Source organism: Camelus ferus, chromosome 7 (assembly GCF_009834535.1).
Source record: "Camelus ferus isolate YT-003-E chromosome 7, BCGSAC_Cfer_1.0, whole genome shotgun sequence".
Lineage (NCBI taxonomy): Eukaryota > Metazoa > Chordata > Mammalia > Artiodactyla > Camelidae > Camelus > Camelus ferus.
In genome coordinates this window covers 76978167-77050255 of record NC_045702.1, presented here as the reverse complement: position 1 = coordinate 77050255, position 72089 = coordinate 76978167, and the positions used below count along the sequence as shown (strand labels likewise).

The following is a 72089-nucleotide window of genomic DNA, read 5'->3' as shown; positions in this document are numbered from 1 at the left end:
CTTTCTCCACAGCCTCTCCAGCATTTGTCATTTGTGGATTTTTGAATGAGGGCCATTCTGACTGGTGTGAAGTGATACCTCATTGTAGTTTTGATTTGCATTTCTCTGATAATTAGTGATATTGAGCATTTTTTCATGTGCTTTTTGATCATTTGTATGTCTTCCTTGGAGAATTGCTTGTTTAGGTCTTCTGCCCATTTTTGGATTGGGTTGTTTATTTTTTTCTTATTAAGTCGTATGAGCTGCTTATATATTCTGGAGATCAAGCCTTTGTCAGTTTCACTTGCAAAAATTTTCTCCCATTCCGTAGGTTTTCTTCTTGTTTTATTTCTGGTTTCCTTTGCTGTGCAGAAGCTTGTAAGTTTCATTAGGTCCCATTTGTTTATTCTTGCTTTTATTTCTTCTAGGAGAAAATTTTTGAAATGTATGTCAGATAATGTTTTGCCTATGTTTTCCTCTAGGAGGTTTATTGTATCTTGTCTTATGTTTAAGTCTTTAATCCATTTTGAGTTGATTTTTGTATATGGTGTAAGGGAGTGTTCTAGCTTCATTGTTTTACATGCTGCTGTCCAGTTTTCCCAACACCATTTGCTGAAGAGACTGTCTTTATTCCAATGTATATTCTTGCCTCCTTTGTCGAAGATGAGTTGACCAAAAGTTTGTGGGTTCATTTTTGGGCTCTCTATTCTGTTCCATTGGTCTATATGTCTGTTTTGGTACCAATACCATGTTGTCTTGATGACTGTAGCTCTATAGTATTGTCTGAAGTCTGGGAGAGTTATTCCTCCAGCCTCTTTCTTTCTCTTCAGTAATGCTTTGGCAATTCTAGGTCTTTGATGGTTCCATATGGATTTTATTATGATTTGTTCTAGTTCTGTGAAATATGTCCTGGGTAATTGGATAGGGATTGCATTAAATCTGTAGATTGCCTTGGGCAGTGTGACCATTTTAACAATATTGATTCTTCCAATCCAAGAGCATGGAATATCTTTCCATTTTTTAAAGTCTTCTTTAATTTCCTTCATCAATGGTTTATAGTTTTCTGTGTATAATTCTTTTACCTCCTTGGTTAGATTTATTCCCAGATATTTTATTACTTTGGGTGCTATTTTAAAGGGGATTGTTTCTTTACATTCTTCTTCTGTTGATTTATCGTTAGTGTAAAGAAATGCAACTGATTTTTGAACGTTAATTTTGTAACCTGCTACCTTGCTGAATTCTTCAATCAGCTCTAGTAGCTTTTGTGTGGACCTTTTAGGGTTTTCTATATATAGTAGCATGTCATCAGCATATAATGACACTTTTACCTCTTCTTTTCCAATTTGGATCCCTTTTATTTCTTTCTCTTGCCTGACTGCTGTGGCTAGGACTTCCAGGACTATGTTGAATAGGAGTGGTGATAGTGGGCATCCTTGTCTTGTCCCAGATTTTAGTGGGAAGCTTTTGAGTTTTTCACCGTTGAGTACTATGCTGGCTGTAGGTTTGTCATAAATAGCTTTTATTATGTTGAGATATGTTCCCTCTATACCCACTTTGGCGAGAGTTTTTATCATAAATGGGTGTTGAATTTTATCAAATGCTTTTTCTGCATCGATTGAGATGATCATGTGGTTTTTGTCCTTTCTCTTGTTGATGTGATGTATTACACTGATTGATTTGCGTGTGTTGAACCAGCCTTGTGTCCCTGGGATGAACCCCACTTGGTCATGATGTATAATCTTTTTTACGTGTTGTTGGATTCTATTTGCTAAAATTTTGGTGAGGATTTTGGCGTCTATGTTCATCAGTGATATTGGCCTATAATTCTCTTTTTTTGTAGTGTCTTTGCCTGGTTTTGGTATCAGGGTGATGGTGGCTTCATAGAATGAGTTTGGGAGTATTCCCTCCTTTTCAATCGTCTGGAAGAGTTTGAGAAGGACTGGTATGAGTTCTTCTTTGTATGTTTAGTAGAATTCCCCGGTGAAGCCGTCCAGTCCTGGACTTTTATTTGTAGGGAGGTTTTTAATTGCTATTTCTATTTCCTTTCTAGTGATTGGATTGTTCAAGTGTTCAGATTCTTCTTGATTCAGTTTTGGTGGACAGTATGTTTCCAGAAACTTGTCCATCTCCTCTAGGTTATCCAGTTTGGTTCCATATAGTTTTTCATAATATTCTCGTATGATATTCTGTATTTCTATTTTGTTTGTTGTAATTTCTCCATTTTCCTTTCTTATTTTGCTAATTTGTGCTCTCTCTTTTTTCTTCTTTGTGAGTTTGGCCAGAGGTTTGTCGATTTTATTTACTTTTTCAAAAAACCAGCTTTTGGTTTGGTTGATTTTTTCTATGGTCTTGTTAATCTCTATTGTATTTAATTCCTCTCTGATCTTTATTATTTACTTCCTTCTGCTGCTTTTTGGGGCTTTTTGTTCTTCTTTTTCTAATTCATTCAGGTGGTGGGTTAAATTGTTTATTTGAGATTGTTCTTCTTTTTTGAGGAAGGCCTGTATCGCTATAAACTTCCCTCTTAGCACTGCCTTTGCTGTGTCCCATAGGTTTTGAGTGGTTGTGCTTTCATTATCATTTGTCTCAAGGTATTTTTTAATTTCAGCTTTGATTTCCTCATTGATCCATTGTTTTTTCAATAACATATTGTTTAATCTCCATGCTTTCCTTTTTTTCTCCTTTGTTTCTCTGTTGTTGATTTCCAGTTTCATGGCATTGTGGTCAGTAAAGATGCTTGAGATAATTTCTATCTTCTTAAAATTGTTGAGGTTTCTTTTGTGCCCAAGTACATGATCGATCCTGGAAAATGTTCCATGTGCACTTGAAAAGAATGTATATCCTATTTTTGGGGGGTGTAATGTTCTGAAAATATCCACCAAATCTAGTTTTTCTATTGTAGTATTTAATTTCTCTGTTGCCTTGTTTATTTTCTGTCTGGAAGATCTGTCTAGTGATGTTAATACAGTGTTAAAATCTCCAACTATGATTGTATTCCCATCAATATCCCCCTTTATCTCTGTTAGTAATTCTTGTATGTACTTAGGTGCTCCTATATTGGGTGCATATATATTAACGAGTGTAATATCCTCATCTTGTATCACTCCTTTAATCATTATAAAATGTCCTTCTTTATCTTTCTTTATGGCCTTGTTTTAAAGTCTATTTTGTCTGAAATCAGTACTGCAACACCTGCTTTTTTGGCTTTGCCATTTGCATGGAATATCCTTTTCCATCCTTTCACTCTCAATCTATATGTGTCCTTCTCCCTAAAGTGGGTCTCTTGTATGCAGCATATTGAAGGTTCTTGCTTTATTATCCAGTCTGCCACTCTGTGTCTTTTGACTGGAGCATTTAGTCCATTAACATTTACAGTAATTAATGATAGATGTGTGTTTATTGCCATTTTGAACTTATCTTTGCAGTTGAATTGGTATGTCCTCTTTGTTCCTTTCTTCTTCCTTTTGTGGTTTGGTAATTTTCCTTTGTATTATCATGGATTTTATTTAATTTTTGTGACTCCTTTGTAAATTTTTGGCTTGTGGTTACCCTTTTTTGTAAATCTATCAACCCATTACTATAACTGCTTTTATTAAACTGATAGTAACATAATCTCAAACCCATCCTACTGTTAAAAAAAATTTAAAAAAGAAAGAAAAAAATATTCTATATTTCCCTGCCTCCCTCTCCCACTCTCAGTAATTTGTATGTCTTCTTGTATAATTTCATGTTTACTTTATTTGTAATTCATGAGTTATCACCTTTCCAGTTGTGTGTTTCTCATTTCTGTAGCATCCTGCTGCTTTTCTATTTAGAATAGCCCTTTCAATATTTCTTTTAGCATGGGTTTAGTGTTGCTAAACTCCTGCAGCTTTTTTTTGTCTGTGAAACTCTTTATTTCTCCTTCTATCCTCAAGGATAGCCTTGCTGGATAAAGGATCCTAGGCTGCATCTTTTTTTCATTCAGGGCTTTGAATATATCTTGCCACTCCCTTCTGGCCTGTAGTGTTTGTGTAGAGAAATCAGCTGAGAGCCTTATGGGGGTTCCCTTGTAACTTACTCTTTGCTTTTCTCTTGCTGCCTTTAGAATCATTTCTTTATCCTTGACTCTGGCCATCTTGATTATGATATGTCTTGGTGTGGGTCTATTTGGGTTCTTCCTGTTTGGGACCCTCTGAGCTTCCTGTACTTGGATATCTGATTCCTTCTTTAAGTTTGGGAAGTTTTCAGTCATGATTTCTTCAAAAACCTTTTCAATCCCCTTTGATCTTTCTTCTCCTTCTGGGACCCCTATTACGCAAAGATTGGGATGCTTTATATTATCCCATAGGTCCCTTATGCTATTTTCATTATTTTTTATTTGCTTCTCTTGTAGTTCTTCTGAATGGGTGCTTTCTATTGCCCTGTCTTCTAGATCACTAATTCGTTCCTCTGCATTATCTAGTCGGCTTTGCACAGCTATTAGATCATTCCTCATCTCTGTCAATGAGTTTACTCATTCTACTTGGCTCTTCTTTATAGCTTCAATTTCATTTTTGACATATTTTATATCTCTAAACACTATCTCTTTTAATTCCTTCAGCAATTCGATCACTCCTTTTTTGAAATCTTGATTTAGTAGGCTATCGATGTCTATTTCATTGATCTTTCTTTCAGGGGATTTCTCTTGTTCTTTTAATTGAGAAAGGTTTTTCTGCTTCATCTTGCTCATACCTCTTTGGCACTGTGGTTTATGGAGTATCAGTTGTTTATTTTGGTCCTTAAGGATTTTATCTATCTAATGCCTATTTAGGAATAGAACTTAGGAAAGAAAGAAAAAAAAATAAGAGAGAGAGAGAGAATTTTAAAAGAAGGGAGAAAGAGGGTTTGAAAACAGTGTATAATGAATAATAGAAGAGTGAGTTGAAGCAGAGTATTAATCGGGTTGAGACGTCCTTTTAAAACCTTTACAAAAAAAGGGGGGGAGATGAATAGATGTATTTGAAACCTGTGTCTAATCAATAGCAGGACATCAAAACCCAAGAGAAATAGAAATGAATTAAGAAGTAAAAATTAAGAGAGTAATAGAAAATAGAACAGGTAAAAACAGACTTAAAAAAAAGGGGGGGGGGTTGTCGGTGTTCTGGAGTCTGTGTGCTTTTAATGTGAAGTCTTTCTGTCTTCGTCCTGTTTTGGAAGCTCAGCTTGCTGTTTTCAGAGGCCCTCCGTTGGCGCCCTCTTCTGTGCTGCTCCCAGCACCTGTCGGCAAGCAGATTGCGCCTCCTCCTAACACTGGGTCAGGTGCAACTCTCTGCTGTGGGCGGGAGGGTTGCTGCCCCTCCGGATGCCGCAGTCAGATGTTGCAGACTGGCCAGGTAGGAGGGCGGGTCGTGCCCCCTCCCAGCACCTCGGTCAGGGGCTGTGTTCCTGCCCGAAAGGCGGGGGGGCCGCTCTCCCTCTACCTGCGCCGCCGGTAGCTCTGCTCTCTGTGCGCTGCGTGCTCCGCCCTGGTCGGCGCTCCGCAGGTGGTCTCGGGGAAGACCGAGGGACAGCCCTGTCCGTGCTCCGAGCCAAAACCCAGCTCCTTGTTTGTCTTTGTGGAGCAAGTTCTCTGAGGGGCCAGGATGGAAGGATCCTATCTGCCCCGGGCTGCAGGCCAGTCTCAGTCTGGCCTTTGAGGCTGCTAAGCCCTTCGGTGCGGATGCAGGTTTCACCCCGCCCCCGCCTGGGTGCTCAGCGCGGAGGATATGGCGGCTGTGCCTGAGCCCCGCCTCTCTTCCCCCGAAAACTTTCCGCGGGTTTTCAGAGATGGGGGTGTGCACCCTTCCCCCGAGAGCACATCAACCTTGCTGTTTTATGGAGGGACCAGGTTGTTCTGCCCTGTGCACCCACAGCCACAGCGCGCAGCCCCTTGTGTTCCCCCGGGGCTGCCTCCGTGCAGCCACTTCCGTCCTCTGCCTGGCTTGTGCAGCCTGGCCCTGCCCGCCGCTGCTGGCCCACGTCTCAGGCTGGGTGTCCGGGGGACGCTCTGTGCCCGTTTAACTTAGTTCTGTTAGTCAAGGGCTGCTCTGTACAGATCCGAGCCTCGGAGGCTCCCCCTCCGTCCTGCTGGCCTCTCAGTTGGAGAGGGGAGACCCAGCGAGCGAGCGCCAGTCCTCCTTTGCCGCTCCCTCCCCGCGGGACCTGTCCCGCGCTGCTTTGCCTTTTGTTCTTTCTTTTTTCCTTTTCTCCTACCAGATTTTTGGCGTCTTTATCTTTTGAAGAGGGCGATGTTCTGTCAGAGTTCCACAGGTGCTCTGGTTGGCTGAGTGGGTCTGTAGATGTGGGTCTTGGTGTATTTGTGGGAGAGGGTGACCTGCGAGCGTCCTTCTACTCCGCCATCTTCTCCATCTCTCTCCGAGAGTTTTTTTTTAATCATGAAAAGATGTTGCATTTTTGTCAAATGCTTTTTCTCTGTGTATTGAGATAATCATAAAATCTTTATCTTTCATTCTTTAATGCAATGTATCACATTTACTTATTTGCATATGTTGAACCATCCTTGCATCCCTGGAATACATCCTGCTTGATCATGGCATGTGATTTTTTCAGTGTATTGTTGAATTTGGTTTGCTAATATTTTGCTGACAATTTGTACATCTGTACTTATCAGGGATATTTGTCTTTAGTTTTTTTGTGTGTGTTGTTCTTACCTGTCCTTGGTATAAGGGTAATGCTGGCATCATAAAATGAGTTTTTTTTTTATAGCTGAGTAGTATTGCATTGTGTGTGTGTGTGTGTGTGTGTGTGTGTGTGAGACATCTTTATCCATTCATCTATCAAGGGACATTGATTTTGCTTTCATACCTTGGTTATTGTATATAATGCTACAGTGAACATAAGGGTGCGTATATCTTTTCTAATTAGTGTTTTCATTTTCTTTGGAAACATACCCAGGAGTGGAATTGCTGAGTAGCTCTATTTTTTAATTTTTTGAGGAATCACCATACTGTTTTCCATAGCAGCTGCACCAGTTTACATTCTCACCAGCAGTGCACTAGGATTTCTTTTTCTCATCTTCACCAACATTTGTTGTTATCTTTTAGAAACAGCCTTTCTAACAGGTGTGAGGTGACAGCTCCCTGTGGTTTTGATTTGCGTTTCCCTGATGTCTAGTGATGTTGATCTTTTCATGTGCCTGTTTGGAAAAATGTCTATTCAAATCCTGGGCCCATTTTTAATCAGGTTATTTGTGTTTTTCTGATGTTCAGTTATGTAAGTTCTTTGTATATTTTGGCTATTAACCCCTTACAGAATATGTGATTTGCAGTATCTTCTCCCGTTCAGTAGTTTGCTTCTCATTTTGTTGATAGTTTTCTTTGCTGTGAAAAAGCTGTTTAGTTTAATGTAGTTCCATTTCTTTATTTTTGCTTCTGTTTCCCTTATCTGACAAGACATATCCAAAAATTATGACTGAGACCAATGTCAAAGAATTTACTACTTACATTTTCTTGTAGAAATTCTATCATTTCGGGTCTTACATTTAAGTCTTTAATCCATTTTGAGCTTATTTTTGTGTATGGTGTGAGAGACTAGTCCAGTTTGATTCTTTTGCATATAGCTATCCGGTTTTCCCAACATTACTTACTGAAGAGGCTGTATTTTCCCCATTGTTATTCTTGCCTCCTTTGTCATAGATTAATTGCCCATGTAAGTGTGGGTTCATTTCTGGGCTCTCTTTTCTGATTCACTGACCTATGTGTCTGTTTTGTGCCAGTACTATACTGTTTTGATTGCTGTAGTTTTGTAGTATTGTTTAAAACCAGGGAGTGGGTTACCTCCAACTTTCTTCTTTTTCAAGATTGTTTTGGCTCCTCAGGTTCTTTTGTGTTTCCAAGAAATTTTAGAATTATTTGTTCTAGTTCTGTGAAAAATGTTATGATACTTTGATAGGGATTGCATTGTCTTATAGATTGCCTCGGTAGTATGACCATTTTAACAATATTAATTTTTCCAATCCACGAACATGGTAGATCTTAATTTCCTATTGTGTCATCTTCAGTTTCTTCCATCATTGTCTTATACTTTTCTGCATATAAGTCTTTTATCTCCTTAGTTTTCTTCCTAGGTGTTTTATTATTTTTTATGTGGTTGTAAAACAGACTGTTTCTTAACTTCTCTTTATGATAGTTCATTGTCAGTGTATAGAAGTGTGGCAGTTTTCTGCATGTTAATATTGTATCCTGCAAATTTACTGAATTCATTGAGGAGTTCTAGTAGTTTTTTGAAGTCTTTAGGATTTTCCTATGTATAGTATTATGCCATCTGCAAACAGTGACAGTTTTCCTTCTTCCTTTCAATTTGGTCTCCTTTTATTTCTTTTTCTTATATAGTTGCTGTGGATAGAACTTGCAGTGCTATGTTGAACAAAAATGATGGCAAGAGTGGGCATCCTTGTCTTGTTCCTGATCTTAGAGCAAATGCTTTCAACTTTCCACCATTAAGTATGGTGGGCTGTGGCTTAGTCATGTACTTGTCATATGTGGTCTTTATTATATTGAACTGTGTTCCCTCTGTACCAACTTTGTTAAGATTTTTTATCATAAATGGATGTTGAAATTTGTCAACAGCTTTTTCTGCATCTATTGAGATGATTATATGATTTTTGTTCTTTGGTTTATTATTAATGTGTCACATTGATTGATTTGTGGATATTGACCCATTCTTGCATACCTGGGATAAATCCCATTTGATCATGGTGTATGCTCCTTTTAATGTATTACTGAGTGCAGTTTGCTAATATTTTGTTGAGAATTTTTGCATCTATGTTCATCAGCAATATTGACCTGTAATTTTCTTTTTCATCTGTGTGATATCTTTGTCTGGTTTTGATATCAGGGTGATGCCGACATTGTATAGTGAGTTTGGAAGCATTCCTTTCTCTCCAATTTTTTGGAGTAGTTTGAGAAAGATAGATGTTAATTCTTCTCTAAATGTTTAGTAGAATTAGCCTGTGAAGCCCTCTAGTCCTGGACTTGTTTTTGTTGGGAATTCTTTAATTACTAATTCAGTTTCATTCCTGGTTTTTAATCTGTTCGTATTTTCTATTCTTCCTGTTTCATTCTTGAGAATTGTATTTCTGTGTTTTCTTGTAGCACATTAAGTTTCTTTTAAACAGTTATTTTGAATTCTTTGTCAAGTAAAACATAGATCTTCATGTCTTTGGGTTTGGTTATCAAAAGATTACTGGGATTCTTTGGTTGTATCATGTTACCTTGCCTTTTCATGTTCCTTGAAGTTTCCCATTGCATTTGAAGCAGCAGTCACCTCCTGCAGTCTTTATTAACTGCATTTGGGAGAGAGATACCTTCTATCAGCCCTTCCAGGGATTTTGAGGTTGTCCCGGACCTTCTATGGGTACACCTGCTCCATGCTCCTTGCTCCCTCTTGTGGCAGAATTCTTAAGCTTGTATGCCTTCTCTGGATCCTACAAGGCACCAGGCCCAGTGCTCACAGTTTGTTGTTGTTGTTGTTGTTGTTGTTGTTGTTGTTTTCTCACATGTGAGTGTAAAGCTTAAGTTTGTGGTCTCTTCCTGGCTTGCAGAATCAGCCGACTTTCTGTGTGTGTTCACTGGCAGTCTGCCAAAACCCACTCGGACCATTGTCAGGAGCACGCAAGCGCAGGGATCTAGCCACAGGGTGGGTGTGTGGGTGTGGGTGAGGCATGTGGATCATGTGGATGCCTGGGGGCCGCTTGGGGTTGATCTGCAGGTGAGGTGCTCCTAACAGCTGGGGGGAGTCTTCCCGATGGACTCCACAAGGCAGTTGGATCTACATCACTTCAATGTCCTCTGAGAGTTCTGTCTGCTTACCTCCCCACCTCTTCCCACCCTCCAAATCATAGAGCTCTTAATTTAGTGCTCCAGATGGGGTGAGAGATAAATGAGCCCTTTGGAGGTGTCCTGCACAGCTGGGGAAGCAGGATGCTCACTCACATGCTGTTGCTTTCACCTGCGGGTTAAATCAAGGACAACAGAAGATCTTCCTTGGCCCTAAGCTGTGCCACTTTGGGAGAGGCAGGATGTAGGTAAGGTCATACTATTTTTCTTACTCCTTCCAGTGCATCCAATTTTTTTTTTCTTTGCTTCAATGTAGTGTTGGAATCTCTCTTCTAGAAACCTGGACTTCCACAAAGGCCTTTTCATCCATGACTGATTGTCTTAAGTATGTTCACCAGATCATGATTAAGAGAAGACAGTTCTTGGGCCACCACAGGGTCCAAAGCTGGGACCAAAGTCAGTGTGCCCGCAGATGGGTGGGACGCCTCTGAGGTACTTTGACTTACGGTGCTGGATCTCACAGCTCCCTCAAAGGCATTTTCGTCTGTGGTTGGATACTAAATTTTTGTTGTTGAGGGGCGAGACAAAATTGAGGGCTGTCTTGTTCTGGTGTGGTGCTGCACTCCCCTTTCTCCTTATCCTAGTGTATAATTCTACACTGACAACTTTTTTTCTTTTGATACCTTAAATACATCCTCTGGCTTTTCTTATGTTGCTTGTTCCCTAGAAGCAGGGCCCAAGATAGAGATTTTTAAGTGAAAGTGCCAGGAAGAAGGAATATTTGTTCAAGTGTTGTCCTTGAGCAGGTTAATGGGGATGGAACCTAGTTTATAGATGGGGGTTGGAATCTGCTAGGATTGTTACCTGTCTTGATGAAGTCACCGACTTATTCTTTGAAATAATTCTCTTTATTTCTGGCAACTTTCCATTTTCTGCAGTCTACTTTCTGAGGGATGATTTTGCTGCTCCAATTTTCTTTTGATTAATGTTGGCATGGCATATCGTTTTCTATACATTTAGTCTGTAAATGCCATTATATTTAAAATGTGTTTATCTTATAAACAGCATGAAGTTGGATCTTGCCCTCTTATCCAATCTGTCAGTCTCTTCCTTTTCATTGGAATGTGTAGACCATTACATTTAGTGTAATTATTAATATAACTGAGTATAAATAAACCATCTTGCCATTTTTTTTTCTATTTGTCTTCTATGTTCTTTGTTTCTTTTCTCCCTTTTTTCCTGTCTTCTTTTGGACTGAGTGGTTTGAAAAAATTATTCCATTTTTAAGCTTACTAGCTATACATCATTGATTTGTTTTGAGTCATTTCTCTATGTTTTCAAACATATTTCTTTAAATTATCAAAGTCTACCTTCAAATATACTACTTCATGTATATGTTAAGAATATTGCAAAAGTACACCTTCATTTACTTCTCATCCTTTTTGCAATTGTCATACATTTTTACCTTCTACAAATATATGAACTCCTCAATATATTGTTATTTTTACTTTAGACAGTCAATTATTTTTTCAAGATATTTTTAAAATGAGAAAAGACCTATTTGTTTATATTCTTATCATTTTTGTTGCTCATTACTCCTCTATGTAGGTCCAGGTTTGCATCTTGTGTTATTTTTCTTCTACCTGAAAAGCTTTCTCTGCTATTTCTTGTAGCACAAGTCTGCTAGCAATGAACTATCTCAGTTTTTGTTTGTCTGAAAATGTCTTTATTTTGCTTTTTTTTAGAAAATAGCTTTCTTGAGGCATAATTGTCCTGTAATAAACTACACAAATTTAAAGTGTAAAATTTGGTAAGTTTTGATATGTGTATACACCTGTGACATCATCGTTGTAATCAAAGTAATGAACATATCCATCACTCCTAAAAGCGTCCTCATTTCCCTTTGTAACTCCTTCCCACTCTTGCTGGCCTCTGCTCGCCTAGACAAGAACTGATTTACTTTATGTGAGTACAGATTTCATTTGCATTTTCTGGAATTTTATGTAAATAGAATCATGCAGTATATACTCACTGTGTCTGTCTTTTTTCACTCAGCATATTATATGAGTTTCACTCATATTGTTGCATGTATTGATAGTTCAAATACCACAGTTTCTTTATCCATTTACCTGCTAATGGACATATGAGTTGTTTTCAGGTTTCAGCTATTCCAAATAAAGCTTCTGTGAACCTTTGCATGCATGCCTGCCTTTATTTAGAAATATGCTTTCATTTCTGTTGGATTTTGCCTTAATTTGGCCAGTAGAGAATTTTAGGTTTACAGCTTTTTTTTCTTTCAGTTCCCTATAGATACCATCTGGCTTACAAATCTGAGGCAAGTTAACTGCAATTCTTATCTTTGTTTCTCTGTATGTAATGTCTTTTTTCCTCTGATTGATTTAAAATTTTTCCTCTTTTTCATTGGGTTTCAGCAATTTCATTATGATGTGCTTTGTGTGATTTTTCTTCATGTTTGGGATTTATTAAGTTTCTTGGAACTTTGGGGTTTTAGTTTACATAAATTTTGAATTTTTTTGACTGTTAGTTCCTCAAATATATTTTCTCTCCCCACCTCCTCTTTTTCTGGGATTCTATGTGACTTTCCAGGTTTTTTCTCTGTGCTTTTTAATTTGAGTAGTTTCTTATGATTTGTCCTCTGATTCACTTACTTTTCTTCCAAAGTGTCTTATCTGCTGTAACTGCCACCCATGTGTATTTCATTTCAGATCTTTTTTATTTCTATAATTTCAACATGGGTCTTTTAAAATATCTTCCTTTTTCTCCTCATCATGTTCATGTTTGCTTTTGTTCTTGAGCATATGGACTCTATTTATAATAAATGTTTTCATTTCATTGTCAGCTAATTCTATTATCTGTGTCACTTCTCAGTCTGTTTCTACTGACAGCTTTTTAACCCAGTTCTAGATCACATTACCCAGCTTCTTTGTATTCCCGGAATTTTTTAATTGGATGCCAGACATCATGAATTTTACGTTACCGGGTACCAGATTTAATGTATTGCTTTTAATATTGTTGGGCTTTGTTCTGGGACATGGCGAGATACTTAGAATTAGTTTGGTCCTTTCAAGACTTTAATTCAGGGCCAATTTAACCCCACTGCTATGGCCAGTGGGGACATTACCACATGTCCTACAGATTAGGAGAACTTTCTACTCTGGTACAAACACAAATTATAATTAGCTCTGTGTGAGCCTGGGGATTATTTCACCTACTCTTTCCCATCTTTGGATAGTTTCCTCATACACATATACAAATCAGTACTCAGTCCAAGATCCAAGGAGACTTCTCTTTAGATCAACACAGCTCCTTGTTTTGCGTCTCCCTTTTGTTATTTTCTAGACCCCGCAGACTGCAGTATACATCTCCGCCACTCAGCCAGATTATTAGGCTCCGATCGAGGTTCCCCTCCTGATGTTGGGGCGCGTAAACTCCTCTGGACAGTAAATTGGGGCAGTCACAGCACTCACCTCATTTGTTTCTCTTCTGTTGGAGATCTCTCTCCTGTGCTGCCTGTTGTCAAATGCCTGCTATCTGCTCTTTTACATATGCGGTCTCACTTTCATGGCGTATAAGGTAAAAGGTTAAGTCCAGCCCTGTTACCCCGTTATGGCCAGAAGCCTAAGTGGAGCCTTGACCTTTTCTAGGAGTAAGGACAGTTCTTCCATAATAACAAGAGAAAGTGGTATCTATGGGCATAGATGCATATGGGCAGGTAAATGTGGTGGTGATAGAATTTGTTTTTATTGCTTGTATTTTTTTAGGGAAGTAAGTTGCAAAATCATTGGCTTAGAGTAGGGATAGGAAAAGAGATGTTGGAGGTCTGAAGGGAGAGAAAGGAGGACCCAGTCATCTAGGAGAGGGGGAGAGCAATGGGCTAGGTGAATAGAACATGGTTCTGTGCAGCAGTGAGGGTCTTCTTGAGGCTAGTGAACTTCAAGAGCATTGGTTTTGTTTTCCTCCAGGTTCATTTAGCTGTGTAGTACAAGCTCAGAGTAGGTGGCTTTAACCACATTGGTGATTTTACCAAGTAGCAGAGAAGTTTTCTGTCTTGGAAATTGGAATTGTCCTGTATTGGAAATCAGGCAAAACTGTGAGTCCTATGTCCTTCTTTGTCATATGGTGATGAAGGCCACCCTTGATGGTAGTGATGAAAATCTTTCAGCTTCTGGTGTTTTTTCTTTCTTCTCCATGGGTCTAGGTGAAACAACCTCCTGTGTTTCATGTTGTGTTTTTTTTTTCCTGTGTTGTTGGGTTTGTGTGTGTGTGTGTGTGTGCGCGCTATATATATATATACATATATATATAATTTATTTATTTATTGAAGTATAGTCAGTTTACAGTGTTGTGTCAATTTCTGGTGAACAGCACAATGCTTCAGTTAATCGGGAGTTATAGATTTGCAGATACTAATATATATAAAATAGATAACCAAGTTCACACTGTGTTGTGTTTTTGTTTGACATTGAGAAAAAGGGCCTGCTCAGGAAACATTTGGTGCCTGCAGAACCTAAAGCATTTGAAGGGGTTGGGGCCGGATCACAAATCAGATTCTAAGAGGCAGGAATGACCGCTCAGCCGGGAGACACACGCCTGCGTCCCAGGACTGCTCCCGAGCTGCCTCTTCTGTCCACAGCCTCGACCTGGCAGGCTGCCTAGGGGTCAGGAGGGACGTCCAGGAAGCCGTGTTCTTTTTTCAGTTCACTAGCACACCAGTCAATTTGGAGGCAAAACAAAAGAAAAACAGAGGGGGAGGGGATTATAGGAGAGACTGTGCTGAAAGGAAAATAGCTTTGGGTATCAAAAGCGAATTAGAAGAAAAGAAAGAATTGTGTGAATTGGCCGTCATTAAATAGAAAAAGTCTTACATTCTGATACTACAAGACCTTAAAAAAAAGAATGTGTTTGCTTCTCCAGAGCGCAGGCTTCCTTTCTGGTTTCCTGTTCTGACTACCCCTCTCCTGCGCATGCCTATTTTGTGTTGGTGGCTTCACTTAGATCCAGGATGGCTCATGGTTTTCAACTTGTATGACAGCTCTGATTCGTGGTGAATACCTGGAATGCTATATCGGGATCGATGTTAAGTCCCAGTCTGGGTGCAGTGGGCAAGAATGCTGAAATCAACGAGAGGTGCCTGCTGGGGATACAGGAAGGTGCATCAGTGCCTCACTTGCTGTTCTTTTGCTTTAGACAGCTCTCTGAGCAGAGCGCCCCTCTCCTTTCCAGCTCTGTTACCTTCGAACCCACATCTCGTCTGCCCCCGTCCTTCTCTTTCCTTCCAAAGCCTTAGCGGTGACTCCAGTGATGAGTTCACTGAGGAGTACTGTGTGATCTTCAGGTACTTTCCCACAGATTTCTCAGTCACCAAAACATCTGAACCCCTTGAGGAGCGCCCAGGTTTTACCCTCCCACCAGTAGCGGGGCACGACTTTGAGCTCTGACCATTGGCCTCAGTTTTGAGGGCGCGCTGGGCCAGTAGGGAAGGGGAGACAGCTGAGAACTGGGAAGTTCAGTCTCCAGGAAATACTCAGACATAGGATGGCCCCTGCAGAAGGGGCTGGCAGTGCACATCGCCCTGTCCCAGGGGATTCTAGGACCTCAGCCCTTTCCATGCTGGGACTGATACCAGAGGTGTGCAATGCAGTGAGCCAGTAGGGAGATGCATGGGGCTTCAGCAGGTCCTCAGCCGGCAGCCAGTGACAAGGGCTCCCAATCCAGCTCTCCAGAGGAGGGGAGTCCTGGTAAGGTGGGCTGTACTGTGTGGTTCTAGTTCCGGCAGGCATGGGAATGAAACTCAGAAATGTCAGTCAAGAGGACACTGGAACAGGGGAACGGGTTCGCTCTCTGAGCTGGGGGTGCCCCAGGCCTGAGTTGGATGTCCCGGGTGGCAAAATGAATCCCAGCCCTCACACCAGCCGATGAGAGCTGAGCTCCAGATACAGCCCGGGGCTCCGTCAGAACTAAATCAAGTGCTACTTACAGCTGAGCTTGAGGTACAAGTGAGCTTATTTACAGAACAGAAACAGACTCACAGACATAGAGAACAAACTTATGGTTATCAGGGGTCGGGAAGGGATAAATTGGGAATTCAAAATTTGTACCTCTTGGAGAGCGATGGAACTGTTAGGTGTATACATCTATCAAAATTCATCAAATTGTACATCTGAAATATGTGCAGTTTATTGTACAGGAATCATATCTCAGTAAGTTGTTTCTACAAAAAGCTGAGCTTGCAAGTTAGAGAACCTCTTTTCAGGGAGCCTTCAAGGGTAGACCAGTAGCTTTGTCAGAGCAGATCTTCTAAGATGACATCACCTTTTTACCTGCTAGGGGTGGAAATCTCATGTTTCCTTCATGAGTGACTCAACCTTGGCTACCCAGTGGAATCACCTGAAGAGCTTTAAAAAATATATATGGTGCCTGGGTTCCACTTCCAGAGTGAGGTGTAGGATGTGGCCATTAGGATTTTTCAAAGCTCTCCAGGTAACTTTCAGATGCAACCAAGGTTGAGAACCACTGCTGTACACCACTTTGCAGGTTGCCACCTGATTTTCCACTTCGTAACACTGCTGAGAGCAGAATCTGTGAAACTTCCTCCCTCATCGGCACACTCCTCCCAACGGACTGTAAACTCTGAGTGAGCCCTGTACTTATCTTGTGTCTTTCCCAAGTCTGAGGGGTGTGAGCCTTAGCTCTCTCTTCTGAGTGTACACTCTTTTTATCCCAATTTCCTTCATCTTTTGTTACCTGCACCTACAGCCCACCCACCTCTGTCCCAGCCTCCTGGACCCAACTCCAGCCACGCCTGCTGTCTCAGCTTCTTCTGTCTCTGGGACCAGAAAAGTCATCACTGTTGTTTCCATATCATTTGCATGATATTCTCCATGATTCCATACACGTTAGTCCCTTTTCCTCTCCACCCATGTCCACGCAGAACAGATCAAAACCAAACTGAGTTTTCAGAACAGACACAACTTGACTCAGACAGCAGCTGGGTGGGTTCAGTTACCTTTCAGTTTCCTTCCAGCTCTCACGTTCTTTGATACGCTGCAAATAGAGTAAAAATCATCGTCATCATCATTATCATCATTTGGACTGAGGGAGACACCAGTATTCTAAATTAGTCAAAACAAAACAAAACAACAACAACAACAAAAAACCCCAGAAGCAGTCAGTGTTTCAAAACTGCATTTCTTTTGTGTATTAAAGAGTAATTGAGACTTGTTGCTAACAAATTATCACCAAATTCAGGAAGAAGTTTATGCAGGTTTATGCCAATTCCTTAAGCTATAGAACAGATTTGAAAAACAGCTATTAGGATGAAAGACACTAAATTAACACCATGAACAATGTGCTTAGACCTAGAAAACATGAGGATTGACTGAAATTTTGTTTAGAATTAATAACCATTATGTAGTCAGATTAAAATGAAGATATGGAAATGGAAACATGAAAATCATTAAGAATTAGATGACTGAAGCATCCTTGAATGTAATTTTTCATTGTGGTAAAATATACAATATGTAAAGTTTACCCTCTTAACCATTTTATTTTATTTGTTTTATTTTTTATTGAAGTACAATTATAATGTGTCAATTTCTGGTGTACAGCAAAATGTCCCAGTCATGCATATACATACATGTATTTGTTTTCATATTTTTTTCATTAAAGGGTATTACAAAATATCAAGCATAGTTCCCTGTGCTTACAGAAGAAACTTGTTTTTAAATCTATTTTTATATATAGTGGCTAACATTTGTAAATCTCAAACTCCCAAATTTATCCCTTCTCACCCCCTTTCCCCAGTAACCATGAGATTGTTTACTATGTCTGCAAGTCTGTTTCTGTTTTGTAGATGAGTTCAGTGTCCTTTTTTTTTAGATTCCACATATGAGTTATATCATATGGTATTTTTCTTTTTCTTACTGGCTTACTTCACCTAAAATGACGATCTCTAGGTCCATCCATGTTGCTACAAATGGCATTATTTTATTCCTTTTTATGGCTGAGTAGTATTCCATTGTATAACTATACCACAGCTTCTTTATCCAGTCATCTGTTGATGGACATGTAGGTTGCTTCCATGTCTTGGCTATTGTATATAGTGCTACTATGAACATTGTGGTGCATTTATCTTTTCAAATTAGAGTTCCCTCCAGATATATACCCAGAAGTGGGATTGCTGGATCATATGGTAGGTCCATTTTTAGTTTTTTGAGGAATCTCCATACTGTTCTCCATAGTGACTGCACCAAAGTGCATATTGACTACATTCCCACCAGCAGTGTGGGAGGGTTCCCTTTTCTCCACAGCCTCTCCAGCATTTATTGTTCATGGACTTTTGAATGATGGCCATTCTGATTGGTGTGAGGTGACACCTCATTGTAGTTTTGATTTGCATTTCTCTGATAATTAGTGATACTGAGCATTTTGAAACATCCTTTAAAAATCATACTATATCCTTTAAATTGGCTTTGGACACCCCTGCTTCGCAGTAGATTGAAGATAAGTTTTGGTAACTTCTATGTTAATGACTTTTACATTGTAAATATTGAACTAGAAGAAGGTAACAATTTAAAAAATCTTTCATCATTTTGCAGTATATACAAATATTGAATCATTATGGTGTACATCTGAAACATAATGTTATTTGAAGTTATCTTCCAGTTAAAATAAAAGGCATCTTTCTTTAGGCAGCATTTCTAAGGGTAAGTCTAAAATTCAGCCAGTGTACACTAGTGTGGCTCTGCAGTGCCCCAGCCATCTCTTCTCTGGGACTCCCCTCATGGCCTCACTGTTATCAGCAACTAAAAGGTTAAAGGTCTAAGCAGCAAAGCCCAGCAGAACCCTGGGCTGGCCCCATTACCACCTTGCTGCACTGCACTCCTGACTCACAGGACATATTGAGATGGGGTCCTTGCTTGTTTGCTTTGTGCATAATCTAAGTGATTCAATTCAAGGACCACCCATCTCCCACAAGAGCAATCCTCTCAGTTTCTCAAGATCAGTTATTATAGTGCGGTCTCATGACTCACCCAGAGAAAAGAGACTCCATTCATCTGCTTGTGTTCACTTTTTTAGTCAGACGGATATTTGCTCAGTATCCAGGTTTCATCTATGTTTGTAAATTCACCTTATTATTTTTAAGCAATATTTTATAAGTTGAAAATAATCTTATGGTGCTTTGTAGCTTTTAGGGCAATTTCTCTTCCTATGAAAATATAAGGACCATATTCTAGTTTTCATTTTATGGAGTCAAAAGCATACAGTTGTAAGTGTCTATGATCCAGGCTCTTATTATTCCATGAATTCTTGGGAAATCACAAAATGCTTTTTTGGGTAGCAGGTGAAGGAGGCATAATATAGTCAGAGGAAGGTGCTCCTGTACTGATGTATTATTCATGACGGTCAGTGGTGTGTTGATGCTTATACTGGCCTAAAAATATTGATTCCTACTTCATTGATCTTCTCTCTCTATCTGTGAAAACTGAAATTTCTCATTAGGCCACAAGGTGGCAGATTAATTGCAGGAGAAAAAATAAAAACCAGTACCTAACAAATAGAGAAATTTCCTCAGCTAAAGTGAAATAAAGAAGTGTCCCACCCCACTTTATCAGTCCCCGTGATTTCGAACTCTCTGATCAGAAGTCAGACTTCATAAGAAACCCAGTGGCTTTAAGCCTTTCTTAAGTAACCATTTTACTATTCCTTCCAAAGAACAAAACAAAAGAAAACATAAAACTCTGCCCACTTTATAACGATCTTCCTGAACACACAGCCTGCTTGCGCCCTACTTGGCAGAGGCCTCTCCTGGAAGCCTCAGGGGTGACGCCCAGCACTCAGGGATACTCAGTCCTCTGTCCTTGTCGGTCAGGGGGGTTATTTACAACGCGCCTTCCCTTTTAGTGCCCCTAAGTACTGTTGTTGCTGATTCACTGCCCACTTTGGCTAGACCTGATGTCCTCTCTCTGCAACTCCTATAAATGCTCCATCCTGACCTCCCTGCCTCCAGTCTTCCCCTTGCATCCCACTGCCACCTTTCTAGACCTCAGAACTGACCACATCCCTCTACTGCTTAAAAGCCCACCTCACTATTGTGGGATCCCATGCACACAGGCCTTTCCACAACCAGCCTTACACACACACACACACACACACACACACACACACACACACACGTACACACGTACACACGTTAATTCAGCAACACAGACATTTTGGCTGTCTGCCAAACAAGCCGTTTTTTTCACATCTCTGAGTTTGCCTGTGCCTTTCCCTCTATCTAGAGTGCCCTTCCCCGCCCGTGTCTCTGGCAAACACCCAGTTCTGTGTGCTTTGCTTGATGCTTTGAGGTGGACCTATGGTGTTCCCACCTGTTTGACCTTAGTATCCAGGGCTGAGCTTCCTCCAGTGGGACTCACCCCATTGATATACAGATGGTAGGATTTTACATCTGTCTTTCCCACTAAATGTAATTTCTTTGTGTAGAGAATGGAGTAAGTGCTGGGTAGAGTGTTCTTTTCCAAATAAATTTCCAGAAAGCATCAGGGGAGGAGCTGCAGCGTCTTGTCTGGTACCCAGATCAGTCACCCAGAAGTCTACAAGGGAATGGAGGGGGAACAGTGGCTTCAGTGCAGAAAGTCATTGATTGGACAAATGCTACTGATACCTTCCTCCGCGGGGAAGCTGGGCCCAGGGAGGATGAGTAGAATGTCTTCCAGACAGTGAGAGAGGGGGCCAGGCTCCAGGAGCAGGGAGGGCCATAGAAGCCAGCTCCTTGTACTCTCCTCAGCCAACAAGTCTGAGGACTGAATTTGTTCCACAGCAGTCATGCCCCTCCCCACATTCTCCAAAGCCTCCTGCTTTCCATCCCTCTGCCCTGCCTTGTCTTCTCCAAGATGCAGTAGAGAGACGCCTGCACCTTTCATCTTAATGAGAGAGGATTTTCCTGAGGGTTCTTAGCACTGAAAGTTTTTAACATCTATCGTTTGTTGTCTTTGAACTAATTACAGAATGTTTCGGAATGTCTGGGGGCAAAACCTGGGCAAATATGCTGAGTTAAGCTGACTAGTCATTAAAAAATCAAAACATCTCCTACTCTGGGCCCCTTTTACACTACCAAGGATCTGTAATGTTTTCAGAAGTTGTCGTGGTAACAGCTGTTCACTTTAGAACTGAGTAATCCCTTGTGAGTGGGATTGTCAGTGAGGGATAGGGTTGGTTCCATGCCCATCATAATTTTTACTAGAAGGAAACATCAAAAACCAAAAATTTAACAAACAGTTGACCTATTGAGTGGGCTGATTATCCCACTGTGGATTATTCGGATCCTTAGTTTTTCTTCTTTGCTGCTTGTTTTAACAAAACAAATCTTGAGCATGGAGTAAAAAAAGAAAAGAAATTATTATAGACCTGACTCTCCTGCTTTCAACTTGGGTGACTTTGGCTAAGTTAGGCAATATCTCTGAGCCTCAGTTTCCCCATATGAAAAATGGGGGTAAGACCTTGCCTTACTCACCACAGGGGGATGCTATGAAACTCATAATGAGAAACATGTTTTTTTTTTTAAATGTTCTAAAAAGTATCTTAAGAAAACAGAAATTTCCTGACTTGTTAGTACTACCACCAGGAGGGGATGGTAAAAAAAAAGAAAGGAGATGGAATCAAAAATATCTCCTTGAAAGTTCACCTTGACGAGACAAGATAAAAATTACTGTATCCAATGAGATGTTGGGATTTTCTTTGACCTTTCCAATGTATTTTCTGTAAAGCAAAATCAGAAGGGAAAGTTCGAAAACTGAAGGAAGAACAAAGACTTTGCGTTATGTTATATAAGATCAGCCACAGAAGAAGAAATGATTTGTAAAACTAGGCCAGTCTACCCTATCCTGGGGAATCCCTAAAGAGATCTCACCACCTCTAAGAAATCATTTTATTTTGTAGAAAGTATAAGTTAGTATTTTTTGTTCATTCAGTATTGAGCAGCATATGTACTCATGCCTGTAATTTTGTGAGTAGGTCTGTATAGTCATGTTGGTGAAGCAGGGCTCACTCGGGAGTTAAAGCTGCCCGCCCCACATCCTGAGCCGGTACCAGCAGTGGGGGACAGAGCTGAGGGATGACGAGGAACAAGTCATATTGGAACTGAGCCTTCACGCCCCACAGGAAGGCAATTCTTGGGCAAAGATCTTGAGACTGCCAAGGGGAGAGAAGAATCCACTGCTCCCCAGCCATGACACAGAGGCGACGTGGGCTGTCCCTCCCACCTCAAACTTTGGCAAATTCTGCCGATTCATCCTCACACAGCAGAATTCTTAGGGGGGTGGTGGGGGAGGGTGCTGGGAACACCCTTTGCTGTGTGACACAGACAGGGAACCCAGTAGAAGTCTGAGCAGAGCTCTGGAGCTGTAGCCTGAATGCAGGCTTTGTCCGCGTCCCCCTCCTCCACCTTTGCACCTTGAGAGGAGCCTGGGGCCACTTTGCTGGGACCCAGAGATACAGGATGGAGAGATAGTCATGTTACATTTTGCTATGTTTTCCACTGAGAAACCTGTCTCATGAAATACGTTCTTTCTTCAAGGAGAATGGGATTCCTGTGGGTTCAATATGAATGTAGTTTAGGGCTTCTCAGCAGGTTCCAGGGTAGAAAAATAACACCCAACTCTTCCAGAGAAAAGATGGATATCCCCATTCCCAAGCTAGAGGATTCTCTGGGGATTTCCGCCATCAGAAGGCACTTCCGGGGAGAACTCTAGCCTGGACTAGACATTGTCTTAGGACAGGTGCTGTATGCCTTGTTCACCAGGACTGTGTATCCCAAAGTCCAAGGTAGTGCCAAACCATAGTATTTAAAATATGGAAGGGAGGAAGGGACTGGGGGATCGTAATCCTCAAAGAGTTTGTTGTCTAGTTGGGGAGGTAAGATTAACACAAGGAATAACCTGAGAATGACAATTGTCTATACTGATCGCTGTGATGTTCAGAGAATGCAGGATGCCCACAGACAGAGAGGTGGTGCAGGTTGAGTACCTAGGACCGAGAGGACCAGAAAGCTTTGCCCCAGGAAAGACTGGCCAGGGGGCCTGACTATGTAAGCAGAGTTCAGTGGGGACAATATTGGGAGCTCGGATGTTTCTGAAACAGAGGGACCTGTTGCTAACTGATCTGAGGCACCTGGTCTTAGGTCATAGACAGGGAATGAATGGAGTGGGATCTCTGGGTCCCTTTCCCCCAACCTCACTTCCTGGAGCTGGGCTACCAAGAAAACAGGAAATCCAGCCTCCCAGACAAGCTTATCTTGGCAGGCAAGACAACCATAGTGACACCTTTTCTGGTAAACTCACTTCCAGCTCTCTCATCTTTAGGCACTTGACAAGTGCTTTGCATGAAAGGTTCATTCAAAACAGATGTGACAGCATTTTAGTGGCAGGAGAATCCACTTGACTGTAGCTGGATTGGCAGACAGAATCCTCTAAGTGATGGAGTACAAACCCAAAGGGAAGCTGAGATAATAGAAAATATGTGTTGGTCTCTGCCCCTGGTTCCTTGTAATTTCCTAAGTGATACGAGCACTCTTGTTCTAATATTTGGTCTTTGACCCTGTCCCTGACAAAGGGCTCCTAAATCCCTTGTAAATTTCTAATTCACACAAGCTTGAGGATTTCTAGTCATTCCATAGGTACTGAAGTTTCACCGATGGATCAGTGTTTCTGATTCCCTGTACGTTAGCCATCCCTCTCCCCAGTGCATTTTTACACGGGGACTGTTAGGGAGCCATCTCCTTTGGAGAGCTGACCTCAAATGCTAACCAACCCCCTTGGAGAGTTTATTTCTGATTAGGGCTCTTCAAATAATAACTAACCATCCCTCTTGTTTGAATTAAAACTGTTACATCTGCCTATATGTTACACAGTGCCTATGCTGAAATATTTAAAAGTAAATTATAGGCAGCATAACCGAGAGAATTATGAAAATTTCTGAGTTTAGAAAGACCTGGCATTATTATGCACGTGTGAATGGGTCCTTCTGGCAGACGAGGAGAGGCTGGTACCTGGGTACAGAAGCACCGAAACCTGCTGGCTCAACCTCAGTGTGTCAGGGATCTCCCCCTACTCCCCAGGTCCCCATTCTTCTTAGTTTCTGCCTTATCATCTTATGCTCTGAACTATTTTAACAGCTCCTTAACCAACCTCCCTCTCTAAAACACAATCTGAAATGGAACTTGATGGTTTAAAACCTCTCAGTAGCTTGCCTACTCTCTACGCAATGAACTCAAACCTCTTAACTCCTTAGCTTGGCTTAAATGCCCTTCATAAATTACCACCTGCAGCCTTACGACCTGCCACCTCCTGTAATCTCCTGCTTTGCTATTGACACTTGGATCAGGGTGGAATGTTAACACCGCATGTAACCAACCCCTACTTATCCTGTAATAATTTCTCAGGATCCAAGAGTAATACACAAAAGTCAATTGTATATCTATATACAAGCAGTGAATAATTGAAAATTGAATTAAAAATCACATAACATTTGTAATAGCATCAAAAACATAAAATGTTTAGCAATAAACTTAACAAAATACATGCAAATCTTATATGTTAGTAACTATAAAAACTTGCTGAGAAAAAGAACTAAATAAGTGGACAGATATCTTGTGTTCATGGATTAGAAGACTCAGTATTGTTAAAATGTTAATTTTTTTGAAATTGATTTATAGATTATAATCCCAATCAAACCCAAGCCTTCTTTCTGTAGATACTGATAAACTGATTCTAAAATGTACATGGAAAGCCAATAGTTCTAAAATAGTGAAACAGTTTTGAAAAGGGCCAAAGTTGGAAGGCTCACATTACCTGATTGGAAGACTTGTTATAAAGCTACAGTAATAAAGACCCTGTGCATTGGTCTAAGGACAGACTTGTTCTTCAATGGAGCAGAATAGAGGGTCCAGAAATAGACCTTCACATATATAGTCAATTGATTTTGACAAATATGACATGATAATTAAATGAAAAAGGACCAGTCTTTTCAACAAATGGTGCTGGAACAATTAATACCCACATGTGAAAAAATAAAAAGTCACTATGTCTTTACGTCACACCATAGGAAAAAATTAACTCAAATTGGATCAAGGCCTAAATGTAACCTAAAACTATACAACTTCTAGAGGAAAAAAATAGAAAAATATCTTTATGATTTTGTACTAGGCAAACATTTGTTAAAGAAGACACTAAAAGCACAAACCATGAAAATTTTTTAAAATGCTAAATTCAACTTTATCAAAATTAAAATATTCTATTTGAAAGCTACTCCAAAGAAACAAAATCCATAGGATATATACATAAAAAGAGATTTATTATAAGGAATTGGCTTATGTAATTATGGAGGCTGAGAAGTCCAGTCTGCGAGCTGAGACTCAGGAAAGCCAGTGGGTTTGGAGTCTAAAGATCTGACGGGCAGGGGAGCTGATGGTGTAAACTCCAGTCCAGATCTGAAGGCCTGGGAACCAAGAGCACCAAGGCAGGAGAAGATCAGTGTCTCGGGTCAAGCAATCCGGCAGGAAGCACAAGGGGAGAATTCCTCCTTCACTTGCCTTTTCTCCTGTTCAGGCCCTCAGTGGATGCCCATTCACACTGGGGAGGGCAGTGTATTTTTTACTGAATCCAGCAACTCAAATGCTAATCTCATCTGGAAACATCTTCACAGCCACACCCAGAAATAATGTTTAATCTGAGTACCTCATAGCCAGTCGAGTTGACCACCAGGCTGCCATTAAGAAAATGAAAGAACAAGTTACATCAGAGTGAAAATATTTGCAGAACATATATCTGATAAAGGACTTGTGCCCTGAATATGTAAAGAACTCCAAGACAGAAAACAAACAATCCAATTAAAAATTGGCAGAAGATTTGAGCACATTAAAGGGGGATTATAGAGAGCAAATAAACACATTAAGAAGTTTACTATCACTAGCCATCAGGGAACTGCAAATTAAAACTACAGTGAGATACAACATTCTCACGGTGATATGTCAACCTGTTACAATGTGGGAAAGACTGAGAATACCAAGTATTGGTGAGGATGCAGAGCAACTGGGACTCTCAAGTTGCACTTGGGAAGGCAACATGGTGCAGCCACATTGGAAAACTGGCAGTTTCTAAAAAAGGTAAATACATACTTACTATAAAACCCAGCAAACTCACTCCCAGGTACTTATCCAAGATAAATAAAAACTTACGTTCAAAAAAAAAAAAAAACAAAACCCGTTCATGAGTTTTCACAGCAATTTTATTCATAATCATCAAAAACTGGAAACAACCCAGATAAACCTCAACTATTGAATGGATGACCAAATTGTGGAATACTATTGTACAATGAAAAGGAATGACATGCCTTTATAACAACAGGCCTAGATTTCAGACGCATTACGGTTGAGTGAATAAAGCCAGACTCAAAAGTCTACTGACTTTATGGCATTCTGGCAAAGGCAAAAACAAAAAAAAAACAGATCAGTGATTACCCAGAGCTGGTTAGCGGAGGGTTTAACTACAAAGTGGCCCCCAGGGGAATTTGGAGTGGGAAAGTGTTGGAACTGTTCTATGTCTTGATTGTAGTAATGGTTTTACAACTGGATGCATTTGTCAAAGGTTGGATTTTACTCTATGTAAATTATCCCTCAATAAATTTAAAAAAAAAAGAACTTAAGAAAATTTTAAGTTTCTAGTACTTTCAAGACCTTAAAGACTCTATGAGCATTGCATTTGAACCCTTAGTTGACTTTCAAAATCCCTTTGAACTTGTTCGAGGTGCCTGTTAGCCAATGATTATTTTGCTGATACTCATCTGTTTCTGGTCTACTGGAGAAAATGCAAAAAAGAAAAATTCTGTCCCTCTCATTCTTTCTCTTTTTCTTTCCCTCTCCTTTTCTCTCCCTCTTTCTTTAGTAAAAATAGGACTTCATACATTGTGGTAGTAGTTCCGGAGATGGATCTATGCCACCATTGACAAAGGTGCTCTTTGTGAACTTGATTCTGTGGAGCTGCAAGGCCACTTTGCGTTGGAAATTCTAGGATGAGCTTTAACTGCTTAAGTATCTGTTTCTGGGGGCTCCATAATTCATATGGAGGTTCCCAGATCTTGCCAAGTATTCTGTCGAAGGCTGCCCTGTTTCTTCTGGCAAACCTGTGGCTGGGCATCCACAATCTCACTTATATAGAATGTGGAAATTGAAGGCAGCCCTTGACATCAAGGATATGACCATACAACTGCAGTCCTGGGGAATAGAGGCCAAAATCAGAAAAAAAGAGCAGACAGATCAAGGGGAGAGATAGAAGTTTGATATCCTTTTAGAGGACACTGCGTGTTCCTCTTAGAACTCTAGTTGCTGAAAAATTTCTCTCAACTTTTTTGCAATGGACATTTTCAAACATTTACAGCAGTAGATAGAATAGTTTGACTTATTCCAATGTACCCATCACCCAGCTTCAAAAACTATCGATTTATGACCAGCTCTTGTTTCAGCTAAACCCCCACCTACCACTTACCTTAGGTTATTTGGAAGCAAATTCCAGACATCATATCATTTCTTCTGTAACTATATAAGCATGTCTGTCTAAAACATAGAGATTCTATTTAAAAAATAACTGTAATTCTATACTACATCTAAAAAATACAACAAATTCCTTTATCATTAAATATTAGTATTTAAATTTCTGGTTATCTCATAAGTGTCATTAACAGTTTTGTATATTTTGTTTGCATCAGTGTGTTTAAAAATAGTTTGCTTAAGTTGGCATCTGAACAAGGTCTCTACTTTCTGATGTAGTTACTATGTCTTTTATGCCTCTTTTAATCTATAGGTTTTCTCTTTATTTCTTTTTCTTCAAATAAATTTTATTTCTTAGAACAGTTTTAGATTTACAGAAAGGTTGAGAAGGTGGCTTAGAGAGTTCTCATTTACCCTATATCTCGTTTCCCCAATTATTAACATCATACATTATATGTACGTTTATTATAATGAATGAACCAACATAGATATGTTATTATTAACCAAAGTGCAGACTTTATTCAGATTTCCTTAGTTTTTTATCTACTGCTCCAGGATCTCACCTGGCTATCGTGTTACATGCAGTCACGTCTCCTTAGACCTCCTCGTGGCTGTGACAATTTCCCAGACTTTCTTTATTTTTGATGACCATAACAGTTTTGTAGAATACTGGTCAGATATTTTGTAAAATGTCTCTAAATTAAGATTTGTCTGTTTTTCTCATGATTATAGTAGGGATATGGCTTTGGGGAAGGGATATCATGGAGGTGAAGTCCAATTCCCATTGCTCCATATTAAGGGTGCATACTATCAACTTGCCTTAACATGCTTGATGTTGACCTTGATCACCTGATGGAGGTAGTATCTGCCACGTTTATCCACTATAAGGTTACTCTTTTATTTCACCTTTCACATACTGTACTGTTTGGAAGAAACTCACTATGTACCACCCACACTTAAGGAGTAGAGAATTATGAGCCCTCTCCTTGAGGGTGGAGTATTGACATAGATTATTTGGAACTCTTTGGCATAGAAGATCTATCTATCTCTTCTCCCCCATTTATTTATTTATTCAATCCTTCATTTAGATCAGTGTAGATTCGTGGATATTTTATTTTATTCTTTTGGTAATAATCCATTACCACTTTATTTTGTGGCTCAAATTGTTTCAGCTTTGACCCCTGGAAACTTTTTCAGTTGGTTCCTGTGTCCCCTTTATATACCCCCATCGTTGTGGTTGGGTTGTTTGTGTGTTTGTTTCTGAGTACTTCCTTACTTTTTAGGTCTACAGGATAATCCAGGTTCATTTTAACATTTTTTACCCAGTCCTAAGATTAGCCATTTTTCTCAGGAGCCCTGGTTTCTCTTATTGGAAAATGGTATTCGAAACCAAAACTTGGACTCTAGGAGTGCTCATTGTTCCAGGCCCTCTCAACTGACATAACAAGGGAATGTATGTGTATGTACTAACCTGTGTATATATGCATAAAAATAACTCCTCTGTATGTAACCATCTGTATCCATGTTAAGCTTACCATGAGTTCATACTGATGTTTGCAACTTTAATCCATCACTGTGAGGGTCATTCTCACCTCCTTCCCTTACTTATCTGTAAATTCCCACTTCCACAGTGAGAAACCTGGCTTCTACCATCCACCATTCATTTACTTAATTCTCCAATTCCAGAATACATGTGTAGTAGTATCATAGCTGTTAACCCAAGGAAACAACGTTGTCAACTAAAATGCAGTTGAAGTATCAACTGCTTCTAGAACTTATGTGCAGTTCCTTTTGCCTTTAGTCTTACAGACTCCACTCACTTCCAAAGTTACTTATGTAACGTGGCACTTTGGTTAAACATACACCTACCATATGATCCAACCATTCTACTCCAGTATTTACCCAAGAGAAATGTAATCACATGTCCTACAAAGACATGCACATATGTTGATAGTGTCTTTATTTATAACAACAAAAAACTAAAAACAACCCCAAATGTCTATGCATCAGTTGATAAACAAATTTGATATATCCAAAGAATGGAATACTACTCAGCAATAAAAAGCAGTGAAGTATTAATATGTGTACAATATGTATGAGTCTCTAAATTATTATGCTCAGTAAAAGAAGCCAAATAAGATACATACCATATGTGTCCATTTATACAAAATTTAGAAAATGTAAACTAACCTGTAATGATAGAAGGCTGATCAGTGGTTGCCTGGGGATGAAGGGGTTTGGAGGAGGGACAGGAGAGAGGCACTATAAAGGAGCAAACACTTGAAGATGACTCATATGTTCACTATCTTGATTGTGGTAATAGTTCCGTGGCTGAAAACATAAGTCAATATTATTTAATTGCACAGTTTAAATATGTGCAGTGTACTGTGTGTCCATGTCACCCCAATCAAAAATTCTGTGCCTCACAAACCTGCTACTAAATCATTCTAGAGCACTGTTTCTCAGACTTTAATGTGCAAAGGAATCCCCTGAGGTTGATGTTAAAATGCAGATTCCGATCCACCATGTCTAGGACGCGGCCTGAGATTCTGCATTTCTTATAAACACGCAGGTGCTGTCATTGCCTGCTAGTCTGCGGGCCACATGTTGGATGACGGATGAAGTTCTTCAGCAGCTGAGTGTATAAAAGAATCCCCTGGGGAGCGTTGGGAACTTGCAGGTACTTTGTACTCATATATGAGGATACCACAGACATGTGGTTGAGCCTGGGGATGCATGTTTCACATGACCCTCAAAGACTGATGCTCTGATATTCACTGACCACATGTGGGAAAACAGTACCCAGAGGCTTGAAAACCACACCGGCCATGTTCTCCAACATATTTAATAATTTGTACCAGATTTCCAGACATCACTTGAATACTTCCAAGTCTTCCTTTTAAACTTTTCCCCTCATTTCTTGTTTATATAAAGTAAGTAGAATAAAGTAAGGAGTGCCAGACATGAAATTAATAACATTTTAACAGACAAATGCGAATAGCGAAGTTGGAACCAGGGAGCAGGTCTAGAGGTCATTCTACCAGGAAGAAGGGAGGTGATTTAGCATCTGGGGACAAGGTCCACCTGCCACTCTGCAGGTAACGTTTCCTTTCTCACTTCAGTCTGGGCAAAAGACTGTAAAAAGAGCTGAGATCAAAGTTGGGCAAACTGGGATTCTCAGATACACCAGTGGCATTCTAACTTTGGGAAAATGCCTGGATCCCGAGCCTCCATTTCTCTCTCTGCTACGGGGGGATGATATGTATTTTGCAAGGTTCTGTCAAATTTGGAAATACTGTAAAGGAAGACCAGTGAGTAACCCCTTCCAACAGTAGGCAAAGTAAAAGAATACACAGTTCATGGGAAAGAAGACACAACTGGAGTTACATATATGAAATAAGCCTTGTCTTGACTGACGATAAGAGAAATGCACAGTCCAAGTGCAGTAAGCTATGTTTTATCCGTCATCTTGACACAGATCATTTTATACACCGTTGACTAGATCATGAAGAGTAAGCACTCTCCTGCGCTGATGGTAAGAATGTAAATGGCACATCACACGTGGAGAACAATTTGACCACATCAATAAAAATGAAAATCTTTATACACTTTGAACCAGAAATTCTACTTCTATAAGTTTATACTACAAACACTAGTATGTGTAGAGAATGAAGCATTTGTTGCAGAATTGCTTAAAAATGCCAAATATCAAAAATATCCATTACTAATTAAATTAATATATTGTTTATAATACCAAAATATTAGAAGCATCATAATGACCATTAATTGAGTAAATATATGTAGGGTATATTGTCTATATAATATTATGCAGCCTTTAAAAGAATGACATACTTATATGGAAGGATCCCTGGTACATACACGCATAACACATATGTTGAATATACATGCATTTATTTGTATAGAAAAATCCTGGAAGGATATACTAGAAGCTGTTAATAGTAGCTGTCTGTTGGGAAGAAAATTGATTCCTGGAGATCAAGTTGCTAGAAACACTGTATATTATTTTCTTCCTTTTAAAATTTTTACTTATTTTTTTTTAAAATGTACCAAAGATGTAGAAAGATAACCTTATAGCAAAGACATCTGCTCAAAGTTCTAATGAAAGTGCTTCTTTACCATAAAATATTCACTCAAATGTCAAAAAGAAATAAATAAAAATAAAGTTTTTATTTATTTTTACCTTTCAACTTTTCATTTTGAAATGTTTTCAGCCTTAGGAAAAAGTTGCAAGAAAACAAAAAATTCTTGTATCTCTTCAAATGTTATACTTCGTATAACCACTGGATAGGAAGTTAGCCTTAATATTATATGATGAACTATTTGGAGACCTTTCTGGATTTCACCACTTGTCCCTCTAGTGGCCTTTTTATGTTCCAGGACCAAGTTTTCATTTTGCCTTGGTTTCCTCCAATCTAGGATAGTTCCTCAGTTTTTCTTTGTCTTTCGTGACCTTGATGAATTCTGTCCAGTTATCGTGGAGAACACACTCAATTTGAGTTTGTCTGATGTTTCCTCCTGATAAGATGCAGGTAATGCATTTTGGGGGAGAATATCACAGCCACCCCGTGTGCCCTTCTCAGTGCATCGTATCAGGAGGCGTGCGTTGGCAATAGGTTTCAGTGCTGGTGAACTTTACTTTGATCACATGGTTGAGTGAGGTTTCTGCCCTACAAAGTTACTCTTTTCCTCTATTTTCTGGGAGAATACTTTAAGGCTTCAGGGTTTTTGGTTTTTTTTTTTCAATGTATTTACCTCAGTAACTTTAGCATCTGTTGTTGATTCTTGTCTACAACAATTAATACTGTGGTGTTTGCAAACTAGTAATTTCTGTTTTTATCATTCCTTCTACACTTACAAACGAATTCTACGGTGAGAGTATTCCTTTCCCCGCTTTACTTGGTTATTTACTTATTTATGTTAGTGTGGATTCATGGATATTCATTTTATTCTGTGCATTATAATCTGTTACTATCAGCATTTATTTTGTTGCCCAAATTACCCCAGACCTGATTATTGGGAGCCCCTTGAATTTGGCCAGCGCGTCCTTTTGACCTGTCCATGTCATATTTTGAACATTCCCTCACTTTCTGGCATCACAGGGTGTTCTAGGCTTATCTTTCACTTTCCTCGTTCAGACCTGGAATCAGCCATTTCTCCAAGGATTTTTTTTTTTATGAACAGATGGTCACTAAATGTGTTCATGAGTACTAGAATGTCATTGCTTCTACTCCCTCGCAGCAGAGAGTTAAGAATATAGATACATATACACGCATCTATTTCTGTATGCATCTATCTGCAAATACTCATATTCGTATACGTATATATAGGATTCATATTGATCATGAATTCACATTGGTATCTCTAATTCTAATCCCACAACACAATTTATTTTTCCTCTATCCTTATTTACAGTCTTTCTACTACAGTGAGAAATTTGACTTTTACTATTCATACTATTTGACTTATTTACTCAATCCTAGAATACTCAAAATAGCTTCAGAATTGCTAATCTATACTTCTGGGAAAAGCAAAATTGTAAACTAGAGTACAGAATGTTTCTAACCAGTTCTTTTTTACTTTAGCCTTACAAATATAACCAAAATACTATTTCACAGAGTTATTTAAGTTAGTTCCTTTCCCCCCTAGCCCCTTCAGGTTTTACTTTTTAACTTTTTATTTTGGGAAAAATGTTAAACTTAGAAAAAAGCTGCAAAAAAAATCAAAGAATTCTATCTGCCTTAAACAACCACAGTCTAGGAAATTGTTATTCATTTGTAACAGAGTTAGCTTCACTTGTTGCTATTAATATTTTATTGGGGTTTCTCGTACCATATTCTGATTATATTTTCTTTTTATTTTAATTATTTATTGATTTTTTTGGTATGTGGAACATTATGATGATTCTTAAGGTCAGAGCTTTACAGAAAGCTGGACTTGGAGGTGTATAACATCCTCGTCCCTTACGTTGTATTCCAATAAGTGCATTTTGCTTACTTTGTTCCCAGTTACCCTCCCTAGGGTAACTGATTCTGATTTCAGGGTTATTCTTCCTTATTTATTTTTGCTTTTGTGAGCACATACAGGTATATTTTCTCATTTCTCCTTCTTTCTGACACCAAAGGTAGCATATTAGTATAGACACTGTTTTGCAAGTTCGTTTTTCCACTTAACAGTGTATCTGGGAACCCGCTCCATGTCAGCTCGTTGAGATCGCCCTCACTTCCTTCCACAGCTGTGTAGGGCTCCATTAGGTGTTACACTGATCTCCCACGTATGGGCATTTAGCTTGTTTCCAGTATTTTGTAATTAAAAACAGTGCTGAGATGAATACACCTGTGCATATGTATTTTTCTGTTCTTGGGAGCATACCTTCAGGGTAAATTCTTAGAAGTAGGATTTTGGGATCAAAGGCAAGTGCATGTGTAGTTCTGTTCTGTCTTGCCAAATCTCCTTCCATACCAGTTGCACCAATTTGCCGCCATCAAGGTGTAAGAACCCATTTTTCCAACAGTCTCACCAACAGATTTTGTTGTCACGTTTTTTATTTTTTTAATTATCTTTTTTATTGAAGCATAGTCAGTTACAATGTCAATCTCTCGTGTGCAGCACAATGTCCTAGTCATGCATGTATATACATATATTCATTTTCATATTTTTTTCCATTAAAGGTTATTACAAAATATTGAACATACTTCTCTGTGCTATAAAAAATTAACTTTTTAAAAATCTATTTTTATATATAGTGGCTAACATTTGTAAATCTCAAACTCCCAAATTTACCCCCTCCCACCCCCTTTCCCCAGTAACCATTAGATTGTTTACTAAGTCTGTGAGTCTGTTTCTGTTTTGTAGATGAGTTCATAGTGTACTTTTTGTTTTTAGGCTTTTAAAATTTTTATCAGTTTGATAGGTGAGAAACTGTACACCATTTTTGAAATATACCATAATATATGTTACATTTTTCTAATAATGACCATTTAGACCTCTTTTAATATGTTTAAAGGGATATATACATATGTTTTATAAATTGTTTGTTTATGTCTTTTGCTCATTTTTCTATCAAGTTTTTGGCCCTTTGTCCCTCAATGTATAAGATTTTTAAAAAAAATACTAGAACAATTAATGCTCTAAGACATATGTTACAAATTTTTTCCTTTTGGACTTTATACTACATGCATATAATACTTAAAATTTTTGTAAAGTACACAGGAACATGTTTCATAGTAACTTAAAGGAGAAGAAAAAAAAAACATGTGGCAAGTTGCAGGATGGGAGTGATTTTGCTTCAGTTCTTAGCACCTTAGTCCTCACAAGTTCATCTTGCCTTTCTCTTAGGAACCGTCCAAGCAAAGCAGCCACCTGGGAGACTGAATGGCCACATATGAGCAACTAAAGGTGAGCCCTGTCCACTACTCTCGTCTGTTTCGGTACATGTGCCTCGGCAGCGTCACCTGTTCCAGGAAGTGAATGCAGGCTTAAATGGATGACTTACTTTCCTTCCTTGTGGCCCACATGCTCCAGCAAAAATTGCAGGACCACTGCTCCTAGAGGCTTGGCAGAGCTTCTCTGCTAAATATAACTGCAGAGACACTAAAAATAAACAGTGGTAAAGGTGAGTTCCCAAAATGTCAGTACATCAAGGGGATAAACATAGCTCTCAAGGACCCAGGGAGGCAGAGGTGGCTGTCCGCTTTAACTGATCTTTTGCAAATGAGAAGAGAAACTGAGGGTTGCTGAATAGCTGGAACATCGTGATTTTTTTCCTTACGTTGTGTGGAGGGTGGGACAGCAGGGAAATAGTTCTTCCATGGTCTGATACTTTTGTGGCAAGGTCCTTAAGCACATGCAGTCCACAGGAAAGGATTTGAGGCGTGGTGAGCCCACCACTGCAAACCAGGGCTGAGAGAATACAGGGATGAATCTAATCATCAGATGAGGAACAGGGCAATTGAACAGCACAGAGTCTGTAGAATCATGAATCAATTGGGAGAAACGTGTGCCTGGCGTAGGGTCTGTCCCACTAGTGTGCCGTTAATATGTGTTTGAAGAAATGAATAAAAAGGTATCCTATACCACCTTGTATGATTATTAAGGATCTGACGGCTGGTGTTAAAGGCTGTAAGAGTTCAGATGGGAAAGGCAAGGCAGAGACTGAAGGGCAGCAAGACCCAAAACCAAATGCTCTGAGGTAGGCAGAGCTAGACATAGAGCCAGTGGGTGAGACATAGGACAGGATCTGCCCATCCCAGCTGCACAAAGTACAACAGGTGACAGTAGCAGCAGATAATCTGAGGCACACCTGGAATGCAAGGGCCCACACCTGCAACACAGTCAGGCCCTGCCAACCCCGATCCCACCACCTGATAGAGGAGAAATCACACTTACTGCAGGTGATGGCAGACACTAGAGAACCCAGGTTACAGAACCAGTTAGGCAGAGGCAGTGTCATCTCCCAGCACGAAGAATGTGGCCAGGATATTTCTATGGCATCAGTATCACTGTAAGAAATATTTCCCCCACCGCTACTGGCCTCCCCACTCTTCCACACAAATACATCCTGTCCAGCCAACCGCAGACATCCTCTGGCAGGTTGTATCCACATCCTCTTCTGTGCCTTTCTGTATGCTGGTCACTTTGGCCAGAATGCCATTCATGTATTCATTCATTTGTTCATTCAGGAACTAATTAATTGATTTGTTCACCAACTGTGGTTGATTTGTTGACTTCCCAGTTTACTGACAGCCATTTACATCCCAGTCACTGTCCTAGGTGCTGAGGATATTGTGATAAACAAAATAGACATGGTCCCTGCCCCCTTGGGAGAGAGAAGCAATAAACAAACAGAAATAAATATTTACCTACACGCTGCAGTAAGTGCTGAGAAGAAATGAACATGCTGGCAGAGAAAACACCAGATGGCACTGACTAGAGACAGCACGGTGAGGGTGCTTAACCCGTGAAACATTTCCTCACCAACCCACATGCCTACCCCACTTACACAGTCACTCTTCTCTGCTCCAGTCATTTGCTTCTACTTTTGACTTGACATCTTTCTTCTGTAGTTGATTTTTTTCTCTATCCAAGCCCCTGTTTCTGTATTAGCTCTCTCAGTGCAAGGCAGAGGGAGGGGAAAGCACATGGAATTTGGGAATCAGAAGACCTGATCATAAATTACAGCCTTCCACATGAACTCTGGGATACTTGGCAAGTCACCTAATTTCATGATTTCAGTCCAGGTTCCTTGTAAGCAGAGCTGGAGGTATGAAGGCTCACATGCAAGTAGCTTACTTGGGACGAAACCCCAAGGAGTAGACGTGAAGGATGGAAAGCGAAATGGGAAGAGGGAGAGAGCCAGCAGAAGGGTGTGTTGTTGTGTTGGCACCTCGCCAGGCCACCCTGTGGGCCCTGGGCAGAGCCCTAGGAAATGGGTCTCAGGGGACTGAGGCCAGCATTTATCTGTTGGCCCATCCTCCGCTGAGGAAGGGAGCCCCCATGAGGACAGACCCCTCTCCGTTCCTGAGTTTCACAGTATACAAGCTTCCCGTAGACAGCAGGCCCCCATCTGAGGTGTCAGAGCCAGCCCAGGGCAGGAAGCGGGAGTCCAGGTCCAAGGTCAGATGCTGCCCAGTTGGAGCTGAGTGAAGCTGGGCAGTCCATGTGGAGCTGCCTGACGAGGCAGTGACTAGAACAAGAGGTGCGATGAGAGGGCTCAAAGTCGAGGCGTCTGATACCCTCACGTGTGAAACAGACGCAGTGATAATAATGCCTGCCTCTCAGGCGTGTGAACGTTGAATGAGATGTTCCGCGTGGAAGTGGTCTGTAACCCGCAAACGCTGTGTCAATACAGGCCATTACAGCCACCGCCGGGAACTCGGACGTACACCCCCAGGAAGGCGCCCAGCACACAGTTAGACAAAAAGCAAGTGTGAGTCGGGTGAACAAGGAAGTGAGGGGAGTGAGGGAGCATAAAGAGAGGTGTCCCAGGTCTTTATCCGAGCTTCTTGCCAATGTAAGATGAACAAGTATATTTCACTCAGTCCAAGTTTCCCTCCACATTCAATTAGATTTGAATGAAGAAATATTGTTTTAAATGGCTTACCTGAAAAATGCTTTGGGGCCATGCTCTTGGGAGGAGAGAGCTGGGACAAGGGCTTATTTGCCTATGAAACATGACCTTAATTTCCTTTGGCTTTGTCCAGCGTCTGACAAAATACTCAACAGAGTTTGGGTGCAAAAATCACTGGAAACTGGAAGATAGGGTTCTCTCTGTCTTAAAAGCATGTAAACTGCAGGGAAAGCAGAAGACAAAGGATGTTCAATAAGCAGTAGAGCAGACGTAGCATGTAGACATAGTCAGTAATCACACGTGATGATGGATTCAGTGGATTGAAGTCAGGCAGTGCTAACCTGGCAAGGTTTCATTTCCTTACAACTTGCTTCATTGCATTGAGCACTTGAGATCCTCTGATAGGCAGAGCCCGTGCTGTGCTGGGCCACGAGGCTGCAGGGGGGATGAGAGTAACAGACAAGAAAATGAACAGTAAGACCAAGTGGCGTAAATGCTATCAGGAGAGGTGCGCAGAGGCGTTAACAAAGACACCTAACTCAGCTTGTTGGGGAGGAGAGGAAGGACCAAGACAGTTTTCCAAAAAGAAGAGATAGTCCCCTAAGGCTGGATGGAGAAGTAGACATTAGTTGGAAAGATGTGAAGGGAGGAGGGCATGTCAGGCAGAGAGAATCACCTGGGTGAAGTCCTGGAGGCGGGAGGGAACCTGGTACGTTGGAGGAATCAGAAGAGGGTCTGTGTTAGGGGGACTTGCGGGGATGTGCTGGGAGGTGAGGCTGCAGCTGCAGGACCTAGCCGGGGCAGGGTCATAAGGAGGCTTCTATGTCAGACTGATGCGTTTGAACTTGCCTAAGGGAAGAAGCAAGCCACAGAGGCATTTTCAGCAGTGGGATGACGTGATCCCACCAGTGCTCCATAGGGTACCTCTGGTCGTGCAGTGAGGGAGCAGGGGATGGAATGGGGTTGGATACGTGTGGGAGCAGGGAGCTCAGTTGGGAAGTGACTGTTGTGGTCAGTTGGGGGAGAGATGAGAATGACCTGCGGCAGTGGAGTAGGGACAGTTAGGCGGTGATGGAGCCAACATGCTGGTGACTGCTTGTATGGACATGGAAGACAGGGGAGGAGATGGTCAAAATGAATCCCAGATTTCTCCCTCAGGTGACCTGGTGGATGGTTGAGCCATTTGGTGGAGAGAAGAAACAGTTTCCTGGAGAGAGTAGACCAGAATTGGAGGAGGAGAAACCTCTACTTGGAACATGTTTTCTTTTTTTCTGTTTACCTTTGGGACACAGGATCCTTTTATAATATTTTTACCCAAGAAAAGGGGTGTAGTCCTCAAAGGGTCTGAGGGCTCCCACACCCTGCCAAAGGGCATCTGGCCAAGAAGAGTGAGTGGGGCTGAAATGCAATCTATGCTCGCTCCTTTAGTGTCCTTGGCCAGGGCTGCATCTGCCTGCAAGGAGGGGCACCATGCTGGATACTTCCATTTGCTTCTCTAGATCCAGTCCCCCCTTCACCCTCCAGTGTGTGCTGATGGCTGGTCTGTGTGGACTGCATTCCTCACACCCCTGCTTCTGACTGGGTTCTACCAATGGGAGGCTCTGGCTGGAGGTCAGAGAGAGGGGGAGGGGGTCTCTGCTCCCTCCCTGCTGGGTAGCCATCAGGCTGTCTCTCTCCCTTTACTGAGGGTCACGGCTCTCACAGCTACAGTCCCTGTTGGGTTTTGAGTTCAGGATTCTCTCCTCTTGCTCCCCAGGGCTGGGGTGGTAATGACTCCCTACCACTGCTGGCCCCGGGGTGCTGTGCCGTTCCTTTCGGGTCTCCCTACATCCTGCCCGCACCTTTGCAAATGGTGCCTCCCATATACTCTCCTCAGTTATCCGTTTGAGGTTTGTCATCTGTCTTCTCCCAGAACTGGGACAGAGTCAGAATATTTTTCTAATTGACACAGACCAACGTCTTCATTCACTTAACCATGCACCCTTGGTGCTGTGACAGTTGTAGGGACCCCTGTTTCTCACTCTTACAAAGGTGCTGCATTAGCAAGGGGACCCTATTGGTTCTAAAACTCAGGCAGCCTTAATTCATCTGGAAAGTGGTACCAGGCCAGCTTTTCAGTTGGCCCCAAAGTCTGAGTTGGCGTGAAAAGGTCAGGATAGTCGTTGTCGGAGTCTGCTCAGGCTGTAACAAAGGACCAGAGACAGGGTGGCTTACAAGCTATAGGAATTTATTTCTCACAGTTCTGGAGGCTGGAAATCCAGAATCAAGGCACCCGTGTGGTTGGGCTGTGGTTGGGCCCCCTCCCTGGCTCCTAGCTGGCACCTTCTTGCTGTGTCTTCATGCGATGGAAGGGGCCTGGGGTTTCCCCGGGGCCTCTTTTACAAGGAGAGTAATCCCATTCATGAGCGCTCTGCCCTCATGACCTAAGCACAGCTCAAAAGTCCCCATCTCCTGATAATGTCATCTTTGGGGTTTAGGATTTCAACATATAAACTTGGGATGGGGGGCACAAACATGCAGAGAATAGCAGTAGGGAAGAGGGAAATGCTCAGAGGAGACAGCAGACCCTGGGGAAAAGCACTGTGGGTTGTCAGCGTCAGGTAGCAACATCTATCCAGCAAGCCTTCCTCGGCAATTGGAGTGGCCACCTGGGAATCGTTTGGGTGGGGTTAGAATGGCAGATGCCAGCCCCCGCTTGACCAAGATGGACTTCTCTCCTCCTCTGAGTCCCTCCCCTTTCCAACCATCCCCTTTACCCACTCTGTCCAAATAAAACTTTCCCAAATTTTCTATAATTTAGTGCAAGAATCAAGTACACGATATTATCTTCCTTCAACTCTCCAGTTTAACAAGATCCTGTAAAAGCTGTTGGTCTTCCCTGCCCCGTGCTTGAGGGGTAGAGAAATTATATTTAAAAAGTGTCCTTTGAGACCCAATTTTTTGATCCTTCACTCATTTATTCATTCATCAAACAATAATCATGTATCACCTAGGACCAGATTCCTGTATCTGTTCTCAGGTAGAGCCTCACCTGTTCCTAAAGGAAGAGGGATGAAGCGTGCTAGGGGCCACAGCAAGGTGGGCGAACATAAAGCCAGATCAAGTAAAGTGAGATGGGGGTAGGCGAGTAGAGCCCCGAGCTGACACCTCCCCCGACTGCAGCCAGGCAGAGTCCAGAGACTTCAGCCGCCCCTGGGCAGGCTCAGGGTCTCTCTCCACCTTCACATTCCATTTGTGCTCCTACACTGACAGCACCATGTGCACTGAGCGGGCTGTACTGGACGGCTGCGTGTTGTGCGATACTTGACCCAGTTGCGTCTCTGGAAGCTTTAGAGATTGCAAATGTGAAGCAACAGGTCAAAGCGAGGGAACCTGTGGGCTTGTTCCCAGTCCCTTCTGTACTCAGGAACTGGGAGATGACTGGTCTCATCCTCAAAACTGAGAAAGAGGGACCTGTTGGTTCACATTCTTCCTCAGACCCTTTCCTGGCTTTGAAGGTGGGGCACTGTGCTAATTTCGGGTTCCTGAGTTACAGGGCAGTGTGAAAGAGGCTTTGGCATCTCAGGTGCATTGCCTAACTAGCTGGAGTTCTTATTCTAGGAAGTTATACATCTTCTGAGCAGCACATACGAAATTAAGCTTTAAAAAATGCAGCTTGATGTTCTCTAATTTCCTGAGAGCCAGGGGCCAGCAAAGCACCTTACTCAGCCTCAGAGAGCTTTAGCCCTCTGATTTGCTTATGTTTTTTTTCTACAGGTAGCTTCTGACATTTGTACTGAAGTGGTGGGCTCTCCCCTAACCTCCTCCTCCGCCTTCCCCACTGCACCACTGTTGAATGAGAGTTTAGAATTTAGATTAAAATCTACTATCCAAAATCTTCTATTTTTTTGTTTTTACTCTTTCCTTCTATTTTTCTTTTCCTTCTGTACCCCCCCCCCTTTAATTCATTATTTGATCAATTATTTGTTCATTGCTTTGTATCTGGAGTCTGAACTTAAGCTATCCAACTCCTGTCCTACATTAGGATTTAGATTTCAGTCTGGAAATGCCTGGTTGATCTGTGGGGTGGGCCTACCTGAGTCTGTGTATCTGAAGGACAGGAACTTCCTAGGAAAGACTCCACAGGAAGAGAAAGTGGTGGATTGAATTGCAATGGACCAGGATTGGGGTAGGGTTTGGGGTGGCCCTGGTGGGATTTTGGAAGAGGCATGGTGCCTGTCATTGAGTTGTCTTCTGACCCAGCACTCAGGGACTTGTCCCTGAGTCCTGGGTTAGGCTGTTGGAATAACGGGGCAAACACCCCTTCACTCAAACATCCTGAGGTTACAGAAAGCAGTAGCAGCGACATCCCAGGGCCAGACACTGTCAGCATCCTTAGCCTGGGCAGGTGCCACTTTGGCATGGACAGAAGTGGGCACTGGTGTGGAGGGGATGCCTTTAAAGGCCACTCTGAGTGTCAGTAGCAATGGTGTATCAGCCCAGTCAGCACAAGCACGTGAGGAAGAAACTGGCAGTTGCCACGTGTAGTAGCAGGGCTCTCGTGCTCCGTATCTGCAAAATAATAGCTGAAGAATTCCATGCTTTGAGGGATAAACTTGATGTGAGGATGGGTGGTTGGAAGAGCCATGGAGTGCATTTGGGTAAATCCACTGAACGCTGTTTTGTGTCTCTTATTAATTGAGATCCTGTATCACTCCAAGCATCTGAGTTTGGGGGACACGATGGCTACACATTCCTTAAATCCGATTTAGTTCCAAACAGGATGAGCTTTACACAAAAGCCTGGGATATAAAAGGGCCAAACGTTTAAAAAGAAAGTAGAAGAACCATAGTCGAGATATAAAGCCCAGAAGGAAGGGAAGGAGAGAGGTGTTGCACTAGAAAACCTAGTCACACGTAAGTTCCCGCTTGACTTGAAACCACTGTCTCTTGGGGGCTTAATTCCTGAGAATGCAAACTCTGTGCTTAGCCACGATCTGAATAAAGATGAAATTCAGTTTTCAGGCAGAGGTACCTTTTTCCCCAAAATGTATTACTGTGTCCAAACAGGATGGTTCTATAGTTTGTGGTTAGAGAGTGACCTGGAGTCACTGAACTTAGTTTGAATAGATGGTTGGAAAATTCTGATTACCAGTTCTCTGCCCAGTACCACAAACAACCTGAAAATGCAGCCGGCTGAGTGCCAGGCTGTGGGGTCACACAGTGGCCAAGGGAGCTGGAAATGCATCGTATTTATGACTTGCTCCTGTACCTTCCAGGCTCCCTCATCCTCACGATGATATTGGGAGACAGAAGGCCGGTACAATGATCTCCCCGTACAGATGAGGAAACCACGAGGCAGAGAGGGCCGTGACCTACCCAAGGCCACACAGGTGCAGGGCTGGCATTTGAACGTGGCTCTGCAATCTCCATCCGAGCTGCATAGGCCCTGCCGGGCTCTAGGAGGGAATGGTAACTCACCCTGATATTTTTTTCTAGAAGCATTCCAGGAGATTCTGATGCTCATCTAGTTTTGGGAGCCTTACTCCCCTAAACTGTCTGTCTCAGCCTGAGGACTCAATGGGTGAGTCACCTCAGGTTAAACAGAGTTGGTAAATACAGGCATCTAATTGCTAAATGTGATTAGAGGAAAGAAAACGTGTTCCCCAAACAAGGGGTGCACAGCATGATGGCAGATCGGGCGGGCAGCACGGAAACAGTGGTTCTTCTGACTTTATCCCTGTGGGTGTTTTGATGTCCCCAAAGCAAAGCCATTCCTACAGGCAGTACCGAGGGAGAGCCTGGCACTGGGTGGTCCATGTGGGTCCATCCCACTGACAACTGCAGTCAGAATTCAAATGTCCAGAGTGAGCAGAGCAGAACAGGGCCCACACCTTCCTGGAGGGACACACACACGCACACACATGCCATCCTGTCCTCTTCTCTGCATGGGAAGTCCTGGGAAATTGCCAGCTGACCTGCAGTCCCCTTTGGCCCATTAGAAATTCAACACTGCTGTAATTAGACATTTCCAAAAATTTCCAAGGTCCTCAGAGTGTTATAGAAAGTTAGAGCTTAAAGCGTTCCCAAGGTGACAGAACAGAGAGCGAGAAGGGGGACAGGAAACAATAGTGCGGTGTGGGTGACACAGGAGACAGATTTGGGGGCAGAGATTAGCTGATGTATGTGTGAGACTACAGAGACCTGCCTGCGGGAAGAGAAAAAAAGCATCCGCTAAGCACCTAATTGGTGCCTAATTCGGTCTTTTGTGTAGACGGCACCTCATTTCATCCTCAGGTAGCCCTAGAGAGAGGGGTTTGGGTTCTGTTTCACAGATAAGGAAACTAAGGCTTAGATGGGTGACCCAGACAGTAGAAAAGAACCAGGACTCGAAATCCAGTAAATCTCACATAGTAAACAAACTTATGGTCACTAAGGGGAAAGAGCAGGGCAGGGATAAATTAGGAGTTTGGGATTAGCAGATTCAAACTACTATATATAAAACAGATAAACAGCAAGGTCCAACTGTATAGCACAGGGAACTCTATTCAATAACCTATAGTGAAAAAGAATATTAAATAGAATATATATGTATATGTATGACTGAATCACTATGCTGTACACCAGAAACTAACACAACATTGTAAATCAACTACATTTCAGTAAAAAGAAAAAAATCCAGGTCTTTAAGGACATGAAGTCCGGGCCATACACACGCATGTGCACCTATACGTATTTTAGCAAAAGCAACATATACTAAGTTCTAGGCTCTGTCCTAATTGACAGATATTAACTCCTCAAGTACTCACAACAGCCCTAGGACATAAGTGTCATTGTTATTCCTAGTTCTCAGATGAAGAAATTGCAGGAAAGAGGTGAGGCAGCCTGCAGGGGACCCCCACCCCCATGTAGTGGCAGAGCCAGGGGCCCAGTGAAGAGGGCTCTTCTCATAATTGCTCTGTGGTGCCCCCATGGGAAGTGTGTTTACTGAGCACTTACTTTAGGCCAATCCCTGCTGGAACTTTTTTGAGTGCTTTAAATGGATTACCTGGTCCAGTTCGTGTGGTTGGGGAGGGTAGATACCGAAGCCCTGTGAAGACCACGGCTAAATGGTCGGTGTGGGCTCCGGAGTCGGGACCTGCCGCTGACCAGTTTAATGGCCTTGGGTAAATCCTTTAATCTCCCAGTGACTCCTTCCTCATCTGTAAAGTGAGAATCATCACGGTTTCTACTTCAGATCTGGGGTAAAGATTAATGGAGTTGTTATGCATAAAGGGCTTGGCATAGAGTCTGGCAAGTAGAAAGTGCCGGAGTTCTTTTAGAGGCAAGCAGAGAAGCTGTACACATAATGTGCAGGGCCGAGAGGGGTCCTGGGGAAATTCCGCAGCTGGGTCCCACGCATCCAGGTCAGCATCTGCACCGTGATGTGGCCATGACTTCCATCTCCCACAGGGTCCCTACCAGCTGTCCTCAGGCAGGTCAGGCTTCACAGGGTCACTGGCTGGCCACTGCTCTTTTAAGCTAGAGAGGTGAATTGCCTCTAACCTAAGAAATAAGCTAAAAGCAGAAACAAAGAGTAACTAGGAGGCTGCAGGTTGCCAGAGGGAACATGTCCACCCAGGACCAGAGAGCGTATCCTGAAGCAAGGCTCAGACGCCGCCATCCTTGAAACAGAGTCTTGGCTGCCTGGCAATTCAGCAACATTGCAGGGCTGTTTGATGTGGCAGGAATAATGAATGTCTCTGTGGTACCAACATGACTACTCAGCCTCAAGGCCAAGGACAGTGCTGGAGAGGCCCTCCTGGCACCCTGGAGGCAGGAGCCCAGGGGAGTGAGGCCGACAGCAGCCGGCTGATAGAGCACAGCCCCGCACCCACTGCTCCAGCCTCTCTCCAGCCTGGGCCACCTCCTCCGTTTCAGAAACCCAAGGCTCTGGGGATCCACCTGGTGGGGTCAGAATGTATGGGCGGAGCTGGCCCCCAGGAGCTGGGTCCTCGCTGCAGGAAGGATGGCTGCTTAGCTCAGCGTCTGTGCTGAGATGAGGAAGCGCAGGGAGCCGGAGGAGGCGGCTGTGTGAGCTGTTATGACGGCCCCATCCTCGGTGTTCCCCTTTGCCCGGTGCCTCCCACACACGTCCTGAGCTTTTGAACGCATTAACCTCCTTTGCTGACAGGATCTCTTCTCCCTATTTTATAAATGAAGAAACTATGGCCTAGAGACATTGAGTAAATTGTCTAGGATGGCACAGGAAGGAAAAAGTCTGGAAGGGTGTCCAGAGAGGTGGGGAGGGCCAGAGCACGGAGGAGCTTATCCGTTTTATCTTTTCTCACAGAGCAAAGGAACGCTGTTGTAGATGTTAAGCATGGGTAGGGAAATTCAGACTTGCGTTTTGAAGAGTGCTTTGGCTGCTGAGTGGAGAATGAATTAAATGAAGGGAGATGAGTTCTGAGTCTTGTGTGGTGGTCCTGGTGAGAGGAGATGGTAGACTCAGGTGGTGGTGATGGAATCCAAACATATTTGAAAGGCAAGTGTCTGCTTGCATTTAAGGGGACCCTGGCAAATAAATGCATCTCTTGTAATCAAGTTTTCCAGAGAAGAAACATTCAAAAGCCACAAAGTCAAGGCAAAAGAAGAAATCTAAGATTCCCTGCAGGCCAAAGAACAAACCTTGAAGTTCCCCAGGAGTTATCTGAAAGGGATTGGTGCTTTATTTGTAGACTTTTCAGAAATACAATCTAGGTGGTGAGCAACTGAAGACTATTGAGTGGCTAGAAATACTTGGAAAGGAATCAGACTGGGAGTTCTGAGTCTCAGCACCTTCCAGATCATTCCCTGTCCAGTACCCATAGAGCATAGCCACAGGGCCTTGATCGACCACAGAGGCCACATGTCTCATGAAGGATGGTGCCAACTCTTCCCTCGAATCTGAGGGTCTGTGCTTTTAATCCCTTCTATTCCCAGCATTTTACTGTAATCCGTGGCAAAGGAAATAAAAGTGGCAGAAATTGATTTATGGGGAGAGAGTAAGAAAGCTAAATGAAGAGCTTGGCTGAGGGTCCAGTGAGTGAACCTGACAACCACCTGGTGCCAGATGTTGAAGTGTATAAGCAGAGACCTTCTTGGAAAGTGAGGAGAGAGATGCTTAGCAGCCGAGCGAAGCAAGCCTAAGTATGTAGAGATTTTCCTTCGAGAAGCTAGAAGAACAACAGATGGAGAAGTGGGTGTGACCCCAGGCATTTTATAGCTAAAGACTGAGTGTTATAAAAGAGTGACTCCCCGAAGTTTTCACAGAGATAAGTCAGCCTCCAGGACAGGGGCGGGGGCCTCTGGTTGCTCTCTTTGGTTGAATGAATGAGTGCGTTAATGAAAGAATGAATGAAGCCACTAGCCCTCCACTGGAGGCTTAGTTCAGCGTTCTGCATTCCTGCCTCAGGAACATTGCTCAACCTGTTCACTCACCTGGAATGCTGCTCCCGCAGGTCTTCTCATGGCTGAATTCCTGAGTTGGCCTACCAGGAACCCTCAACTGTATCACATGACCTCATTTTCCCTGAAGCATTTATCATTCTTTGAATTTTTCTTTTTTAATTTGCTTGTTTACTCATCTGTTATTGGTCATACATCCCTGAGAGCAGGGACTTTATGTTCAAAACAACATCCCAGGGCCTGTTTATTGAATGAATGCCATTAGTTGATAAATCAGTAGGCTGAAGCTTTGTAAATACTGTGATGCAAAAGTCACCAGTGGGAAGATTCAGGCAAATAGTTCATTCAGTATTTATTGTGTGAACCAACTAGTTAGACCAATTTTGGGGGGTCACTTAATTATCTTCGAATATCTCTGAAGCAAATGCATATTTAGAAAACAAATGTAAGGCACAAAATACTAATATCAGTGAAATAACATGCGCACATAAGTTCACTAACAAAGTAAGCTGTATTAGAACTCTTTCTCAGTAGTATCACTGCAAAAAAATAGCGCTAATGTAAATGTTTAATCAAAAGTGTGAAATAAAGCAACTAATCGTTTGTTACTTCATTTTCAAAAAGATAAATTCTCTTTCTGTTGGGTTTTTTCTAAGTTTCCAAACAACCTCAGCAGCCCGAATAACTTAAATAGATCATTTTTTGAGTGCACAATCATTGCAAGGTGTCAGTGATACAGTTGAGGTTCAGACTCAGCCTCCAAGGAAAGAAAGCTAGATCAGGAGAATTCCAATTAATCACACCCAGGGAATAAACCAAACAACTACTGCATGGGAACGAGATTAAGCCCCAGAATGTCCAGACCCTTCTCCCTTCCCCACTCATGAGCTGGTTCACACCCCAGACATAGGACGCTCTAGAGATTTCATGCCACAGATTCTCAGGGCCACTGTGAACTTGACCTCCTCCAAAGTGTCCTCAGGAGAGGCCGAAGTGCATGTGGTACATATGAAATGCTGTTTGGTCAAGGTGCTGAGGGGACTGGCAGATACTTTGTGTTGGTCAGGTTGTGACTCAGCTAAGAAAGATCCATTGGGGAGACCCTGGCAAAACTGAATAGCTCAGCAACCCCCCACCCCTCCATCTTTGCAACTGCGTACAGGCCTCTGAGCTGTTATCCATGAGCACACCTGGTTAAGAATACCTGAATGGAATTTCAATCTGCTAATCTCTGTTTTCTAAATTTCTCCTTACCAATTGCTCTTACCTGGAGTCTAGTCAGGATAAAACTGAAAATCAGAGACACAGGTTTGTGGCTCTTCCAATGTTTCATTGCTTTTTTCTTCCTCCTGTCACTTTTTGGACTGGAAGAAAAAAAGTAGGAGATGGGGAGGTGAGTTTACATCTTGCTGCCTGGTGCTGGGCAGAAAAAACGGAGTTTCCTGCGTGTGGGAGAAAGTTTAGAAAACTCTGGGGTCTTTAAAGGAGAGAGCAACGTGCCTGCTCTTCATGCCACTTTGGAGCAGGGGTTAACCTAGTGAGCTGACCCATCTTTGGGTGCCTATTCCAAGTTTACACAGGTTTTTCCAGTTGCAAGCAATATTCCTTTTTCAAGACGGAGATTTTGTGATTCACTTTTGTGGAAAACTGTTATTTTGTTTTATAGAAAGATCACCTAAAAGCATCTTTAAGGTGCACAAAAGTTAGAGAAAAAAAAAAGACACACACTCCTCTGCCCAATTGCATGAAAATTGTGAAATGTTCTAGTTTGGGGATGAATTTTGTTGCATGCTTTTGGTTTGGAGTTGTTGTTATTGTGGTTTAGGTGATGGTAGGGTTGGAAAAGGAACAAGAAAAATGCTCCCAGGGTGAAATGAATGGAAACAGGGCTGTGTCTGCTGTGTGGCTTGGTTCTGTGCAGGGCGGCGTTTGTAGGTGGCTCATTTTAGTTGGCCTGTTGAAAATGAGGAGAAAGCAGAAAAGCTGAAAGGGATGATTTTGTGAGGACTCTGGAGATGAGTATGGGCCATTGGTGCTTCAGAATGATCGGAAAAGAACTGAACAGGGTGTGAAGATAGAGCATCCAGAGAGATAGTGGAACATGTTAAGGTGGTTCCCAGTGAGGTAAGTCTGGGGAAAAGAGTTCAGACAAAAGGAGTAAATGTGCATATTTCCGTAGGAAAGAAGAAGCTGCAGACCCTTGTAGTCAGCTGCCTGCTGGTGTCTCCACACAGACGCCCTAGAAGCCTGCCACCCACAGGGCCACCCAAACCTCTTACCTGTGCACAGGTGTTAACTCCTTGACCCTTTCTCCTCTCACCTAAGCCACCACCAGGTCCTGATCATTCTTCCACTGGCGTTTTTTCAAGAACCCATTCTTTTTCATCCCACTGACGCTTTTGAATGTCTCCTTTTGGGACCTCTATAATCTCTGGTAGGAATTTAACTGACAACTCCTACTTGATTTCCCTCCACCTCCAGTTTTCTTCTGCTCCAATCCATTCTCTATATTTCAGACAGAATCATCTTTTTTAAAAATCTGATCAATAGTAGAAGGAAATTCTTCAGAGAAGGAATATGTTATGTTTTCAGAAAAACCTCAAATAATGAGAAAACATGGCCAGAACATATCTAAATTCTTAAGTTGATGGATGCACCATTATCCTTAATTATTGAGTTACAATTAATGCTCTACTCTCCAACACACCAAATCAATATTATAAAGATGGTTTCAGGGCGTAATTTTTAATCTCCTTGTGTTTTTTCTGCCAGCCGGTAAAGGTTACTGCCTTCTTTTCTTCCATCTTAACCTGTTCAGTAACACTGATATACATTACTAAGATCAGTCCTTGAAAATCTTTGAACATATGGCATACGGCACACATTAATCTAAACACACTTCATAGACTTGATTGCAGTTCCTGCTGGCCAGGCTTTAATAAAACTGTCATGGAGGCTGCTGCTATCCGAACGAAGGGTGTCTGTCTGTGTGGAATTAAGCATCTTTTTGATCTTTCTAGTCTTCATTGGTAATATGGAGCCAGCCGGCCTATTCTTTTGCCATAAAATCGTCTTAAAAGACCCTTGCCTTATTCGCCACCTGAGATTACATTGTCTTGTTTCAATCCACCTTATACTTTTTTTCTCCTGATTTTCTGATTACTTGACTCATCTATTTATAACTCCTCAGACTAGATACATCGACCCCATGTTGACTTGGCTTTTCTCTTCATCCCACCTCCTCCCATGCACCCTCTTTGCATTTGCCTGCTTCTGGCCGCCCAGATAAATTAGCTGCCTGCTCCAGTCCAGTCCAGTGGCTGGTCCGAGCACAGAGTGAAGCCCACATCCCTGTGTCACCCTCGCCTCTCACAGCCAAGATCCAGGATTATATCTAAGATCGTTTTCTGCACTAAAATTCTTTAATGTTATTATCTATAAGAAGTTATGTGAATATAACTCTATCGTTTTGACCCCTGACTTCAAAGTTCTTGAAGAAGCTCCTAATATCTTCAATAAATATTTGTCGGGTATCTAACCATGCCTTGCATCTTGGTCTGACGGCTCTCCCAGCCTCCCCTGGCTTCTTCCTTCTTTCCTTGCACGTAAGCATTTTCCCTAATAAAATCTTTGTGTGTTTAATCTCACTGTAGCATCTATTTCTTAGAGGACCAGGACTAACTGGTTTTGAAATGTAATACCTCATTTCTATTCTTTTTCTTTTTTTTTTTTTTTTTCCCAATTTGTCTATCTAAAGCCAGGGGTGATTTTTTTTCTTTCATTTTTATTGAGGTATAACACACCTGCAATAAAGTTCGCCCTTCGTAAGTGTAAAGTTTGATGACTCTGGCAAACGTATGCAGCCTTGTAACCACCACCGCTCTAATCCACACACACAGCATTTCCATTGACCCAGAAAGTTCTCTCACAGATTCCCATCCCCAACCCACAGCTCCAAGCAACCTCTGCTCTGCTTTCTGTCAGTATAATTTTGTCTATCCTAGAACTTCATATAAATGGAATCATACCATAATGTCCTTTTGTGTGTGACTTCTTTCACTCAGCATAATGTATTTTAGATTCATCATATTGTTGTGTGTATTGGTATTTCATTCCTTTTTATTGCTGAGTACTGTTTCATTGTATCACTTTTTTTTTTTTTTTAACCCACTTACCAGTTGTTTCCAGTTTAGGGCTGCAATGAATAATACTGCTATAAACATTTGCATACAAGTTTTTATGTGAATACATATTTCTGCTCCACTTGGATACATATCTATGAGAATGCTAGATCATATCATAATTATATTAACTTCTTAAGTTAACCACACCGTTGTCCAAAGGGACTATACTATTTTACATTCTCATAAGCAGTCTGTGAAAATTACAGTTGCTTCACATCCTCACTGATACTCGATATTTTAGTCTTTTAAAATAGTAACTATTCTAGAGGTTATCTCATAATATCTCATTATGGTTTTAATTTACAATTCCTTCATCGCTAGTGATGATGAGGCTCTTTTAGCGTAATTGTTGTCAATTTGCATATCTTTTTGTGAATGTCTGTCCGAATCTTGTACCCTTTTTTTGGTTAGAGTTTTTTTTTAATAGATTCCAGATATAAGCCCTTGTCAGATATATGTTGTACAAACATTTTTTCCCTGTCTGTGGCTTGTTTTTATATTTTCTTAACCCTGTCTTTTGGAAAGCAGAGGCTTTTCATTTTAATAAAATTCATTTTATTAATTTTCTTTCATATTTGTACCTTTTGTGTTTTGTTTAAGAGCTTTTGCCTAAATCCATGTCACAAAGATTTTCACCTACGTTTTCTTTTCTCAGCTTAATTGGCTTACCTCTTACATTTAGGTCTGTGATCTACTTTGACTGAATTTTTATGCATAGTAAGGGTTAAAGGACAAGATTCTTTTTTCCCCCATGCAGATATCCAGTTGTCACTGAATTATTTTGGCATCTTTGTTGAAAATCAAATGATCGTACAAATGTGAGTCTTTCTGGCTTTTCTATCATGTTCCGTTGATCTCTATGTTTACCTTTACACCAATACCACACTGTCCAGATTACTGTAGCTTTACCATAACTCTTGAATCCTGGTAGTATTAATTCTATCTTCTTCTTCAAAATTATTTTGGCTAATCTACGTTCTTTGCCTTTGCAAATAAATTTTTAGCATCTGTTTGTCAATTTATTCTCTTTATTTGCTTATATTTTTATTCAGATTACATGAAATCTATAGATCGATTTGGGGAAAATTATCTTAATATCAAGTCTTCCAAACCATGAACACGATACATCTCTCCATTTATTTGTCTTCCTTGATTACCCTTTGCAATGTTTTATAATTTTCAGTGTCCATACCTCACACATCTTTTGATAATGTTATTCCTAAGTAATTTTTTTGGATGCTATTGTAAATGGAATTTTGAAAACTCATTTTTTAATTGTTCATTGTTAATATATAGAAGTATAGTTGATTCCTATATATTTACCTTGAATTTACTGATTAGTTCTAGGAGCTTTTTAATAGATTCCTTGGAATTTTTGACATACATTATCATGTTTCCTGCAAACAGAAACTTTCATTTTTTTCTCTCTGATCTTTACTTATTTCTTTTTCTTGCTGCAATGACTAGTACCTCCAATACATTGTTGAATAGAAGTGGTGAGAATGGACATACGTGCTTCACTACTGATTTTAAGTAGAAGGCCATGAGACATTCAATGCTGTGTATGAATTTAGCTGTAAGTGTTTTGGTTTTGTTTTTCTAGCTACCCTTAATCAGGTTGAGAAAATTTTCTTTTATTTCAAGATAGATGACAACTGTTTTCATAAATGAGTATATTAAGACTTCTTTTATTACCCAGCATATGTTCTATTTTGGTAAGCGTACTATGTGAACTTGAGAAATGTATATTTTCCATTGTTTTGTGTACCACTCAATAAATATCAGTTACGTCAAGGTGGTTAATAGTATTGGTCAGATATTTGTTACGAGAGGAGTATAAGGTCTGCAGCTATGATTATGAAATATATCTAAGCCTTTTAATTTTATCACTTTGTTTCATTTTTTTTGAAGCTCTTGTCTTAGAAATACACACACTTGATTGTTTTTTCTTCCTATTGATCTGACATTTTCATGTAACGAAATATTCCTCTTCTATCTGGTAATCTTGTTGTTTTTTTTTTTTTTTAACATTTTTTATTGGGTTATAGTCATTTTACAATGTGTCAAATTCCAGTGTAGAGCACAATTTTTCAGTTATACATGAACATACATATATTCATTGTCACATTTTTTTTCGCTGTCTATCTGGTACTTATAATATAGAAACCTACTCTGATATTAGTATAACCAAGTCCCTTTTTATGCCTACTGTGCATGGTTTCTCTTTTCCCATTCATTTAGTTTCAGCCTGTCTGGGTCTTTATATTTAAAGTGTATCTCTTATAGATAGCAAATGCATTTTTATCCATTATGATAATTTCTACCTTATAACTGGAGATTTTAAATTATCATTTAACATAATTACTGATATGGTTGAGTTTGGATCTTTTGTTTTACTATTTGTTTTCTCTTCATTTCCTCTGTTTTCTATTCTTCTGTTCTTGCTTTTCTGTCTTTTTTGGATTATTAGAATAATTTTAGAATTCCATTTTAATATTCCTATGGCTTTTTACCATACTTCTCTACATTATGCATATTTAATGATTGCTCTAGAAATTACAATATACATTTTTGATCTTTTAGTTTTTCAGTCTACTAATAGTTAATATTCAACCACTGCGTGTAATAAATATACAAATCTTACAATCATAAAGGTCCATCTAGTCCCACCCCAGTTCCTTATGCTATAGCTATCATATGCATTACATCTACATACTTTAAACTCTGCAACTTTTTTTGTTTTAAACAGTTACATGTACAGAAAAAAAAACTGAAGGAAGTAATACCAAATAGTTTAGCATTTATCCAGATAGGTACTCTTTCTGATACTCTTCATTCTTTTCTTAGGATCTGAGATTTTATATGACATCATTTTCCTCCAGCCTGAAGTACTTTCTTTAGCATTTCTTCTAATGCAGGTCTACTTGCAACAAGAGTCTCATGTTTTTGTTTTATGTGAACATTTCTTTACTACACTTCCACTATTAGACTATTTTCACTGAATGTAGAATTCTGGGTTTTCAAGGCTTTTTTTTTTTTTTCCTTGTAATTGCTTCGTTTTTATTCCCCCCACCCAGGCCTTTAAATATATTTTACTTTCTTCTGGTCTTGGTAATTTATCCTGAATATCAGCTTTGAAATACTCTCAACTACATGATTTCTTCTATAAAAACTAGTTGTTTTTCTCTCCTTTTACAGGAAAACTAATTGACTTGACCAACTTTCTCTTCCCAAAGAATTGGCAGAGATGGGACGAGAATTTTTTAGTTCTTTTCCCTTGACAGCTCTGGTCAAGAAAGGGTTATTTAGAAATAAGAGACTTATTAAACCCAAATGTCTACAACTTGACCTTGAATTAATAATCTCTGCCCCCTGGGAAAAAGACAGAAAGAACATCCTTTTCTAGCTTCAGGATGTATGTTCCCTGAATGACTCTTTTGGAACTGAGATGAGAGAGGAGTGGTTGCTTTGATGGCAGGCTTTTATTCCCAGGTGTATGGGAAAGCTGGTATTGTGCATGGCAGACCTGGGGCTGGAATTAAGCCTCTAATTATATCAAGAATAAAACTTCAAGGGGCTAAGCTCTCTTTCTAGAAGCTCTCTCGACTCTATGCCCAGATGAAAAGGAAAAGAGGTAGCAAACCCACAGGTCTAAGTGGTATGTGTAAACAAGAGGAGATTAACTTCTGAAAAAAACAAGACAAATAAAATGAAGGAAACAAAACAGACTGTGGTTCTGCCCTTTTAAACTTGTCCCTCCCCATGTCCTGAAAAAACAGTGTTTAGGGTTCAACTATATTTGTCTTTGGTCTTCTCTAATAGGTTTTGGAAAGGAATGTGTCCTGTTCCAACACGCAAAGGTGCTTTGGGCTATTAAGTGTCTGAAAAATTATACTGCAAAGTTCCTCTTAGGGTGTAATGCAGCTTGAAAAGCCCCCTAGTCTGGTTCAGACTACAGGCTTTGGAGCCTGGGTTATGTACTGTGACTCTGGGCTGAACTGGAGTATGAATGTCATGTCGGATTGTTAAAAAGCAGAAAGTGACTTACATTAATCTATATATAAGTAACATGTAATAAATTCTCTGGAAACCATCTAAGTTGATTGCAGATAAGGAGGTAGCTTTAAATGTTAAATACAAGGTTGGGGCTAAGAAGATAGCCAGAGGAAAATTCTCTGTGATACTAAACAAAGACCAGGTTTCAAAACAAGAGAGCTCAGAGAAGATAGGGTGTGCCCTTCAGCATATAGAATAGGTAGAAACCCTCTTTCTACCCCCGTATTCCAGCCCAGTTGACGTCAGACAGTGCAGGCTTATAGCTATCACATAGTTATCATGCCACAATTAAACCCAAGTGACTGGACCGAGGTCTCTAGAGAGCCATCCCAAGGCACAGCCTACTGGGTTTTCAATCTGACGATCCCTGAGGAGTTGCCATGTTTCTGAGAACCCTGACCTCTACTGAAAAGTCCTACAGTATGTAGATGGTATGGTTCACTTCCATTCCCGATGCTAAGTGGACCCCTAAGTGAGTGAAATCTGTGGTTAACTGTACCTATCCTACCCCTTTACTTTCGTTGTCAAGTTTAAAAGGATGATGTTAAAAGGAAAAGGCACTAAAGTCACTACTTGGAAAAGCCAAATCCCTTTGCCTTCATCCTTTGTTTGCTTCTATCCAGCCTTGGAGTAAAATTGTCTGCTACCCAGGCAATTTAATAGAGGTGATTAGGATTTAGGATTCAAGTCTGATGCAGAATTCCAGTTGTAGCCACCTTTTATCATCCCATCTCTATTATTAAGAGTTTTATTTTTTATTTCACTTTCTTATCTGAGGTCCACCAGCTTTTCCCAGCACATACACTCGCAACTGTCAAACCAGGGGTCTCTTGGTGTATGAGCCTCTGGCTATTATAATTTAGGTGCTAATGATCCCTTAAGATTGAGAGGTAATAAAAAATTAAAATTAGAAAACATAGAAGCAAAAAAACAGTTTTTATCATCATGGGTTTCCTTTTTTTAATTTTCAATTGAGATATAATTGTTAGATAACACTGTGTTAGTTTTAGATGTACAGCGTAATGATTTGATATATGTATATACTGAGAACTGATAACCACAATAACTTCAGTTAACATTCATCACCACACACAGTTGGAAATTTCTTTTTCTTGTGATGTAGTAGATCTTAAGATCTACTTAAGATTCACTCTCTTAGTAACATTCAAACATACCATACAGTATTGTTAACTACAGTCACCATTACATTAAATCTCCAGGACTTTTTTTATCTTAAATGGATTTCTTATTCTAATAGAAAAGCCAAAGTCATATTCATTCAATCATTCATATTCTCTCCCTCTCTCTCTCTCTCTCTCCCTCCCTCCTTCCTTCCCTCCCCCTACCTTTCCCTTCCTCCCCTCTCCTTCCCTCCCTTACCCTTCCTTTCCCTTCCTCTTCCTTCTTCAACTCTGTCTGATTTAATCTTAGACGACTGCATTCTGATTCCTAACCTAAGACACTGGGAGGTTGGAGTAGTTACCAAGTATTTTTTGCACCGAGCTTCAAGGACCTTTGGTAGCCATTAGGCCCTGACCTATCCTCGTCCCAGGCACCTGAAAGTAGACCTCCCTCCTCTCTAACCAAGTTCTACTCTCCTGTGAAATTCAGCCCTTCAACAGTTGTCCTAAGCTATATGCCAAACCTTTGAAACAGAAATTTAGCTCATTTCAGAGTTCATTATTGTTAATACTTAAAATTAACTTTTCAAATTACTGACTTATTTTGCATTATTTATTGCTTTGTTTTATGCAATCCATGTAAAATTCACAAAGTACGAAAGAGCTTACAGTCAAAAGTAGGTCTCCTTTCCAGACCCACCTCCTAGCCACTGGGTTTTCCTCCCCAGAGTCAAAAACTCTCATCAACTTACTGAATTTCCTTTTGGAGATATTCTGTGCATATAAAAGTATATGATATATGCATACAGGTATACATGTGTATTCTTTACATTGATTTTTAACTACACAAGCAATACATGAACACTGTTTTCTTGTACAAATTACAAGGCAGGCTAGGCTTAGGTCCCTTTTGACCATCTCTCCAATCTCAGTCTCTTCCCAAATGTAGCCACTGTGAGTAATCTAACATCCTGTAATATAAATACTTCCAAAATGTTTCTTTGCACTTACTACAAATATAGCATTGTGAATGTAGCATTAGTGCTTTTTTTTTGTTTAAGTAAAAGACATACTGCAAGAATCATTCTGTGGATTGCTTTGGGTCACATCTTTAAAGCACCCCTGACTCTGATGATAGAAGCCTCTTCTCTATTGCCCGTAGTTTTTCTAAAAGCCAGAAGATGCCCTTCTTTCCTCTTGATGCCAGGACTGACCTCCCATGGGTCCACCCACAAATTCTTGTATCTTCTGGGAGTGAGCCCTGGGAGCTGAGATGAGAAAGAGAGGGTCTGAATTCAATGAAGGACAGAGTTCAGATTGACAACATGCATCTCGTGTTCTCTCTGATGGCTCGTCTTGTAGTTTTTCCCTGGGAAGCAGTGACCTTACAGAGTCCTTTAATCATGGAATAAGACTTGACATAGACACTAACATTGTCCTCTCACCTGGTCATTAGCTAGAGAGTTCAAAACCAGGAAAAAGTATCATGCAGGGAAGAAAAAGGGCGGGGTCACAATCCCACCTGCTGTGATAGGAGCTCTTGACATACCAGAGAGGACGGGCAAAACCTGACACGTTTACATGATCAGATTCTGTGCAGCATCAGTTAGTTGTCAGTAACATCATGTCACTTTGACAGCCTACTTCACACTGATGATCACACGGTCTTCTGGAGGGAAGATTCTACTTCTGAGTAATAATCAAAGCTTTGCCACAGATTCACATGACCATAAGATGACTTATACATTTTACCCTTTAAGTATCTGGTATTAAAAAGCCACCTACTGCATTGTGAGGCAGCCTAATTGGCTCAATTCTTTTGTTATTGAAATCTTGGATCCTATTCTGACCTCAATGCCACACTGAATAAACTTAATCCCTCTTACTAATGATCAGAGCCCATGTTTCACACGCACACAAAATCTAGTTAATCTGAGAAAAACTGTACTTATGTAGAATATGACCAGGCCTCCAAAAGAGCTTATTTTTATCTGAGTACTGGCCAAAAGAATTTAAAGGGGCAGCTTTCTTTTCATCATTAACAAATTTCTTAACAATGTGGTCATTTTTGCTTATTATAAAGTTCTCCATTTGAAATGAGATTATTGAAATAAATCTCCTTTTTCCTTTTGTTACAATTTCTGTGGAAACAAAGGTCAAAGTTCTCCTTGGGTTATATGATTGTTAGCCAAAGTAGGAATTCAAGAAACGGCCAGTCACGGCCAAGCCATTTCTTCCCTGTGACATTTAATGTCATCACTACTTATTCTCATTTCACTTATTTTAATCCTATCAGATTTGTGCTTGATGAACCAGAGTTTTGAAATATTATCTCAGATTCTTTTCACAATGTAGCCATCAGTATAGTCAGAAAGGTGGCATATCTCATGCTTTTGCTTAATATATAAAATGCTTATGTTTGCCTTCCCTAAAATAGACTTGCCACAGTCTGTAATTTATCGTATATGCTGAAGAACATATTTTTCCAAACAAGCCAAAATACTGGGTTCTACCCTTACAACGAAGTGCACATTTCCCTTTAAGAGGCAAAGTCTTCAATCAAAAATTTGAATAAAATGGTGCTTTATGAAAGAATGTCATCTGGTTAACATTAGTGTGCTAAATATTCATTTACGATGATTCTTTGGTCCTTGTCCCAAGCCATTTTTCTTGATTGTTAGTTGGGTGAACCTTGGCTTATTCCGAGATGTTTTGTCACCTGCGGCTTATTTCTCTCAGCTATACAAACATCTAATAGCCTACCTGCCCTCAGCCAGGCTGTCTTGCCTTGTTGCCAACTTGAAGACAGTTTCAGGCTTGTTAACATACTTCTGGGGAAGGGTTGGGCAAGAATTGTTTCTTTCATTCTATTGTGTTTTAGAATAAACTTTGTCCTTTCCTCTCTCCTGGGTAGCTTACCCTAAAGTCCGCTCGAGATCCAGAGGACTTCAGAGGGAGGCATGGAGGGACCCCTGAGCCTGACTGAGTTTGTGTCTTTTCTTCAAGGCTGTCAAGAGACTGGTCCTAGGCTTTCAGTCTACCTCTTCCCTTCTCCTGACACTCACTTGAGATTTATGATAGGTATTCATGAGGGCTTTTCACAAAAGGTAGGGGTACTTCTTCTCATATGGTCGTGCCTCACTCTTTCCCATGTTGCTGCTTCTTCCTCTGCATTCTCCATCCGTGGTGCCTTGCACAGGGGGGGGGCACCAGAAGGCCCCTCCCTCACTTGGTATCCCCTAAGCACCACCCCAGGCGAGTCCTTCCCTCAAAGATGAGAGGGAAGCAGTGCTGGATTGGCTTAGTAGGTATAGCAGGGTCAAAATGTATGCACTACAATTCAGATGCAAAAAATAATGTACTTTATTTTCTCTAATGGATCTAGAAGTCTGCAGACTCCTAGTAGCCAGTCAACACATGTGAGTTCACAGAACGTGTGTACCTCATCTTGCTCTGGAGCCCCCTTCCCAGCGCTGGAGGCAGTGGTTGTGGGGTGATTAAAGCTCGCCCATTCAGGATAGCTCAGTTTTTCCTGTATTTGAGTCTATTTCAGGTCATTGTCATCTCATCTGGATGATCGCTCTGTCTTTCAGGGCTTCTGCCTTCTCCCCAGATGGCATGGGGCACAGAAGGAGCTTATGGGCATTCGAGGTGACGGGGTGAAGGTCTGCTGCTTCTGTCTCTTTTTTTTTTTTTTTTTTTTTGGTCCTTCTGTGGACCAGTGAGAACTCATTGAAATGCTGCTCATCTCTCCTAGTATATGGACATCAGTCTCTGTCCTCCCTGCACCCTCTGCTGAAGTTTCAGCAGCTGGTCCAATTTTTGGTTTACTGTTTTGGCATTAGCAGTAAATAGTGATTGCTCTTCAGGAACGCAGCTCTCCTCCTACTGACTGGGCACCCCGCATCTGCTCATTTTTAGAAATTTTCTGTCTTTGGTTATTTTTATTGGGCTAAGAACACTTCATGTGGGATCTACCCTCTTAAAATGTTTAGTGTACAATACAGTAATGTTAAATGTAGGCCCAGTGCTGTACGGAAGGTCTCTAGACCTTAATCCTCCTGCATAACTGAAGCTTTATACCTACTGAACAGCAGCTCTCCATTCCCACCTCCTCCCACCCAGCCCCTGGAAATGACAATTCTACTCTCTGCTTCTTTGTATTTGACTCTTTTATACACCTCATATTAGTGATACCATGCAGTACTTGTCCTTCCATGACTGGTTTATTTCACCCAACATAGTGTCCTCAAGGCTCATAGTGTTGTCACATAGGGCAGGATTTCCTTATATTTTAATCCTGAATAATATTCCATTATATGCATATACCATTTTTTTAATCCACGTGTTGGTGGCCATTTAGGTTGTTTCTCCATTTTGGCTATTGAGAATAATGCTGCAGTGAACATGGGAGTGTACCTATCTCTTCAACATCCTCATTTCAGTTCTTTTGAATAGATAATGTAGAATGGCATTGAGAACACTGATATGCACGTGTAAAAGTATAATTGGACCCTTATCCAAAAATTAACTCAAAATGGATTAAAGAAAGACTTAAATGTAAAACCTGAAACTGTAAAACTCCTGGAAGAAAACATAAGGGAGAAGCTTCATGACACTGGTCTTGGTGATTCTTAGATATGACACCGAAAGCAGAGGCACAAAGGCAAAAATAGACAAGTGGGACTACATCAAATTTAAAAACTACTGCACAGCAAAGGAAACAACAGAGTGAAAAGGCAACCTATGGAATGGAATAAAATATTTGCAAACGCATCAGCTCTTAGAGACCCTACTAACCTCCAAGGCTCTCCACCTGTAAGATCCCCTCAGTACTTGCTACATTCCTCACAAGCTCACACAGGAACCTCACTGTCTTTTCCATCCTACCCACTGGCCCATCTATCTAGTGCAGACACTTTTCTCCACCAGTGGTCTTCTCCCACGACTGTCTCATGTCGGATATAGCAGGGGTGAATTAGTTCCCTAGGGCTTCCGTGACAAATCACTACAAACTGTGTGGCTTAAAATAGAAATTATTCTTTCACCACTTTAGAAGACAGAAGTCCTAAATCAAGGTGTTGGCAAGGTTGGTTCCTTCTGGAGGTTCTAAGACAGAATCTGTTCCACGTCACTCTCCTAGCTTCTGGTGGTTGCCAGGAACCCATGGCATTCTTTGGCTTGTATATGTACCTGCCTCCATCATCACTTGGTGTTCTCAATGTGTCTCTCTGTGTCCAAATATCTCCTCTTCTAAGGACGTCAGTCATTGGATTAGGGCCTGCCCTAATTCAGTATGAACTCATTTTGACTTGATGGTATCTGCACAGACCCTATTTCCAGATAAGATCACATTCACAGAATCCAGGGGTTAGGACATCAAGCTATTTTTCTGGAGGACAGAATTGGAGCACAAGCCCAGATGTTCTTGGACTTCCCCTCAACTAGCCTGAGGTTTGTACTTGGGTTTCTGTCATCTGGCACCACCTATCTCTAGGGGATGAGGGTGCAAAATTCCTTCTACCTTAGTCTCATCCCCCAGAACATCTCCGTTAATTCCTTGGCTCCTCTTCATGATGGATCTCCTTCATGTCTGGTAGAAACTGCTCCTGCATCATGTCCCCTTTACACAGACACTCACTGTGAAGTTCAATGCTCAAAACTCCCAGCTTTGTTCTTGGTTTGTCAACACTAAAGGCTTGTCAGAGAGATTTTTCCAGTGTCCTTTTCTGGGGCTCAGCCATGGCCTCCCATCCCTGGAGCCACCTGGTACTCGACATCATGGAAATTCTTCAAATGCTCTGATGGCGTGGCCACCCCTGCTGACTCCTAAATACTTTTTCTTTCTCTTTTTAAAGATCAGTACACCTGGGTTTTCTCAGTGTAGATAGTCTTGCCAGACTTTTGAACCAGAAACTTAAGGGGTGGAGAAGTTTTGAACAAGCAGACTCAGCAGATCACAGACCCCATGGAAGCGGGGAAATTCCTGGTATATATTCCTCTCTCCAGAAGCAGGAGAGTTTGGAGATGAGATTAGCAGGTTCTGCATGCCCAGGATGCCCAGCAGGAAAGTGCTACCTGATTGGTTGTCTGTGTACACCTTCAAGTACGAGAAACCCATCTGTCATGCTCCCTCTTCAAAGTCGTTCCAATTCCACTGAACTCTAGCCTGTACAGGGTGGCTCACAGTTGCCTGGTGGAGGTCGTGAGTACTTTATCTCTGGCTTAAATGCCTTCAGAAAATAATACTGGTTTTGTCTAAGACTCAGTTTCCTTTTACATAAAATGGGATGGTACTGTCCTCCTTGATTGTTGTAATTACTAAACAAAATATATACAAAGCAACTAATTTAGTGCCTAGTACTTAGGGGATACTTAAGAAGTAGTAACACCTTTATCATTAGTCTATTCTGCTTATCGTTCTTCTCTCTAGAGCACACTGCTTGTCTGAAATTATCCCTGCTTTAAATACTCCCTACCCCCAAAAGAAAAATAAGAAAGAAAAAAAGAGTATTATGCTCTTTGGCGTTCCTCTTGTCCACTTGCCTACAGGAGGGAACTTCTCCTAAGACTCAGAGGTTTTCCTGGGCATTTCAGACCTCAGGTCAGAACTGATTCTATAATTGGTCAGCCTGGCTGTACGAAATCCTAACCACAGAGATTTATGACATGCATGCCCTTCTACCATGTTGCACAATAATTATGCATAGCGCAAAATCTGGCTCAGTGTTTTTGGAAGTGTCATTGATCACTGGATTAGTCTCAGTTCACATGTGCTCATTCTTCACCTCTTGTTGCTTGCAGTGTCTTGGAAAAAAGGAAATGTCAGTCAATCATTGCACTGAGTTATCTGACCCATTCCTCTCCTACTCGTAGATGCCTGCTCTTCACCGAGATCTAGCCAGCTCAGTCCAGACTCTTTCTTACTGTAGAAAAGGGTAAGGGGCTAGCATCTCATCGGGTCAAAAGGACGTGAGGATTTCATTAGAATGGAATAGTAAAATTCAGCTGGGAGGGGCTCCAGAGCAGCAATTTGTTTTCATTTTGATTTCCCACCACAGACAAATGAGCCCTTCCAGAGGAACATTAGGATCTTGTCTTAGACACTGGTACCACCCTGCACCCTGTTGCCCAAGTCAAAGGCAAACCTAGGAACTGCACATGACTTTCCTCTTTCTTTTGTATGCTGAATCCAATGTATCAGTAGTTTCTACCAGCTGTACCTTCAAAATATATCCCAAATCTAAATGACTCCTCCCATCTCCACCATCGCCTCTCACCGACACCACAATGCTACCTGGCATCCCAACCCCTGCCTGGTCTTCCCACAGTCAATCTTCCACCCAGCTTCAGAGCAGTCTTTAACTGTGTATCAAATGATTTAATTTCCGCATTCAAAACCTTCTATAGTTTCCCATTGCGCTTATAATCAAAATCAAAATCCTCATCTTAGCCCACAAAGCCCTGCATTGTTACCTCTGCAAAATTTTCTATCACTCGCTGCTTCCTTATCTCTCCCCTTCAGGTGGCTCTGGCCTTCTCACCATCCTTCCCATCTCCCCAAATGGTCCCTGTCTCGGTTGCTATGCCTTCTGTCTGGAACATTCTCCCCTCCTTCCCTTCATTCAGATGTGACCAGCTCCTTACCTCCATCATCCTCTACTCCATTAGCTGGGTTTATTTTTCTTTATAGTCCTTGTCTCAATGTAGAATTACGTGTGTGGTGTATTTATTTATGTATTTACCTCGTATCTCCCCATCTAGAAGGTAAGGTCATGAAAGCAAGGAGTTTATCTTGCTCATTGTGTATCCTCAAGGTTTTGAAGAGTACCTGGCCATTAAAGGTACTCAAAAATAGTTGTCAAATGAAGGGATGAAAAAATATGCCTCTAAAACGCCTTCCTGTATTTCATCTTTCACCCTCACCTTCTAGCCTCTGAGTCCCCATTTCTTCAATCAAATCAGAATCCTGGGGGTGAGGCTTAGGCTTCAGGAATGAAAAAGGAGGAAGAGATACATTGGGAGTTGGAGATTTGCAGATACTAACATATATATACATAAATATATATATATATATATAAAATAATTGTTTTTAACGTTTGCCTTTTAATTTTGAAAAAGACATACAAAATAGGTACGAAAAATTTCTGCATATCCTTCACTGAGATTTCCCAAATGGTAAATCTCACTTGACCATAATACAATGATCTGGATCAAAAAATTAACATTGATAGAGCGCTGCTAAGCTACAGACCGTATTCAAGTTTTGCTACTTGTCCACATTCATGTCCTTTTTCCGGCCTGGGATCCAATCCAGTATTATGCATTGCATTTAGTTCTCATGTTTCTTCAGTTTCTTTCCTATAAAATACTTCCTCACTCTTTGTCTTTTATGACCTTGAAACATTCGTAGACTGTTGGCCATTATTTTGTAGAATGTCTCTCAATTTGGATTGGTCTGATGTTTCCTCAGGATTAAATTTAGGAGGTGGATTTGGGGGAAGAATATCACTTACATGATGATGTATCCTCAGTAGACCAAATCATAAGGCACAAAATTGAATTTATCTCACTATTACCAATGTTAACTATAGTCTCTTTGTTAAGGTGGTGTCTTCCAGCACTATTTTTTCCTTTGTAGTAAAGTAAATACGTTGTGGAGAGACACTTTGAGTTGATAGATAGCCTATATCTCACCGCATTTTTCACCGCCTAATTTTAGAATTCATAAATGATCCTTACCTAAAATAATTATTATTGTGGTATTTGGTCAAATGGTAATTTTTGAACTCTATCCTTTCTTCAGTTGGAATTTTGCTGTAAGGAAGAGCTTTCTCATCTCTGCCATTTATTTATATTTGAATTTATTTATATCAGCATAAATTTGTGGATTCTTATTTTATGTCATTGATTATAATTCCTTACTACCATTATTATTATTTTTGCTCAAATTGTCCTCAGTTTAGCTAATACAAGCCCACTTGAGCTGCATCCTGCGTTCCCTAATATGTCTTCTTTTTTTTTCTTCTCTTTTATTTTTTATTTTTTGCATTTTCTTACTAACTGGCACTATGAGATATTCTGGACTCATCTTTCAGCCCAGAATCAGTTATTTTTCTAAAAAGTGCCAGTTCCCTTCATTGCTATGGTATCTAGAAATTAAGATTTGGGCACAAGATGTGCTCATCAATACTGGAGTGTGTTGATTCTAAATATATGTATTTATAAACACGTATCTATTATCTATTTCTATATCTATCTTAAATCTACTTTGAAAGTCATGAGTTCTTGCTGGTGATTTGCTTCTGTTTGTATTACATTTTAAGATCACCACCATCACCCTTTATATTGATTTTAACTTCTTTCTTTCTTCCTTCCCTCCCTCCCTCTCTTCCTTCCTTCCTCTCTTTTTTCCTCTCTCTCTCTCTCCTCCTACTCCCCCTTATAGTCCTTGACTCTTGATTTAATATGTGGGTCATCCAGTATGATGTTGCCTCTTGATTTAATAAGGGATCATCCAATATAATGAAAGGCAGCAACTCCAGAAACTGAAGGACCCGAGTTCAATTCCTGACTCTGCCACTTTGCAGCCAGGTGACTGTGGGTGAGCAGTCTCCCACAGGAATCAAGCCTCAAGAAAACAGAATTCTTTCCAGGCTCAATCTGTGGAATCAGGCTGAAATCTTTTCCTTTGAAATTCTCAGACATAAAGGCTGATTTATCTCTCTTTGCAGACTTCAGTTCAAGTCTTCCTTTTACCAAGACACGTGAGCAGGCTTCCTTCCCCAAGCTATTCTTCCCAGTGCTTCTAACTGAGCAGGTTAAGTACTGTTTCTCCCTTTGTTAATTCTTTTTGTCACACAGGTGCATTGGCCCCCAGGTGCCTACCCACTATGACTCTATGTGACATCAGTTTCTGCTCCATTTTCATTTATCCCCTATATCCATTACATAATTGCCTATTTATTTATCTGTCCTATGTCTATCTTTTATCAGAACAAAAACATTGCAGCTCCAAACCACCTATCTGAGAAGGGCAGTTGCTATCAGGATAAATTGTAATGACAGCATCATGGAAAAAATCAGTCTGATTCCTCAAGCATTATATGTTGCCTACTCCAAGAGAATTAACTTCTCAAACGGGTGTTATATTTAAGATTATTTAAGAACAAAGACTTTGGCAAACCTACAGTAGCAGGGAGCTGTGTTCTTTTTTGGGCATTTGCATTTTAACAGACTGAGAAATAAATCCACTTTTTAAAGGGAAGAACTATTTACCATCCGCAGTCCGTTAATGTCTGAGGCAGGGAAAATCTGTTGTTCACACACATTTGTGATGAAGTTGGCAGATTCTTCTCTTACAGTGGGTTTCATCAGTGATGACTGAGACAGAATCACCCCGCCTGGTGTGATGCAGTGAGGCAGCCACTCAGCTTTTGCTGGGGGTAGAATGTTAGTATTTTGAGAGTAGTATCTGCTCATTTTTTTTCTTGTGACAAAAACGTGAGTATCATTGATGGCAGAATTGGTATGGTCTTAGGTGAAACAGTGTGAGTAATGAATATATTCACCAGATTTCCAGGTACTGGCAAACCATTTTCAAATGGCTTTGTGCAGCAGGGAAGGCCATATGTAAGGTGTACAGGGAGGAAGGGGCAAGACAGGACAAGAATAGGAACTTAAAAAGCCACTTCGTCAAAAGGACTGCATGGGGATAGAGAAAGAGAAAGGAAGGTTTGGCCATAGCCATGAGTGAAAAATTCTAGATGAGGAAAAGATGCTTAAGGAGGATGTGTAGAAGGGTTCAGGGGATAAGGGTAAGCAAATTTTCTGAGCTGCCTTTTCAAGGAAACTTAGTACAAATATTTACATTAGTTTCCAAGTTGTTTGGTTTGGACTGGTGTTTCCTAAAAACAAAAACAAAATGCTAAGCACCAGCAGGACCTAGCAGGATCTGGAGGTAATTTGATATATCTGAATAGTAAGCAGGGGTGATAGTCAATATAATGAATAATTGCAAGGCAAGACCTCAGCCCATTAGAATGAATACTCAACCAACCAGAATGGCTATCAGCTGTACACAGTGGTGCACCACATTGGTGTGTGCCAGCCTAATGTTATCTGTGATCATCACTGCTTCTAGGTCTGAAGGTGGTTCATAGTAATTTACTGGTATGGAGGTGCCCTATGAGTCAAATGTCCTTCAGTATTAGTTCCATCTGAGCCTCATTAGAAACTTGGTGGGGGTGGGGGAGCAGAAGATACTGAACAGTCTTGCACGGTGTGACCCCTGCATTGTGCATTTCTAGACAGTGCTACTATCTGATATATATTTATTAATTTGATTTCAAATATAACAAGAGAAAGGGCCATCTTGTTCCATTTTTGATCATATATTGGGAAGACAGTACAAGGTAACAGAGGTGATGCTCACCAGATGTCCATTTTCTCCCCATTTCCTGGCATCGCTACATTTAGGTTGGGGCCATGAGTAATTCTGGCCCATGGAGTGTGAGCAGAGGTGACATGGGTCACTTTGAGAGCAAGGTGGTTAAAAGTCAGTATGTTGCTTGCATTTTTTTCTTGACATGGCCACTTTTGAGACCAAGTGTCCCATTATGCTGTGGTTATCAGATAGAAAAGGCAAATCCCATCTGCATCGAACTTGATGAGAGACAAACCTGTGTTAAACCACTGAGATCTGCACAGCACAGCTTGACTTTTCCTGACCAGAAATTGGTCCTGCCCGGATACTGCGGAACAAAAATCTGAAGCATTTTCTTTACTGGATGGCAGTGAAGACACAGATATTGATGATTAAAGTGCCATTGATCCATATTATCCAGCAAAACATTTTTTTAAAGCTTTCACCTGCAATAACTTGGGGAGAGAGTGTGTAAGCATAATATGCCAGCAATTCTGGAGGAAGAGATTAGAAAACAGAATGTAAATCATGTATAGTGGCTGCCTTTGGGGAGGTATTACAAGAGAGAGATGAGCTCAGGAAAGAAGTGACAAGCAAAATGGAAGTGAATAGAGTCTTCAAATGTCCAGAATCTGGTAGAATTAGAAAAGCCAGTTTTTTTCTAGACCCCAAATGGAAGAGACAGGATGGAAAAGATTTTCAGTCGCTTCCACTTAGGCTTTAGGATGTAGAAGGCTTCAAGGGAATTTTGCTCCCACACTAATGAGAAATAAAAGGCAATTGACAGAATCATAAATTTTCTTTTTTTAGAGGTACTTTATTTTTATTTATTTTATTTATTTTTTCAGCTTTTTTGAAAAATTGAAGTATAGTTGATGTACAATGTTGTGTTAGTCTCAGGTGTACAGCAAAGTGATTCATTTTTACATATACATATTCTTTTTCAGATTCTTTTTCATTATAGGTATTACAAGATATTGAGTAGAGTTTTCTGTGCTATACAGTAGGACCTTGTTGTTTATCTATTTTATATATAGTAATTTGTACCTGCTAATCCCAAACTCCAAATTTATCCCTCCCCCCACCTTTTCCCCTTTGGTAACCATAAGCTTATTTTCTATGTCAGTGAGTCTGTTTCCATTTTGTAAATAAGTTCATTTGTATCATTTTTGTACATTCCAGTTGTATCATATGATATTTGTCTTTCTCTGTCTGACTTACTTCACTTAGTATGATAGTCTCTAAGTCCATCCATGTTGCTGCAAATGGCATTATTTCATTCTTTTTTATGGCTGAGTAATATTCCATTATATATATATATATATATATATATATATATATATATATATATATATATATATATATATATGTATGTATGTATGTATGTATGTATGTATACCACATCTTCTTTACCCAGTCATCTGTTGATGGACACTTATGTTGCTTCCATGTCTTGGCTATTATAAATAGTGCTGCTGTGAACATTGGGGTGCACGTATCTTTTTGGATTAAGGTTCCCTCTGGATATATGCTCAGGAGTGGAATTGCTAGATCACATGGTAAGTCTATTTTTTGTCTTTTGAGAAATCTCCATACTGTTTTCCATAATGGCTGCACCAAACTATATTCCCACCAACAGTATAGGACAGTTCCCTTTTCTCCAAACCCTCTCCAGCATTTATTATTTGTAGACTTTTTGATAATGGCCATTCTGACTGGTGTAAGGTGATACCTCATTGGAGTTCTGATTTGCATTTCTCTAATGTTTAGTGACATTGAGCATCTTTTCATGTGCCTGTTGGCCATCTGTATATCTTCTTTGGAGAAATGTCTGTCTAGATCTTCTGCCCATTTTTTGATTGGGTTGTTTCTTTTTTGGTGTTGAACTGTATGAGTTGGTTGTGTATTTTGGAAATTGATCCCTGTTGGTCTCATTGTTTGCAAATATTTTCTCCCATTCTGTAGGTTGTCTTTTTGTTTTGTTTATGGTTTCCTTTGCTGTGAAAAAGCTTTTAAGTTTAATTAGGTCCCATTTGTTTGTTTTTATTTTGAAACAGAGATGAATCTAAATAAATATTGTGATTTATGTCAAAGAATGGTCTGCCTATATTTTCCTCTAGAAGTTTTGGAGTATCTGGTCTAACACTTAGGTCTTTAATCCATTTTATTTTTATATACAGTGTTAGAGAATGTTCTAATTTCATTCTTTTACATGTAGCTGTTCAGCTTTCCCAGCACCACTTATTGAAAAGACTGTCTTTCCTCCATTATATAGTCTTGCCTCCTTTGTCATTGATTAATTGATCATAAATGAGTGGATTTATTTCTAGGATTTCTCACCTATTCCATTGACATATATGTCTGTTTTTGTGCCAGTACCATGCTGTTTTGATTACTGTAGCTTTGTAGTATAGTCTGAAGTTTGGGAGCCCAATTCCTCCAGCTATGTTCTTCTTTCTCAAGATTGCTTTGGCTATCTAGGATCTTTTGTGTTTCCATAGAAATTTTAAAGTTTTTTGTTCTTGTTCTGTGAAAAATGCCATTGGTAGTTTTATAGGATTTGCATTGAATCTGTAGATTGCCTTGGGTATTATTGTCATTTTAACACTATCAGAAAATTATAAATTTTCTTGAATCTATCAAAAACAGATCACAAGATAGCCAAGGGAACTGACTTGTTGAGTGACAGCTCTCCTAAGACAGAGAGGACACGTAAACTGCTTCACCGTTGGCAGAGCAGGGTGGGGTGAGGTGGCCAGCATAGAAACAAGTAAGAAATCAGCTAAAAATTTGCTAAATTCTTAAAGGCCCATCGTGGGCTAGCATAACAGTTTAAAAGAATCCAGGTAGTCCCAGATACAAGGGGAGTTTGCACTCACTGGCAAGCTTTTATCCATGGCCCCGCACCAGAAAAGCAACTTTGCTTTCCAGAAAAATCAAAATGAAAAAACCTGGTTAAAAAATTACTTGCCTGCATTCACAGAGAGTGAAAAACATTGTTGAGAACACCAATTCATATCTCCTCACTCACTCAAGTGCTGTAAAAAATTCTGTCTTCAATCACAGCCAACTATTTATTCACAATTAATTATTCAATTCATCAATTCATTAATCTTTTGAGATAGGCTCTTTGGCTTCAGTGTGTATTTTATTTACAGTAAATGTCTACAAATATCTAATTATGCCTAAGCATGAGCACCTCCACCTTAGTGTTGGCTCTGAGTTTTCAAATAAATTTTTAAACTTTCAGGTGTAAAAAGGTGTTATTCAAGGTTTGGGGCTTGAGCAATTCAGTGACGTTAAGCCCTGTGATTAGGTGTAAAGAAAGCATTAAAGCTTCACAGATGAAATGCAAAGTGAGATTCTTACATTGTGGATGGAATAATGCAAAGTTTAAAATCCATTGTTCTCTCGAAGAGGCCTATTTCAATTCAGGAGCTACTGAGAACCAGAAGAATAGAAAGGCCATCACAGCACCACCTCCTCACTCCAACATTTTTCCTTTCCATTTTTGAAAAGTATTTTTACTATGTTCAAATCCATTTTTAGTCTATAAATTTGGGGAAAGACAGAAAATGAAATAAAACCCATAATCCCCATCAACCAGGTATAACACTGTTGACAGTTAAGTGTATATCCTTCCAGACATTTCTTTCCTGTGCATTTATAGAAGTGTATTTTCAAAATTGGTTTCATGCATTATAGGCTATTTCACCTTCCCACATTTCTGATCCTTTATATAAATCTCCACCTGTCACCATCTTTAGTAATGTTTAATTGCATTGTCTCCATTGTCCACTAGGAATCTGGTCCAAGAAGCACCAAATACTTTCAAACACAACCTCACTCAGAAAATCAAGTGGACGCCATTATTAAATGTCTAGATTTTAAAACTGATGCTTTAATTTTCTTCCAAATCCAAATAAGATATAGCTTTATACAGAAGTATTTTAACTTTGGTATATCTAAACATTTGGGGATTGTAATTTCAAAATATAAACTTTATAAGAAAATATATATTTAGAAATCGATTTTTTTTTTGAGCAGTTTAAAAAAAGAGGTCACTATAAGCTCTGGACTCTTCTGAGCGTGATGCTGTGAGGCACTCCACTGTAAAATATTTGAGAAAAGTTAAACCAGTTCTGTTGGGAAAGGAATCCATATTTGATCCACTTAGAATTGAGCATTTTTTTACGTTTTGATTTTATTCAAACCTAAGACTCCAGGGAAAGGCACACCGTGGGGATGGGCATAGGACCTGCCTCCACTTTTCCTGTGAAGATGAAGCAGCATCCTCTTGATTCTTAGTCTTAGTTTCTTCAGCTTAAAGTGGTCAGTTCTCCCTGAGTCATGGTGACAGTATCCCTAGCACGTGGTCAGACCTATAACCATCAGTGGCCTGGGAGTATTACATGCTTGTTGCCTTTTAAATGTCTCCAGACAGCAGTCGCCATCCTCAAAGCCAGTGAGCAA

The 72089-nt window shown here is 40.7% G+C and overlaps 1 long non-coding RNA gene across 1 annotated transcript; it reads right to left on the bottom strand.

Moving 5' to 3' along the window:
- Positions 1–41321: 41321 nt before the first annotated feature.
- LOC116665041 lies at positions 41322–63555 on the bottom strand. The gene is made up of 3 exons (XR_004321628.1): positions 63415–63555; positions 47737–47746; positions 41322–41332 (listed from the first exon to the last, which is right to left on the bottom strand). It is a non-coding gene; the product is annotated as an uncharacterized LOC116665041 (long non-coding RNA).
- Between the last annotated feature and the right edge of the window lie 8534 nt (positions 63556–72089).